Source organism: Cryptomeria japonica, chromosome 9 (assembly GCF_030272615.1).
Source record: "Cryptomeria japonica chromosome 9, Sugi_1.0, whole genome shotgun sequence".
Lineage (NCBI taxonomy): Eukaryota > Viridiplantae > Streptophyta > Pinopsida > Cupressales > Cupressaceae > Cryptomeria > Cryptomeria japonica.
In genome coordinates, this window is record NC_081413.1 from 489,003,976 (window position 1) to 489,076,064 (window position 72,089).

The 72,089-nt window shown below is 33.5% G+C and overlaps 4 protein-coding genes across 4 annotated transcripts; 1 reads left to right on the forward strand and 3 right to left on the reverse strand.

Annotated features, from left to right (window-relative positions):
* Positions 1-4,101: 4,101 nt before the first annotated feature.
* Positions 4,102-4,695, reverse strand: LOC131858458 (G-type lectin S-receptor-like serine/threonine-protein kinase At4g03230). The gene has a single exon (XM_059211696.1). It carries the CDS (start codon positions 4,693-4,695, stop codon positions 4,102-4,104), a length of 594 nt encoding a protein of 197 aa, XP_059067679.1.
* A 6,283-nt stretch (positions 4,696-10,978) lies between these two features.
* Positions 10,979-12,082, reverse strand: LOC131858459 (sugar transport protein 13-like). The gene is made up of 3 exons (XM_059211697.1): positions 12,024-12,082; positions 11,586-11,685; positions 10,979-11,482 (listed from the first exon to the last, which is right to left on the reverse strand). The coding sequence occupies exons 1-3, from the start codon at positions 12,080-12,082 to the stop codon at positions 10,979-10,981; spliced, it is 663 nt and encodes a 220-aa protein (XP_059067680.1).
* Positions 12,083-19,299: 7,217 nt separating this feature from the next.
* Positions 19,300-20,559, reverse strand: LOC131039975 (G-type lectin S-receptor-like serine/threonine-protein kinase At2g19130). Its single transcript, XM_057972844.1, has one exon. The coding sequence runs from the start codon at positions 20,557-20,559 to the stop codon at positions 19,300-19,302; it is 1,260 nt and encodes a 419-aa protein (XP_057828827.1).
* Positions 20,560-36,033: 15,474 nt separating this feature from the next.
* LOC131039970 (G-type lectin S-receptor-like serine/threonine-protein kinase At2g19130) lies at positions 36,034-38,433 on the forward strand. The gene has a single exon (XM_057972822.2). The coding sequence runs from the start codon at positions 36,034-36,036 to the stop codon at positions 38,431-38,433; it is 2,400 nt and encodes a 799-aa protein (XP_057828805.2).
* Positions 38,434-72,089: the final 33,656 nt, after the last annotated feature.

Below are 72,089 nucleotides of genomic sequence, written 5' to 3' on the forward strand. Positions count from 1 at the left end.
TATGTTTTTTCCCATTTGGTTTTTACATGTATAAACTCTTGTGTCATGTGGTTTATGCTTTATGTGGTGATTGCATACTTGGTGTTGTTTTATAAATGTCTATTAAGTTTTAAGTTGGTGAAATTGATAATCAAATTTGTATTGTTTTTACTTGCATTGATTCACCCCCCCCTCTTAGTGCCTTATAAGTTCATCACTATGGATGTGGCGTTTGGTGATCTAATAAATATAATCATGGTGGTGTATTAGGAAGATCTCACAACTAATTCAAATAAAGCAGAACATCATTATTGCCATTTGGAAAAAATATTCTTAAAAGTACTTGAGTTTGGAATTTCATTCAATCCAAAGAAGTGTCACTTTGTTGTTACAGAAGGAAGATTGGTAGGGAATATTGTATCTAAAGATGGAGTGAGGATTGATTTTGAAAGGGTAGCCACAATAGATAATATCTTTGTCCCAAAGACTACATGAAGTCAATACAATCTTTCTTTAGGCAGATTAACTTTGTCAAGAGGTGTATTTCGAACTTAGCAGAGATAGTTAAACCAATTGCTAAGATGTTGAAGAAGGGAGCAACATTGGATTGGATAGAAGAGGCACTAGATGCTTTAATAAGTATCAAAAAAGCCATTAAAGAAGCTCCAGTATTGAAATCTCCAAATTTTGACAAACCATTCCAAATATTTTCATTCACTTCTTTCCATACTATTATTGTTGTTATGCTAGAGAAAAATGATGAGGGATATGAGCAACCAATAGAATTTTTCAGTAAGTCACTCCAAAATGCAAAATTGATGTATGATATCAAAGAGAAGAAAGGTTATGCTCTAGTTAAATTTGTTAAAAAATTTAGGCCATATTTGGTAGGAGCAACAGTAGTTGCATATGTTCCAAATGCAGCAGTTAAAGATACCTTTACGTAATCAGAAGTAATAGGAAGGAGGTGCAGGTGGATAAGTCAAATTCAAGAGTTAAATATAATTGGTATCAAAATTACTAAACTTATCCAAGGAAAAATATTAGCAAGATTAATGGGTGAGTCAAACCTCAAAGTTGCTCAACTAACAAATGTTGAATGGGAGGATATCCTATGTAGCATTGAAGAGACATCCTAGTACACTAATATTGTCATCTTCCTGAAACATATGAAGTACTCAAAAGGATTGAATGACAACCAGAGAAGAACTTTAAAACTTCAAGTATCTAAGTATGTGCTGATAAACAAAGACTTATATTTGAAGAATATGGATGGGATATTGTTTTTATGTCTTGATGAAAGACAAGAAAAGAAAGTTTTAGAGGAAATACACGTAGATGTTTGTGGAGGGAATTTCTCATCTAAAACCACTACTCATAAAACATTGAGAGAAATTTATTACTGGTCTTGTGTATTTAATGATGCTTTCAAGTTTGTTAGGAGGTGTGAGGCATGCCAAAGATTTTTTGGAAAACTAAAATATCAGGGAACTCTACTGATGAGATCTATGCAAGCTGAAGTACCATTTCATCAATGGGGTTTAGATTTTATAGGAGAAATATCAAATAAATCTAGTGGAGGACATTGGTGGATCCTTGTAGCAACATATTACCTTACAAAATGGGTTGAGGCGATCCTAACTAAGCAAGCTACTAGAGAAGTGGTGATACAGTTTTTAATGGAGAACATCATAACCAGATTTGGAGTTCCTATTAGGATAATCACTAATAATTAAATGTGTTTCAAATCAGATGAATTCAAGTAATTCTATGAGGATTATGGTGTAACAATCTCTTATGCGTCACCGTATCATCCACAAGCAAATGGACGGGAAGAGTCTAGCAATAAGAACATTATGAAGATTATAAAAAGAATGTTGGGTAACAATAAGAGGTCTTGGGATTCAAAATTGAATCTAGCACTATGGGAAGATAGGATTATTGTTAAGAAAACTACTGGCAAATCTCCTTTTGAATTGGTGTATGGGGCTCAAGCTAGAATACCTTTAGAAAATTTCCTGCTAGTAAGAAAATTCATGCTAGGAGAAAACCTTGATTTCCCTGAACCAATAGAAGAGATGATGGAGTAATTGACAGAATTGGATGAGATGAGGCACGAAGCACAAAGAAAAAATGTCAAAAAACAACAGCAAGTGAAGTATTTGTGTGATAAAAGGACAACAAATAGAAAGTTTTGGGAAGGGGATTTGGTTCTCATGTAGAATGCAAGGAATTAAGACAAAGGAAAGAATGGAAATTTTGAGGCATTGTGGATTGGTCCATTTGTCATCACAAGCAAAGGTGGAGAAGATTCATACTTCTTACAAAATATGTTAGGAGAAAATCAGGAGCTTCCAGTGCATGGACAATTCTTGAAATACTTATTTTCTTAAAAAGAATATCTCTTTCCATGCAAAATAGATTAGGACTTTCCCTTTTTTCCCTTTTGGTTTGCACCCCAAAATTATTTTTTTTGGATTCTTGTAATGTCTAGCAGACATTCATCCCCAACTGGAATCATTGTTGGAGTGTAAAAATACATAAGTTAAAACAACAAATTTTATCATTCAAAAATTCTCGTGTCAATACAGACTTCACATCCCCTTTGTGTCTAAATTGTTATAGTTTAGTGTAATGTCCAAATTGTATTGACAAAGTCTTAATCAGGACAACTACAAATAACACATTAGACATGCAACAATAGACATTAAAAAATGAATGAGAATGATCACAATCTTATCAAACCCATCATGGAGACTCGTGTTCTATTTCTACTCTGTGATCAAACAATCAACATCATTACTCACTATCCAAACTAGACACGCGTAAGAATATCGCGAGATCATGGGGACTCAAAATCTCCGCCACATAGCCAATGTGGGATAAATGAACTAATCAAAAGGGCAAGTAAATTACTAAGGAAACATCAGGAGTATACCATGAGGCACGTGATCCTAAGAAAAGCCCGAAACACATAGACCACCTTGGGGTTGTTAATCTTTTCATTACAAGACAGGCGTGAAGGTACTAGTAGGGATCAAGTGACATCCAAGAAACGGGGTGAATGCTTGCCAGGCTGAGCATGACCACAGACATTCACCAAGGAGATTGAAGACTACAGATGAGCACTTATCAATTTTTTATTTAATATTTTATAAGTTCTTTTATGTTAACGTTTTAAACAAACTTTTAGTTTTGTAAAGCAATGTGACTTTCAAGGTGGCAGTTGGAAGGTTGTTTGCTCTCTATAAAGAGGACCACAACCACCTATGAATGAATGCAATTGAATGCTTTCGAAATCTATCATTTGCATTGAATAATCTCAAATAATAGTCTCCATTTGCATTGATAATCCCAATTCAAAATGTGTCATTATTTGAAATATTTGTTTGATTTCTAAGAAATGAGGCACCTATGAAATGAATGTTCTTCGAAACACTGTAACTACAAAAGGTAATTTTTATTAATAAGTTATTAGAAAGGAATTATTCTCTTTTCAATCATTATTTATTTTTATAAATGAACATTTCTTCTTTAAATTCAATGAACAAGGATATTTGAATAATAATTCAATTTTATTTATAATTTTTTTTTAAGTTGATATTACAGTTATAATGACATCGGATCTCTGATGTAAAGAATTGAAATAATTATTTTAAAATAAGAATAAAGTTTAGCAAATGTCCGGACCAGATTTGGCACGGCCCTCGAGGCCGATTGAAAGTATAAGCAGTGCAAGAGCAGTTTCTGAGGCAGGCTTTCTCGCAAACTTTCTTTGTGGGCGCAGGGTATGATGATGCGTAATCATTCGGCAACTTTGCGTTTGATTCGATGAATCCATCGGTGCAACCATTTTTGACGGAGCAATTTAAGGGGCTCTGGCGAACATAGCCACTGGACTACCACTCTCGCGAATCCCAGGAGTGTTTGACGCAGCTGCAGATTCCATATACGGCGTATTCATCTCTAGGCACAGACCAGAACATGTTCCACTTACAAAGCATGTCCACTGTCTCCGGAATTCGTTAGGATGACAAGTGAAAGTCCATTGATAACAAGTGAAAGTCCATTTATAACTGACATTGTAGAGGCCTTCCATTACCATTTCTGGAATGTCACTGATCAAGTTCGGCTTTTCCAATACTGCACAGAATTGTTCCATGTTAGAACCAATTGTTTGGCCCCTGATGGATCCATGTGAAAGGAGAAAAGCCCGGGAGCGGGATCCAATGAATTTTTCCTAGAGACTAGCTTTTGCTGTCCACCAAATCTCATCCCGGGCAACAAGGTATCTACAGGATTGTCGAAACTCTGCCACACAGTTTCTTGTTCATTATCATCGCTCAGCATTAAGAAATTATCAGAATCTAATAGCACAGCCCGACATGCCTTTCTGGATATGCTATTGCTGACTGACCAAATAGACGCGCCCTCTGCATCAAACAATCTCAGTTTACCTTGTCTTGACAGCTTCAAAATGCCAGACTTGTTTCTCGCGGGATTCTCCCTGTTAGCCACCCAAACAGTCGTCTTCTCTGCTATATTGGCATACCAAATTCCACTATACCAGTTATTGCCCCCATTTGGGCTGAAGAATCCAAATTCAAATGTGCCATTCTTTGAATTTAATGTTTGATTTCCAGCAAGTGAGGAACCCAAGGAAAGAGTATCTCCAGCCTGGACTGCAGCGCCATAACTCTTCAGATGAATAAACATTGTAACTGGAAAAAGAAGGCTTAAGCAGGACGTTGCCCTTTTTCCGTCAATCGCCAAATTGGTAGCGATTGAACAGGAAGAATTATGGTTTCTTGTGTTGTGTTGTGTGTGAAAATATCGGTTTCAGAGACACCTCGCACGGCAGACAAGTCAAGTCAATTTTAACGTATTTAACATTTTCCATCTTTCATGGATTCCAGCATTACATGGAAATACATTTTGAGTCGGTAAGGTCAATTGTGATTTATAAGGGGTAGGACCCATATTTTGTTTCTAAAGAATCTAGACTAGCTTACATATATTTGATTTTAATCAAATATATATATAATACGTCGAGATATATCCTTTTCGAGGTGCCTATTAGAGTTCGAGGTACATGATAAAAATAGGCGCCTCGAAAAGGATATATCTCGACGTATTATATATATATTTGATTAAAATCAAATATGTGTAAGCTAGTAGCAGTCGCGGCAACATGGGAAACAATAAAAAAATTCAAAATAGAACTATATAATATTATACTATTAATGTTTGTTGCATTAATATGTAATATTATTATTGCAATTATTATTATTATTTTCTATTTGTTTGTAATAAAATAAATTATATTATAATATTATTATATTATTATGTAGAGATATATGAAAATTTAAATATCTATTTAGACTATTTTATATAATATATTTGTGTTGCAAGATCAAAGCAAATACTAAAATCTAAGATAATATAAAACTTTATTTAATGATAATATAAAATTTTATTTAATCGCGAGTATTATGGTTATGGTTAGCATTGGGGTTAAGGTTAGTGTTATGGTTAGGGTTAAGGTTTACATCATGGTTCAAATTAGATTTATGATTAGGGTTAGGGTTATGATAATGGTTAGGGTTAGCATCAACATTAGGGTTTGGTTTTGGTTTAGGATTATGGTTAGCTTTAAGGTTTAGGATTACAATTAGGATTATGGTTGGGGTTAGGGTTATGGTTGCAGTTTAATATTAGGGTTAGTGTCAGGCTTACAATTATAACTGGGGGTATGGTTAGGATTACGATTTGGTTTATGGTTATGTTTTGGATTAGGGTTAAGGTTCGTATTATGGTCAGGGTTAAGGTTTATATTATGGTTAGGGTTATGATTAGGGTTAGGGATTAGGGTTAGGAATATGATAATAGTTAGGGTGTATATCATGGTTAGGGTTAGCATCAAGTTTTGGTTCTGGTATAGGATCATGGTTAAGGTTAAGGTTAGGGTTAGGGTTAGAATTATAATTAGGATTAGGGTTAGAGTTAGGGTTAAGATTGCAATGGAAGATAGTATGCGATGATAGCTATAAGAGTTAGGGTTTGGGTTAGGATTAGGGTTGTTAGGGTTAGGGTCTAGATTAAAGGGAGTTATAGTAATATTGATAAAATAAGTTATAATTGGTTTTAGTTAACGATTAGAGTTATTATTGTAGGATAATGTTTTGGGTAAGGGTACAAGTTCAATTAGAATCAGTTATTTAATAAATCGTTTTATTAAAATAAATTATATTATAATATTATATATTACATGGAGATATATGAAATTTAATATATCTATTTAGACTATTGTTTATAATATATATTTGTTGCAAGATCAAAGCAAATACTTAACTCTAAGATATATTAAACTTTATTTAACGACAAGTATTATGGTTATGGTAAGGATTAGGGTTAAGGTTAGTGTTATGGTCGGGGATAAGGTTTACATCATGGTTTGGGTTAGGGTTTATATCATGTTTAGGGTTTGGGTTTCGGTTACGGTTTAATATTAGGGTTAGATTTATGGTTAGGGTCAAGGTTTAGTGTCAGGGTTACAATTATGTAACTTAGTGTTTACATCAAAGGTAGGGTTAAGGTAAGCATAATTACAGTTAGGGTTAGGGTTGGAATTATAACTGGGGGTATGGTTAGGATTAGGATTTGGTTTATGGTTGTGTTTTGGATTAGAGTTAATGTTACCATTATGATCAGGGTTAAGGCTTATATCATGGTTAGGGCTATCATTAGGGTTAGGGTTTGCTTTTGGTTTAGGATTATGGTTAGGGTTAGGGTTTAGTGTTAACCTTAAGTTTATGGTAAGGGTATCGTGTCAGGGTTACAATTACTTTAGGGTTTATATCAAAATTAGGGTTAGAATTAGGGTTATGGTTCAATTACATTAAAGTTAGGGTTAAATTAGTATTCAAGTTTAATTAGGATTAGGGTTTGGGCTAGATTAAGGTTAGGAATAGATTAGGATTAAGGTTCAATTTGGGTTAGGGTTAAGTTTAGGGTGGGATTATTGTTAGGGTTAGGGTTTATGATTATGGTTAGGTTAGCATTATGATTAGGGTTAGGGTAAGGAATATGATTAGGGTTATTATTTTGTGTTATGGTTAGGTTTATTGTTTGCATCACGGTTGGGTTTAAGGTTAGGTTTAGGATTATGGTTAGGGTCATAGTTAGGATTATGGCTAGGGTTAGGGTTTACATCATAGTTAGGGTTAGGCTTAAGGTTGGGGTTATGATTAACGTCATGGTTTAGGGTTATGATTTACATCATGCTTAGGGTTAGGGTGAGGATTATGGTTGGGATTAGGATTTAAGATTAAGGTTAGCGTTAAGGATATGGTTTGGGTTAGAGTTTAAGGTTAGGATTAGGATTATGGACAGGATTTACTTTTAGGATTAGGGATAAGTTTTAAGGTTAGGGTTAGGATTAGGATTAGGTTTGGGGTTAGGGCTAAGGATTGTTGTTAGGGTTAGGGTTAGGTTAGGGTTAGGGCTAAGGAATATTGTTTAATTCTCTACGGTTATAGTGAAGTTTAGGGTTATGTTATGGTTTGGTTTTAATTATGGTAAGATTAGGTTTAGGGTTAATGTTAAGCTAAAATTAGGAATAGGGTTAAGATTGGAGGTAGGGTTTAATTCTAGGTTTTAATTATGGTTAGATTTGAGTTTGACTACATGATTAGGGTTTGATTATGGTTATAGTTAGGTTTTGGTTATGATTAGGGTTAGGGTTTGATTATAGTTAAGATTAGGGTTTAATTATGATTTGGGTTTGGGTTTGATTATGATTAGGGTTTGGTACAATTATGGTTTGCTTATGGTTAGGATTTGATGATGGTTAGATTGGGGTTCAATTAGGTCTATTTTATGGATATTGTCAAGGTTAGGGTTTAATTATGGTAAGGCTTAACATAAGAGTTCAATTAGGGTTATGATTCAATTACATTATGGTTTGGGTTAAATTAGGATTAAAGTTCAATTAGGGTAATGATTCAATTACATTAGGAGTAGGGTTAAATTAAGATTAAAGCTTAACTAGGGTTAGGGTTTGGGCTAGAATTCAATTAGGATTAGAGTCCAATTAGGGTTATAATTTAGTTTAGGGTTATGGTTCAGTTGTTGTTAGATGAGGGTTGAAGTTGTAGGTGTTTTAAAATTATATGGGGTTATAGTTAAGTTTAGTGTTAGGTTATGATTAGGTTTCAATTATGGTAAGATTAGGTTTAGGGTTAACGTTAATCTAAAATTATAGGTTTTTATTACAGTTAGATTTGATTTTGATTGTGGTTAGGATAAAGTTTTCGTTATGATTAGGGTTAGGGTTTGATTATGATTAGGTTTTGGTATAGTTATGATTTGGTTATGGTTAAGGGTTAATGATGATTAGATTGGGGTTGAATTAGGTCTCTATTACAGATATTATCAAGGTTAGGGTTTAATTATGGTAATATTTTTATTATAGTTAGGTTTAATATAATACTAAAATTTGTTTAGGTTAGAATTAGGGTTATGATTCAAATACATTAGGCTTAGGGCTAAATTAGGATTGAAGGCTAATTAGGGTTAGGGTTTGGGCTAGACTTTAATTAAGGAACTACTATTGTAGGATGAATCTCGGGGTTATGGTTACGTTTCAAATATTGTTTGAGTTATAGTTTAATTAACATTATGGTTTAAGCACAATTAGGGTTAAGGATTAATATTAGCTTAGGGTTGGGGTTCAATTAGAGAAAATCTTAGTTAGGGTTTAATGGGTTATAGTTAATTATAGTTAGGGTTCAATTGTAGTACGGTTTGATTGTGATAAGGGTTTAATTATAGTTAGGCTTAGGATTTGAGTCTAATTGGGGTTAGAATTTGGTTTATTATTCAATTAAATTAGGGTTAGGGTTCAATTTGGTTTAGGGATAGGGTTCAATTTGGTGTATTGTTAGAGTAAGACTTTTAGATTTTTTTTTTACATGTTATTAAATATTGTCTATTTGTCAAATTGAACCTATTTTCATTTACTTCTCAAAAATTCTTTAGTGAAAAGATTGTGCATTTCTTAAGTAAAATAATATAATACTTTAGTATATAAATAAATTATTATATATTCTATAAAATAAAATAAAATAATGTTTAAGAAAATTATATTAATTTTAAGTTTAATAATTTTAGTTAAATAAAATAACTATATTATACATATTAAAAATTTCTAGATTAGTATAGATATCTAAAACACTTCTATATAATATATAAGAGCATCCTTCAAATGGATGTCTTTAATAAATTTATATTAATTTTATTATCTTTTATGTGCCACTTTCACTTCTTTTTTTTTTTGGATAAAAAAATTAAAATCATTTGTATTTATGATTAAAATCTAATCGTTTCCATGTCACTAGTGTACTATGAGATATGGTTGTTTTATTGCTTGCATTGTTGGCTAAATACATGATCTAGAATTTTGTTAAGGATAAGCATTCTTTTTTTTAGATTTTTCTTCATCCCATCTTTTTCAAACTTTTTAATGTTTTTTTGTTATTTTCTATTGAGTTAAGAGCTATTTAATTTATCTACATTATTTACTTATTATTTATTCATTATTTGATTTTTTTCATATAATTATCTAAAAATAATTCATTATTTTTCACCCATATCCATGATAATAGGGATAATAGATATAGAAACTTGGTTGTAAAGCATGGTTCGTAGATGAAAATAGCAATTTAAAACCATTGTTTATGTTCTTTTAAGGAAACAACTCTTTGAAAGAAGAAAGTTTCATTTTTATTTGCAGTGTATTAAAGAGACTATGGGATTTTGATTCAAAATAGAAATTGATATTTGCAAACACACATCCATTACAAACATTTCTAAATCAATAAGCATAGTAGAAAAACATTCTTAAATTGAGTCCAACATCTAAGATAGCTACAATCTTGTCTTGGAGACATTCTATCTATTATATTAAGGTTTTTTCCTTATTATTATATTATTTGGGCATTCTTTATATGTAGATTTTTGGAAAAAAAAAAATGTTACTATATTGATATTTGAAAATATAGAAAGATATTTGTCACAATCTTAATTTATTTTAAGTGGTTAAATTATAGAAACTTTAAGAATAAAACTTATTTTAAATTTTATGGAAAATGTTGTATTCTAGCTTATCAATTAATATCCAAATTGATTATCAATTAAGATCTTTTCTATTAAAAAGAAACGACAGTTTGAAAGTAACAATTCTGATATTGAAGAACAAAAGCTTTGTAATTTATTGAAAAATTAAAAATACCATAAAATTGATCATCTATACTTTCATTCAAAATCTTTCATTAAGAAGAGAAATAAATCATTTTTATAGCAGCACAAATTCGTCAAAGTTGTGCCTATTGTAGATCATGTTTCCACCCTATTGCAAGAATTCTAGAGCACAAATTTGAGCTACCATTTAAGAGTAATTCACATCAACTTGGAATATAATTATATGGTACGCTTAATATGCAATTATAGTACAAAGTATATCAAATTTAAAAAGGAAAAACCCCACTCTCAATTCCAAATAGAACTCAATTTTTTCCCTCTCCCCCAACAATATTTAATCTTTAATTGTTATTATTTAATACAATATATTAAATTGAATGAAATTCAATGATATGAGAGATTTAATGATGTTCTCCAGTAAAAAATGGTGCAACTCACACCATTTAATTCTGATTTTTTTTTAACATATTTAATATCATCTTGTTTCTGAACCCTTTTTCTAAATATATATATTGAAGATCCTGCTACTACTGAACTTGGTTCTCTTCTTGCAGGTTCAGTATCTTTGAAGGGAAAGGGGAACATAATTGACTTAAGGTTGGGCTTGGTTAATTTCAAGCTCTACACCTTGTCTGAGACATGAAAAAGCAGCCATTCAAATCAGAGATGCAGAGTAGATCAATTCGGGAGGCTTAGAAAAAACTTTAAGCTTGAAAATTAATTATGCAGTAAAATCAAATTATAACTGAGAATTGTGATGGGCCTTGCCATTAGCTTTCCCAGTTTCTTGATCAGCATAGGCATCACCATCCTCATCATCGATCAAATCAGAGTCTGTGACATACTTCTTCAACAGCCAGTGTTGTCTGCACACTTTCTCTATCATTTCTTCGATTGGCACATTCTTTGTTTCCAGAAGGAGAAACAGGACGAACGTAGACATGATTAAAACCCAACCAGCGTAAAATAAGAAAATCCTATATTTGAAATGACAAAGCATTGACAGGAATGCCTGTGCAATGACGAATGTGAAGAGAAGGTTGACGCACACGGTGACACTTTGTCCAGCGGATCTTGTTTCTAGTGGAAATGTTTCGTTGGGAATGAGCCATGCAAGAGGCCCCCATGACCATGCAAAGGCTGAGACGAACGTGCATACCATAAGTACTATCACAATTGCCATGCCCTTGGAAATATCTTTGTCCTCTTTCATCCCTGTTGCTAACAAAATTCCAATGATCACCTACAATTCCAAAACAAAATCGTTACAATTTTTTATATTAAAATAAATAAAAAATTGGTTACATGTGATTACAATTCACAGCAGAATGGCTACAAAGATGTACCTGTGAAGCAAACATTTGCACTCTGGCTTCGAGCAGAAGCACTCTTCGCCCAACTTTATCAACTGAATAGATTGAAACTAAAGTGGATGGCAATCGCAACCTGAACGTTTACAGTGTGGTGTTCCGTCTTCCATATTTTTTCTTCAATGCAGCTTCAGGTGATTAAGTCACAAAACCCCCAAAACTTTCGATCTCCTTTCCAAAATTTCCTTTTTCCCCAATTGATTAAAAGAAAACCCCCAAAAATCTTTTTATCACAAAACACCCATAACCAGGCAAATTTTGCAGAGAGGAAAATTCACGGCAGAGTCTCCTCCCCCCAAAAAAATATTAAGCAAAGGTAGCAGTCGATTTTCTTAATAAACAACAACGGTGGATAGAAGACAGCGATTAATCAAGGGCAGCGATTGATGAAGACAAAAGTGGCAATAACGTTACATTGCGTTACATTGAAGCAGAATGGCAATCGCAACCTGAACATTTACAGTAACGTACATGCGTTAGAGAGGAATGACAATCGCAACCTAAACGTTTACTTGGAGCAGTTACAATGCATGGCCAAGGTTTCCGTTTTCTTTAGTGTATACACGGATGCCTTCACTCCCCCCTGCTGCGACTGTAGGAACGCCTCTGGCGTAAATATAGAACACTGGTAGAAACGTTTTATATTTCTAATGTTTAAAATTTATAGGTATTTGTAATAATCATATAACGATATGTAGGTTTATATGTTTTGGAATTAGAGTTTTTTTTGTGTGTCTTAAACTCATAACATTATTAATAGTTATTATCTAGTTTATATTTTATCAATTGTATCTTAATAATGACTTTTGGGATAGTCTGAAATGCTAATTAATAGCTCAAACTTATGCAGTAAAAAAGTTTGAAATTCATGGATGTATTGTCCACATCTTGAATAGAAGATTTCCATACCAAGTCAATACTTTGATTTGTCCACCATATCAATCAAGTCATTGATATTCAGAATTCAAGTCCTCTTGAGTTAGAAGAAAACAATGTCAATAGTTGTTGTCCCCATTTCTTGCAGTGGGTCAGATAAACATTTTTTACTTGGAAATACATTGTGAGTAGGTAAGGTCAATTGTGACTATATGTTTTGTATTAGAGTTTTTTTAACATGTCTTAAATTCATGACATTACTAATAATGTACATATATTTCCCTACCAAGTCAATACTTTGATTTGTCCACCATATCAATCAGGTCATTGATATTTGGAATCCAAGTCCACTTAGGTTAGAAGAAAACAATGTCAATAGTTGTTGTCCAAATAAACATTTTTCCTAATAAGATTTTATCTACCATGAGCATCTGTTGTCAACAAACCACTTTGATTTTTTCTTTAATTTATAATTCTATTCTTTGTAAATCACTTTGAATTCAAAAAAGGTTTAGAGGTTTCAAATGTGATTTTCAATAAAAATTTAAATCTTGTTGCATACTGTAGATTAGGATTGTTTATCAATGATGTGTTATTTCAAAATGTAACAAAATCCACTATAATAGAAGAAATACAATTTTGCTACTTGAAGAAAATAACAAATAATTAGATACAAACTATCAAATTTTATAGACACCCACCTACTTACACATACATGTGCACACACACAAAAGAAAATTATTTTTACATATAATGAGATGTTTTTAAAAACATAATATTATGTTATACTCCATTTGTAAAACATTACAAAATTAGACTATCTTTAATTGACAGTTCTTAAGGCATTGATAACTACATGGTTTACAAAATTTTAACACATTTCATATATGCTTACATATAATCATGTATATCTACTATGACAATGCCCATTACATAATGTGGAAAATTGTCCTTTAAAATGTTTATCAAAATTAATAATAAAGTTTATGTTTCATTCTTTGTACATTAAAAAAAATGATATTTTTAGTCATTTTTTTGCTAGTTATGTGATGTGCATACTCTATTATGCAATTTTAAAGATGCATTGACTTTGAAAAATCATGTGTATACATATACTTATACATATACATATGCATATGCATAGATATGCATATACATATACATATACATATGCATATGCATATGCATATACATACATACACATGTATGTATGTATGTATGTATGTATGTATGTATGTATGTATGTATGTATGTATGTATGTATGTATGTATGTATGTACATGTGTATATGTGTGTACATATGTATATGTGTTTGTGTAATTTTCTCTCCAAATTTTCCTCTTACATAATGATGAAATAGCATAACTTGTCTAATATAAGTCTTAACATAAGATATTAAGATGTACTAAAGTATTTTCCTATTTTCACATTTAACATTTGAGTAAGAGCTAATATTTAAATGAGATATTTAAAAATAAATAAATTTAAATTTATTTATCCATCCACAAAAAAATTAAATAAACATACTTCACATAAATGTAACATTTTTTAATAATATAACTGATTAACAACTTAGTTTTCTTTCATTTCTAATTATTAGTAGAATAATTCACATTTCAAAACTATGATTAACTAATTGGAAATTACCAAGAAACTTTATTAATAATAAATAAAATCACCCAAGAAGACACATTCATAGGTCTAATATGAGGAGATCCAAATTTTGTGGCTAGTTTGGATACAATTTCATCGATTTTCATACCATGTGTTCATAAATTGACCTCAAGGACTAGGTAAGATAAGACAGTTAAGTGAAATCTATCAAACTCTACCACATGCCTTTCATTAGTTAAAATTTCATAAATTTATTACATACTCAATCAATCAAATTCCACACATGCTTAATATGTAACAATAGCTAGATGTGTCAAAGTTTACCATAATTTTTAGGAGGCCAATATGGTTGCTAATTTCCTAGTGAATGAGGGTATTGGGCTTGACAATTGGAGTTGAAATAGTTAAATATTGATGATCTATCAACTTTAGTTTTAATCTTCTTATAAAAAATTATGTGGCTTTCCATCCTTAGTACCTCTTTCCATTTGGACTTGACACAATCTTGTATGCTTGATAGAAAATCTTTATATATGGAGTTGCCTGGCAATAATGATTTTAATAGTGGTTAAAAGTATAGTGTACTTGTGACCTTTAAAATCAATCATGTGTAGACTAATTTAATAGGACCAATTATAGACAACAATACTTGTGAAGGAGTTAAACCCGTCATGACATCTAGATGTAATTTTATCCAAGACTTGTTTGAAGTCTTATTTCATTCTCTCTTTTTAGTTGGTGATAATTATTTATATCATTTTTTAAGCGCCACCTTTCATAATCCCTATATTCAACTCATCCCTTATGATCTCTCTCTCTCACATCTAAGTTTTTTACTATCTTTTGTGTTATCAACTATCCCTCCAATATGTCCATGGGAGGTTAAAGGGCTCATGTTGAGCCTTCCTTATTTGTTAAATTATAAATAAATAAAATAAGGTGGAATCTATTTACCTAGGGTATAATCCCTCTATATTTTTGGGCAATACAAGTACATGATAAGGTCCTAACATAATAGTTTGTCAAATCTTAGATGAAGAGGTATATTTTCATGAGAGGTAAGGTTCACTATGATTGAAGCTATGATAAGCCAAGTCATAGGTGTGATCTATAAAGGTTGGAAGGTTTTAAGGTTTGGAAAAAGTAGGAAGACTAAATACATTAATTATTTTCTCTAGAGGTCAAGGTGGTTATTAGGCATCAAAATGGCTACAAAAGAGCTACCCTAACATCTCCATGGAGGTATCTACAAACAATGACCTATTTTTTTCTAGACAATCTCGATCTAGTTAACAAGGAATGGTAGGTGGTGAAGGGTTTGAGTCTTTTGGGAAATTAGTAATTGGTTTTGTTTGGGTTTTTTAGTCTTCTCCTAGTCTCCCTTTTCTTTTCTTTTTTTATATGTTGGTCTATTTGTAGTGTGTAGTCTTTATTTTAATGATATTCTCACTACCTTTGAGATCCCTCTTTATTTCCTAGTTGGCTAATATGTAAAAGGACTCGGGCCTTATCCCAATTTATCTAATCAAAACATCTCCATGGAATGAAGTAGTTTAGCACCTCACAAAATAATGCATTTTTTAGGTTAGACTTTCCATTGTACATGGATACCATTTTCCTCTTTTAGAAAAATTACTTAACACTTGAGAATATTATTCTATTAATAAAAGGGGATAGGCTTAATAAGGCATAGATCCCATCCAATTTTAAAATTAATAAATATAAGTAAATTAAAATAAAATTTGTCTAATTCTAAATTGATTTTTGACACCACCTTTGTCCCTAATATGAAGTAAATTAATGATCATGATATATCTAGACCACTATGCGAGGGCTATTAGAGGTTGGAGAAGGTCTATTAGACTGGACAACAAAATTTTAAGGTCATTTAGTGAAGTGGGAATTCTTGGGGACGATGATAAATAGAAAGGGAATTCTTAAAAAACCCTTAAGATGATGGATAAAATCTCTAAATTTATTCTAAGGCTACTCCCTTGCTCAATTTAAATACTTCTGAAGAAGACTAGTCTAATGAAGAATTTGAGAAGGAATATTTGTATGAAGCCTATGCTTTTAAGGAATTTGAAGGGGATGGTATGAACCATGAAATTTTGGTGGGGATTATAATGATATCCCATTGATTCTCTTTTTTTTTAAAGATCTTTTAAAACGAGGATAGATTATATGACAATCTACATTTAAAAATGACTGACTTGTAAAATATTAAAGAAATAAATTTGAAATTTAAGTACTGAATTACTCTCTTCACATAATATTATACCTAAATATTATCATACCATAATCATATATTTGATATCAAACTCATATAGTATTTCTTGATATGACATTATACTTCTCACCTTTCTTCCATTAGACAATCTAGGCTAAAGTAATCTACATCTTATGAATTGAACATAAGTATTAATATAACTAAATATTCAATTAGTACATATCATCAATTACATTTGATAATTTGAAAAAGAGATAATTGATACTATCAAATGATAATATCTTAATAAATTTATAACTATAAAATTTTTAAATGATAAAATTAGTATCAAGTTCAAATGCAAAATACAACATATAAATTAGTACTAAAAATGCTTCAAGAACATTAATATTATGCTATAAGGTATCCATTATACCTACATATCAACCTAGGTTGAGATTGACTTGTCAATGCATCAAGTAAAGGACTCCGTCCACCATTTTTTTGCCATGAAAATATATTGGGACCTTTTAAAGTATTGGAGAAGGCTAAAGTTTGATTTGTTTGAGGTATCAAATAAGGTCAAAGTTTGATACCTTTTTTAGTATCACACAAGGTTGATGCCCAATACCTTTCAAGGTATTATAAAAGTATGATATTGTGGTGTTGGATATGGGAGATGTTTGATATCTCTTCTAAAATATGAATCAATAAAAAAATTCCATTTTTTTCTAATTTCTTAAAATTTTGTCATGTTGTGATATCCCAGAACATATATATATATATATATATATATATATATTTGTGTGTGTGTGTGTAATACATATATATACATGTATACACATGTATATATGCATGTATGTGTGTGTGTATACACACACACACACACACACACACACACACACACATATATATATATATGTATGTATGTATGTATGTATGTATGTATATACATCTATATACATATATATACATACATACATACATACATATACATATGTGTGTGTATATATATACACACACACACACACACACACACACACACACACATACACACACACATATATATGGGAGGAGTTTGATATTGCAATAGTGGTTATGGGAGGATTGATATTAGAGATTTAAAGATTGGAGAAGCTTTTAGATATGGGAGGAGTTTGACATTAGTGTGTCTAAATGAGAGAGGTCTTATATCAAAGGATTGGAAGTATGAAAAAATTGATACGTCATTAGAGATTTATACTTGAAACTAACTATATTTTGGTAGGTGATCATTAAGTTGATTTTGTGGAGGTTAAAGCTTTTCTACCATGACTTTGCTGGAAATTCTCAATCTGGATTTCAAACTTCACGTGTAAATAGAGCTTCTTTATTGGTTTCTAGGGTAAACTAAATCTTTTATTGCATTGGAAATTGACACAACAGGTTATGTTCATCATTCCTTGTAAACTTAATAAAATATTAATAGAGTGCTAGCCAATTTCTAATTAAACAATAAAATATTAATAGAGTGTTAGCCGATTTCTAATTAAACTTAGATCAATTATTTTTTCACTTGACTCATATTGAGTTGTGTAGAGAGTATTAAAAGTGTTTAACAATAGTCATCTATATGAATCTTAAGAATAAACAAATCAAATGATTAATTAATTTAATACTCAAACCTCCAAAATATTATTTAAAATATATTTTACTATAGACATAACTATTACACCTCCTTTTAATCCAAACGCTAGTAATAATTAATGTCAAGCGCAAACAATAATTAATGTACATGTTAACAAACTTTCTAAGCTTAAGTTGTGTGCAACCTCCTACTTCGTTTTAAGATGCATTCTCCACTTACATTATTCTAACGCCATCACATCGCCATCACTATCGCTTCTGTTTACTTGCTTGTCCATAACTGCGGAGTTTGAAATCCACGGAGTTTGAGTCTCCATCTTCCCTTCCAGCATTAGCAACAATTGCTCCATGCTTGGCCTCACCTCCTCATCTTTTTCAATGCATAACAACGCTATCACGGTTACTCTTGTCACCTCTTCAATATCTTTCTCCTCTGCAACACCCTCTTCCACAATATTAATTGTGTTCCCCTGAGAAATTTGGGTTGCAGCCCATGTGGGAAAGTAATACTTACTTGAATCTTTCAAGTTTAAATCCAGACTTCTTTGTCCGGAAATGATTTCCAAAAGGGTCATGCCAAAACTGTATACATCAACCTTTGGAGTGATGGGAAGGCCGGAAATCCATTCTGGAGCCATAAATAACCTCTCGTTCCTCTTGTTGTGGTCAGGATACGGCTGAAATCTCTACTCACAAGCTTTGCGAATCCAAAATCGGCCAACTTGGATGAATAATTAGCGTCCAGCAGAATGTTCTCGGGCTTTATATCCCCGTGAATGATGCGATCTCTACATTCCTCATGGAGGTAAACTAAACCTCGTGCAGTACCTAAAGCGATCTGTTATCGGGTCTTCCAGTCGAGTACCTTCCTTTTACTTTTGGAATTACCAGTGAAGAGTAAGGAATTCAGAGAGCCGTTGGGCATGTAATCATAAACCAGTAACTGTCTGGATCCTTCTGCACAAAACCCTCGAAGCCTAGTCAAATTTGCATGTTGTATGTTTCCAAGGGAACTGATTTCCGTTCGGAATTGCTTATCATCTCGGCTTGAACCTTCCAATTTCTTTACGGCCACAAGCGTACCGTCTGCCAAAGATCCTTTGAACACTGAGCCGAATCCTCCGCTCCCCAACATAGACCTGAAATTCCTAGTTGCGATCTTCAACTCCTAGTAACTGAACACTCTGAGAAAAGAGTTGGAGGAATCTGCACAACTCTCCACTTGTCGTAGCCGATACCTCCTCCACATTAAAAATGAAAAGATACCCAAAGTAATGGCGAGAGCACTAAAAGCACAAAGCACTACAGTTAAGATGGTTTTGAGTTTGGAGGGTGGTGTATCAAAATTTGGAAGGGCAGAGGCAGCTACTCGAATGAAAACATTTGAATTACTTTTGATGGACTAGAACTGCGCAAGTTTAACAAATGTCCGGACCAGATTTGGCAGGACCCTGAAAGTGGATTCAAACTATAAGCAGTGCAAGAGCAGTTGCCGAGGCAGGCTTTCTCGCAATCATTTTTTGTGGGTGCAGGGAATGATGATGGGTAATCATTGGGCAACATTGCATTGGAGTCGATGAATCCGTCGGTGCTACCATTTTTGGCACCACAATTTAACGGTCTCTGGTGAACACAGCCATTGGACCACCACTCTTTCGAATCCCAGGCCTTATTGTCTTTGGGAGTGAAGCCTTCCACGCAGCTGCAGAACTGAAGATTGTTGCAGGAGTTGCAGATTCCATAAGCGCCACAGAGACCATATACGGCACATTCATCTCTAGGCACAGACCAGAACATGTTCCACTTACTGCCATCATACAAAGCATTTCCATAGTCTCCGGACTTCGTTAGGAAAACACGCGACAACCCATTGATGTTAGTTATCAATTTATAACTGACATACAAACCGGAGCTGCTACTTTCAACGCTGACATTATAGAGCCCTTCGACTAGGATTTCTGGAATGTCACTGAAAGTATTGCCGTCCCAAGTTCCGCTCTTCCAATACTGTACAGAATTATTCCATGTTAGCACCAATCGTTTGGCCCCTGATGGATCCATGTGATAGGAGAAAAGCCCGAGAGCGGGATCCAATGAATTTTTCCAAGAGACTAGCTTTTGCTGTCCACCGAATCTCATCCCGGACAGCAATGTATCTACGGGATTGTCGAAACTCTGCCACTCAGTTTCTGGTTTATTGTTATTGCTCAGCATTAAGAAATTACCAGAATCTAATATCACAGCCCGGCTTGCCTTGATGGATTTGTTGACTGACCAAATAGACGCGCCCTCTGCATCAAACAATCTCAGTTTACCTTGTCTTGACAGCTTCAAAATGCCAGGCTTGTTTCTGGCGGGAGTCTCCCTGTTAGCCACCCAAACAATCGTCTTCTCTGCTATATTGGCATACCAGATTCCAATATACCAGTTATTGCCCCCATTTGGGCTGAAGAATCCAAATTCAAAAGTGCCATTCTTTGAAATTAATGTCTGATTTCCAGCAAGTGAGGAACCCAAGGAAAGAGTATCTCCAGCCTGGACTGCAGCGCCATAACTCTTCAGATGAATAAACACTGTAACTGCAAAAAGAAGGCTTAAGCAGGACGATGCCCTTTTTTCGTCCATCGCCAAATTGGTAGCAATTGAACAGAAACTCCCTCTTTTGTTGGAAGAAATTTGGTTTCAGAGACACCTCGCACTGCAGACAAGTCCAGTCAATTTTCACGTATTCAGCATTTTCCATCTTTCCAGGATTCCACGGTTACTTGGAAATACATTGTGAGGGCTAGGACTCTTTTTTTTTTAATTTCTAAAGAATCTAGAATATTTGTAGAAACGTTTTATATTTCTAATGTTTAAAAAGTATAGGTATTTATAATCATATAATGATATCTAGATTTATATGTTCTGGTATTAGAGTCTTTTTTATGTATTAAATTCATAACATTATTAATACAAGCACTTGCAGTCATAGGTGCAAGGGATAAGCCAATAGGTAAATAGAGAAGACATAAATAAAATTTAACATTATATAATGTATTTTGTTAAATTTGGTTAAATTTGTTCATTGTTTGTATAGAAGTATAATATTTTGAACTATTAACACTATGAATAAATATTATATAAATTTGTTTTCTTGTCTTAATACAATAGAAGAGAAGGATTTTACATGTGAGTTCAATTGTTTCAACTTTCATAATAAACCTTTTTCTTTTTCAGCTTGTAAAACCTAAATACACATCTACAATATTATTAATGAAATCTAGCTGAACACATAAATATAAATTAATAAAATATTTTAGTCTTAATTTAATAAAATATTTTAGTCTTAATCTAATATTTTTTCTATTTGAACATATTTTCTCATTTTAACAAAACATATATATCTATGCCTTGTAATTTTTGAAGCACAATTAGATGCCTATTACATACATAGGAGTATGAGATAGTTCCTTATGCTATAAGCCTTGTTTTTAATTAAGGTAAACGGGTTTTACAGGGACCCGAAACCCAAAAGTTTTACAATAACAAGAGAATAAGCATCAAAGTATAGAACCAACAGCAAAAGCTAAAGCAACTTGAGCCAAGCACACAAAACAACTTAAAACACAAAATAGACTAAGACTAGTAGAAACGGAGACCTACTGATAAGAATGCAACAGATCTGCATTCTTCTGAATAAATTTCATGTTGATAGCCTCCAACTCGTCCATGATAAATCTGGAGCTGCCTTGCTCCTGGTATGGGTACATGGACCTATCGTAGTATGGGGACGAGAAATCTAACCACCTGCACCTTTCACTTTCTTTTTCTGCTTGGAGTTTGAGGGAGTCACACTGGCAATGGGATCAACCCTGTAATCCACAATCATATTATTGACCCTCATCAAGCCTTCAGAACTATTATTTATGGCGGCCTTGTTGATCTCAACCAAATTTTTCAAACTTCCTTTTATTTGTTCCACACTCACCTCCAAATTCCATATTCTTCTTTCATGATTTGATTTCATCTTGTCCATGTGCTCACTAACTTTCTAGGTTAACTAGAGGAGTTTCTCCGTATTATTGGGTCCAAGGTTGTCCATATAAGCCTTGTTATAACTCTCCAATGAAGGCCATTTTAAGTTAAATAATAATAATAATAATGTAGCAAGAACAACAAAGTAAATACATCATTTTAAATCTCTTCGATAGAAAAATAAATAAATAATTTTAAATCCTTTAGACAACAAAGAAAATCTCTAAATGCATAGTACAAAGATTCCTTCTCGATCAAAATACTAATATCATTTTGAATCCCTTAGCAAAAGAAATCTGTAAATTGCTAAGATTATCTAATGATTATGGTGGGCACAAGTTGCCATCAATAGGAACATTAGGCATATCCTTCCCTTGTCTTACTAGGACTTCATTTGGCATGCAAACAAAACATCATTTTTTCCTAGATGTTAGATCATGAGCACTATGGATATACGGATATATGGGATAACTTATCTTCATTATGGCTTGTTATATTCAGTGCACCATTTTAATGGTTTTTTGGGTTGAGCTCTTACATGGCTCTTTGTTGCACTATGCATATAATGAAGCATCCATTTCACCTTTTTAGATTATATGAGCTAGTTGTTTTCAAGCTTTAAATTTACTAGTATTGATCAAAAGAAATTCAGTAGAGTTTATTTGGAGCAAATGGATTATTATATTATTTTTTATATAAGCTCACAATATGATTCTACTTGCTAAATGCCTTGAGGATTTAGGTTAAAAATTGAATCTTTCAAACATTCTGCAACAGGTCCAGTGTTGTTGTAATATTGATAAACACAAAATCACGTTATTCAAATATAAAAAAAAAAAATTGTTATCCTTGGCATTGAGTGGTTGTATGTACATAGAGATTCAAAAAAAATAGCCCACACTCTAAATAAATTAGAAATCAAAGATTAAATATACAAATGAAAGCATGGTATAGCATCATTCGACTTGTCAGATGTTTGGGGGTGAGTGATATTGGGTTGAAGCCTCTAGTGGGTGTTCATAAATAGCAGTTATTAAAGGTGGAAGATTGCCCCCAAATTTTTGAGAGGGGGACTAAAGGTGTTGTGCAAAGGTCATCTCCTATAGTCAAGATCTCTCATGGATGTACAGATCTAGGAGTTTTGATAGGGGGTTATTGATCAATGTTTTTCAGAATGGTAGATTATTTTTAGAGATACAGCTAGCATCTCAAGTTCGATCTCAATCAAAGAATTCCAAGATAATTCCTAGAAAACTATAATAAAAATTTGATTTGAGCCGATGTGCCTAGCATAATTAATCCTAAACATAATAAATAGAAAACACTATAAAGCCCCCTCATTTTGGCCTAGAAACTTTGTCCCTTGCCCAAATTTATCAAAAATGGTGCTGAAGTTGTGTTGTTTCATGCCAATCATTCAAGATTGGCATCACAGAAGAGATTAGACTTCTTTTCAAATTTTGTCAAAGTGCTACTTTAGAGAAACCTGAGGTATGTGCGTCATGTGGCTGTGTATACAGTACAGAAATGGCGTGCTTGCAGAAAAAATAACTTGGTATTCTTTCCAATGAATATAAAAGCAAGTTATTTGTACTAATTTTGAAACGGTAATCCACATATTCATTTCTTGTTTAATGACACCCAAAATTCATGCAGTTTTTTGCGCCTTAATGGAGTTTATGGCACCCACATTTATGTTGAAATTTTTTTGCTTCACCAAGAAAGTAGATCTCCGATATTTATGGTCGCGATTAACACTATAGTGCATGTCTTTGATAAATGCTTTCTTATATGCCAGGCTATTTAGTTTATCTTTGAGATTCAGATTCAAACTTTAATGTATTTAATGTCTCTGATGTTATTTGAAACAGTACTTTCACAGCCAATTTTATAATAGCTGAAACTTAAACAGCAAATTAAAATATCAAAGATAATTCTAAGGCATTGAGGAAGAACCTTTCATTTCAGCAAGGAAGTGAGGAAACTGATTTCAAAGAAGATAGGAATAGAAAACAGAAATAAAAAAGACGGTTCAAATTTTTGGAAAGATATGTTGAAGCCAGAGTTTATGGACTGTTGAAGCCTAAAATATATTTTTTAAAAAGATTATGTATTTAAAGCCAAATCAAAACAAAGATGAGTATAGGCTCAATTGGCACTCATGCTTGCATAAGTAAAAAAGTCATTTTAGCAGAATAACAAGAGTTGGTTGAATTTGGTCAGATTTAGTTTAAAAGATTGGTTGAACCAAACCTAATAATTTTTTATATTTGTGTTGAAAATAGATCAGCACCAACTTGGAGGAATGATCACACTAGACACAATTATTACCAATTCTTGCATAGTAATAGGTGTTTGATAAGTTATCAAATAGATCACAGCTAGTTGTACCAAAAATAGTAATAATTTAAATTTAAATCTTGTTGCATAATCTAGATTAGGCTTGTTTACCAATGAAAATATTTTTGTATTATTTCAAAATGTAACAAAATTCTCTATAATAGAAAAAATGCAATGTTGCTACTTGCTCAAAATAACAAATAATTAGATACAAATTATCAAATTTTATAGACACACACCTACTTACACATAGATGTACACATGTACATGCACACATACACATGATTTTTTTTTTATATATATAATTAGATGCTTTTAATTACATAAAATTATCTTATTATCCATTTGTAAAACATTACAAAATTAGAGTATTTTTAATTGAAATTTCTTAAGGCATTGATAACTACATGGTTTACAAAAAAATCAACATATTTCATATATGTATACATGCATACATATAATCATGTATGTTTACTATAACAATGTTGATTACATAATGTGGAAAATTGTCCTTCATTAATAAAAAAAAGTTTATGTTTCATTCTTTGTACATTAAAAAATATTATATTTTTAGTTTTTTTTTTGCTAGTTATGTGATGTGGATACTCTATTATGTAATTTTAAAGATGCATCGACTTTGAAAATTCACAAAAATATACACAACTTCTAATAATCACTTCTAATTATATTTTTATCAAGCATTTAAAAAAAAATACTTAATGGAACTATAAACAGGGTTACACATTAAACATAATGTCATCTTTTATTAAGAAAAATAACTTCACTTTTATGTACACACAACTTCCGACACTTTTAATCTTAATTATTTAAAAAAATAAAAGAATGGAAGTTTAGAAACTAGATCTAGAGTACTATAATACTTGTTCTATAAACAACCTATAAAACGATCTATAAAACACATGTGAAAGGCAAAAGAGATGTGTAAAGATTCACACCATGTCGACACACCTTCCAATTATCTCCAAAAAGGTTCTGCACTCACCACATGCAACTGCTTGGACCAAAACACATCATACCAATCTATCTTACACAAACTTTTAATCTAGACCAAAAATAGTAAGACTTGTAAACCATCACAGAAGAAACATAAAGTGTGAGGAAACATAAATCAATAATCCACAATACCTTTAGAGTACCAGCAAGTCAAGAAATGCAACGCATTCCTTTGCAACATCCTATAATTTCATTATCCCTTAACACATACATAAATAGCTCTCACAGTAAGACATCTATCCATTTGAAGATTTACATATGAAGAGATTGATCTTCCATTACCATTCCTCTCCAATCCACACATCCATCTAATACATATCTCTAGTACAACCACAAACCACCAAACAAAGATATCGTTCAACAGATCAGTCACCTAAAATAGTTATATAGTTTTCAGACCAATAAAAACATAATCAGTCTTTTGGAAACACAACATACCATCAATATTCACCATCCAAAACACCTTCGGATAGTTTCCACACAACACCTATACACACTTACACCATAGTGAAATCTCACTGTTGCTCCACAAGCCAATATGTCCACACACAGATCTGATGTACACCTTCTTCATTCTAGACAAAGACAACACATCCACATAATCCTTAAAGAGCCTTATTTCATCATGTTGGTAAATAGATTTGTCACTATGATTGATTCTCCAAATCTGACCCTATTTGCCTGAAGAGCAGTGACAATCGTTCCAACAGTTGGAGAGATTGTGGTGAATCTTCCTTTGGATTTGAGAGGGGTATACCCCTCGTATGATGGGGTTTTTAGGATTTTTGTGTACATTTTACCTAAAAGTACCAAAAAGGGGACAAAACTAAACTAAAGAAAGGTGAATAACAAAAACCCCAATGGCAGACATATGAACACCAAATAGGATTTCACAAATGATGATAGATACAAAGGGGGTTTAAGCACAAATTAAGTTTTAACTTGCAATGATGATGAAAGAAGGGTTACATATCTCAACATACGAAGAGATTGGTAACTCTAGCACATCCAAACCAAGATACCAAAGCTTGATCATGTTTAAATACATCAATTGCATGAATTACAAACATTCCAATATCTATGACAAATGATTTGCACATAAACCAAAGATATGACTAATTTGGCATACGAAAAAATCAATAATAATAACTCAAGAAGCACATCTAGAACATACGAGCTAAATGCATTCTTTATTGTTTCCATGAAATTCTACAATCCCAAGAATTCTTTTGTACAAAGTGTAGACACAAAAGTCATCAAACTATTTCTCTGAAAATTTCTCCATAGTCTCCCCCCCTTAAGAGTCTCCCTTTACAATGCAAAAGCCTTGTATTATAGACTTGATAGAATAACTACCTCCTAACCACTTAGCCTAACTACTTAGGAGAATCACTTAGAACAACTACCTGAATTAACCACTTAGGATAACTACCCTTTTTAGAGACAAGTTAGGATTAACATAACTTTTACAAAGATAAAACGTAAAAACTAATTTTAATTACGATAAAACCAAGTCATGAATTATGTTGAGGTAGTTCTCCATCTTCATCCCTTCATTTGTACATATAACCCTATCATCATAATTTCTCTTTCAAGGACAACATTTGCATGGCTTGTTGTCACCTTCTAATGATATGAGCCCTATGTTTCCCAAGTCTAATGTTTCCTTCGATATACTTTCATATTCACTATAAAGAACATACATCTTTCATATAGACTCTTTGCAACATCTCGAAGATGAAAACCTTCATATAGACTCTTTGCAACATCTCGAAGATAAAAACCTTTGAAAATAAAATAGATGCTAGCCATGATGAATTGATGTCAAAATTTATCCTCCTCCTCATTGCTTTTCTACAAGATCCTTTAGCATTGCTCCTTTTCAACAAATCTATTGGGTGGAGATCCTTACTATCTTCATTTGTGATGCCAATTTCTATGACTTTGCATATGCCGGGCAGAATTAGTAAAATGTGGAATTTGGATTCGAGATCGGGAGCTTGTATATGACCGAAAATTTCAACAAAACAAATTTTTGTGTATATCTCTTACAGCATTCTGTCGAAGGTTCATGTGGTTATGCTTTCGCATTTTACATGCATGTATGCCAGTGCATTAGAACTGAGATAGCTGATAGAAACTCCTAATCGCTTATATTTTGCTGTATGTTTATAGCCTGTTTTGAAAGCCCCCATTTTGGCACATTCTGCAATCATTTCTATAGATGACATCTCTACTCGGCTTTACACCTGAAAATTGCATTTTTTGGAAGTTTCTTTGGCCATTTGCTACATTAAGGAGCATTGCTAGCTAGAAATTGTCTAAGGGGTTTGATCTAACGTCCAGCGGAGCCTAGAAAGATAATTCAAAATGACAAAATAACTATCACTTCAAATTAATATAGTGTTCGTTAAAAAAAATCGGTAGACAAAATCTCATTGGGAAAAATGTTATGCAAAGTTATATGATCCACGACATTAAATTGGGATAACAACCCTTTACTTATTTTTTTTTCAACTTAAGAGAACTTGAATTCCAAACATCAATGTCTTGATTATCATTTTTATTGGCTTGGTAGGAGAATCTTCTATCCTAGATGTAGACAATACATCTATGGCTTTCAAAATTCTTTGACTAAAGAGATTTTAGATATCTATTATTATGTATATATTATTATTAATATTTCTTAAATGAATAATAATAACAATTGATTGTCTGTTTTATTAGTGTGTGTTTTTCTAAATTTATTTCTCATTTTATTTTTTTTAATCAAAATAGAGGTTCCCTTTCCCATCTTTCATTTGGTCTCTTTGGTTCTTATACCCACTCACTCCCTAGCCTTTTTTATCTTGCTCAGTATGCTAAATATATCACATTTCTCTTCTTTTGTCTTGCTCTCTTTGTGACGATGGAGCATGAAGTTTGATTTGAAATGTCAAGGAGGAAAAACTACCCGAATCAAACCAAAAGCTATACACAATGATACCATGGACTATGAAAATTACATATCTACAATTACAAACTCTTCAAAAGACATTGTTAAAATGCTATTTATAAAACAACTTGTCAAAAAAGACAAAGAAATGTTGATAATGTTTTGAATTTAAGACATGTTAGAAAAATCTAAAATAAAAACATATATAGATGATCATATGATAACTACCTATAAATACCTTTAATTTTCAGTTCTAAATGCTACAATAAATTGGGTCATAGCCCTAGTCAAGTCACACTTAACCTTACCAACTCATAACATCTTTTCCATGTTAAATTTTCCTTTTAGCTAAGAGTTTTATTCCTTTGCAAATACGTTAAACTTGACTTGACTTGACTTTGACATTTCATTGCCTATCTTAAACTTTTGTTGAGGACAACTAATTGCTAAGATATTTATATTTGTGCACACTGAAGTGATACTGATATTTATATTTTACACAAACTAGACGCAGGTAATTATCAATTATAAAAATTTAACTTTTCTATTTTTTTTAAAAAATATTGTAATTTAATAAGGAGTAAATGTTATGTTTATAAAACTATATTTGCATTAAAAATTTCCAAGAATTTAAAATCAAAGGTTTTTTTGTTTTTAAATTTATTGGATGAAATATTAAAATAATGATATTATTTTTATGTTTTTAAAATTTCAAGTGATGATTCATGTAAGTTAGAGGGTTTATTTTATGCATATTTTTACATTAATTTTATTATTAATCTTGTATTAGAGTATATTTGGTGTTTATATATTGCTTTTAGTTAAAATTGTACAACTTTTATTACATGAAACAAATAGTATAGCATCCAAATGAATGAGTAAATTTGTCCCAAATTAGATTGGCTATATTTGCTCTAAGTAGTCTCTCACCATGTAGATGAAGTACCCTAGGGAACCCCATGGCTTTAACATTTTTTTATTTTAGAAACTTCAATAAGGGTTTTGTTTTTTAATATCCAAATAGATACAATAAGTAATTTTACTCTTGAACCGTTGACCTAAAAATGGATCCATTTTTTGTACTGTGTAGCAATATTCCTAGCAATGATCTAAAAATGGGTCCATTTTTCATACTTTATAGCAATATTCTAGGCAATGATTGAGTTCTTAAATGTAGAACTTAATACTAGAGATAAAAATAATGCTCATATGAAATTAAAAAAAATGAACACTTTTCTATATTTAGATTCCTCTTATAAGTTTATGCAATTTGCAAAAATAATACTCTGTTTTGAGGAGTATATTTATTTCCATTGTGGTAACAATAACATGTGTAGATATATCTAATACAGTAAGGAGTGTTTGTTGATATGTTTGTGAGCTCTATAAAGACTTTTAGAACTTAGAGAGACCATGATGGTCATTGTAAACTTCTATCCTTTGTATTGCCTAGTGGGATCAAGATATTTTACTTGTTAGATAGAATCTTTTTATTCAAACTATATAAATTAATATTTGTTATAGAACAAGACTTGTGCATGTTAATCCTTGTCTAGGTGAATCACATATATTAACTTGCTAATTATCCATTTTTTTTTTACTAGATTTAAGTGTGAGTGGATGATTTTTAAAATATTGGCATCAAGTAAATATGCTACTAAAGGGTAATTTATGGTTGAGGCATCCTATTTACATATAAAGTTGTATTAGAGTAAGTTTGTATAAAATATGGTTTGCAAAGACCCAAGATTTGGAAATGTCAGTACTTTTTTATGTATGGTTGCATTGTTATATCTTGTTATCTCTTTGTTAAAGGAAATTTTGTGCGAAAAAAAATATAATGAGAGATATGCAAGAGTTGCATACTAAGGAGGGGAATAAAAAACAACCAAGAAACATAATTAGTCTAATTATTGATTTGGACATTCTTGCTACCTAAAGTTACAGTTGCACAAAGGTAAGGAAATGAAATTAAAATAATAATTTCATTAACCTTTGTAGATGGCTTTCATTTCCAATTTCTCATATGTTTTCTAGATCAATTAGAAGACATGTCACCATGGTTTTGTTCATTGATTCAATGAACTTAAAAGTTTTCAAGCCATGTTGAGGAGGACTATTAAGTAGAGAATTATTCAAGTTATTATCTATTAGTGATATAAAATTTTAGGGATCAAATCTGTCCTAATTGGGGAACTTTGACCTAAACATAAACATTTAATATTTTATAGCATCAATATTACATCTATAAAATATTGTTATATCTATTCACAAAAAAAGGCAAATGTATATATAGTCACACCCCTAGAGTCCATATGAGGGTACAACTTGAAACATAAAAAACATAAACATAACACTATTGAACATTAACTGCTAAGTGGTAATAGTAAAAGCAGAAGGAGGAGGAGGAAGATCCTAGTCATCTAATTTGTTTCATACATTAGTGGAGTCTAAGTATCCATGAGAGTGTCCAATGCATCTTTATCATATTTAACATTGTCTTCTTGATTATATTTATTTTCCATGCAAATAAGAGAAATACAAAGGTCCAACTAAAAATATTTTTTCTAGATTCGAGCTAAGCCTATATTTCCACCACCATCAAGTGGTTGGCAGTAGAATGGTGAGAAACAAGTCGTAACTAGCCTTGCTAAGAACAATCTCTCCTTATATGATGACGTGCATCTTGAGAGTAGTCATTTTGATTGTGATGAGTTAAGTTATTATTTTGTTGATGGTTCTATTGAGACAAAGACCAACCTTGACAAAATTTGGGAGTCAAAAGAAACCTAACAAAAACACAAGGGGCATTACCTAAGTGATCTATCAAAACCTATAAGAAAGGAAGACTCAATGGAAACTTTATTTTCTTTTAATTGAACCTAATTTAAATCACAAAATTAATCCAATTTGGAAACAATGCTAAGTTTATTTTTTTTGGCCAAGAAAGTGTTGTTAAAAAAAACAATTATTGATCAAAAATATATATATATACTAGGAATTTAAAATTTTGAATTTTGGATTCCTAGTACATATACTTTTTTATCGGTGTTTGGTTTTTAAGTTTTTTGTCAATATTTAGGATTTTGAACTTGGCTTGAAGCAATTGTGGAGCTGCAAGTAGGGATCCACCTCCCCAAAGCACACATCATCTACATACTGAGACCCATTAATAGGTCTTGTCATTACATCTTCATTTTTGCTATTACTTTAGTATGCAATCAGAGGAGCATATTGCAAGAACCTTCTTTCTGTAATCTTTTATCCCTCATCCTCTTAACAACAATTCATTCCTTCTTATGATCCTCTTCATGCATTGACTCCTATGAATTAGTGTATCGATTCATATCAATACTCTCTTGGATAGAATTTTTTCCTTTTTCTCCATGCACTTTGAGGTTTCAGGTTTGTCCACTTTCTCCATCTCCATTTCGGCAGTACCATATTCCTTGTTTGAACTCAAACTCATTCTCTTAGGGGTTTGACGCACCTGAGGCATTGATCCATTACAAGAACCCTTGGCAAGCTCTACCTTTGAGTTGCTATCTTGACCCACTTTACCCTTCTCCACCAAATAATGAATGGGAGAGACCTCTTTCCACCAAGATGCCCATTTGTCTAATTTTTTCTTGGAATAGACAACAACAACATGTCCTGTTTTAAAGCATCTTCGATATCAAAACAAGATCTCTTCATAATCCAAAGGTTGAGCCCAACAACCTTTAGTCGATTTCAATGATACCACCTCTGAGAATTGTTTTGTTGAATCTATTTTGACCAAAACGCAGACATACATAGTGTGTACGAAATTTGAAGAGTCTTCATTGACTTCCTGGAATCTACCCAAAGAACTACCTACAACAACAAAACATGAATCAAACCAATATTGCAAAGGAAGGTTTGGGAGCCTCACCCATATTGGAATCTTATCAAAAGATTTACTTGTAGGGTTGAAATTTAGATACCAAGGTTTAAGTGCATCAACTATTACTTGTCCTCCTAACTCCATTGGTAGTCACATAAAATCATGTTTATATATTGAACATCATCAAAAACCACCACAAAAAAACCTTGTGCACTAAGATAGATTTATACACCCTAGATCTATGAAATCCATTTGTTTAAAACATTGAAGCTTAACCAAAAACCTCTATATCTCCCTATGAAACCCATTTCTACAAAATGCCTCTCATTTCATTCTCCATTTCCTCATCTAAAATTAATTAAGAACTGTCATTTTGATTTGGCCTTTCCAAGCCACCAACCTTGGGGTCACAGTATTTATTGCAGCCTTTCTCCCTACAAAACCCTCGTCTCTTCACATCCGCCACTTACCCTTTTTCCTCTCTCCCCTTATGCCAGTCTCTTCACATCTGCCACTTGCCCTTTTTCCTTTCACCCCTTATGCCAGTCTAACCTCACCTTTAGAAGGCCCCCAACACATTCCAAATTGGCATTCCACCTTCCCCGTTTCATTCCCTTTTCTGGATGCATACCTGAAAACTGTCTGTGCGATTTCCCCTAAGAGGAATTCTCCCCTTTTCCAACATTTGACGGTGGAGCAACAAAAAATCCCCCAACTCCAGGATTTGCATTCCTACCAAAGGTGACAGCATTAGCAAAGGGAGGTCGCTTAACAAGTGTGGAAGATGAGGCACCATTAAATGGATGCCCATTACGTGAGCACTCACCCAACAAGTCTTGGGTTCTCGGGAACCCTACCTAGTAGCCGAAGCGACCCAAAACGGCTCCATTTTCATGGATTCCTAGTATATCGCAATAATAAGAATGTAGTGCCGAAGCCGAAGCGACCCAAAACTATTGAGATTCAAGGCAAAGAAAGATGGTAATAAGAATTTCTTTCTATGTGATGATAAATTTGAAACTAGATTACTGAATCCAATCGCATAAATTTGAAACTAGATTACTGAATCCAAAATAAACATGTGATTGTGATTTAACATAAATATTTAAAATCAACATATTAAAAGAGACACTAGATTTATGTGGAGAAACTTTTTGGGAAAAAGCTCACGAGAGACCAAGGGAAAGCATATTATCATTTTTCAAAAGAGATAATACTACAATAATATACTTCACTACACCTCTCAAACTATACCCAGAATTACTAAGAAACCTTAAAGAAACTTGTGGTAAAATGACAATTTCATGGCTATAATTTATAGAAAATTGTGGGAGGGAAAACAATTGTTATTTCCCAAAACAAAGGACAAAATATCACTTACAAAAAACCACACCTTAGAGAATGAGTAGTAGACATACTAAAAGAATAAATCTCTTCAAGTGGCTCAATCTTGGGTGTCAAAGCCAAAAGTCACTTAGACTTTTGATATTTTGGATGCTCTGTGACTCTTGGTGACACTTTAGATCCCCAAACAAACACTTCTTCTTCACCCAAACTTGGATGCCCAATGAATGGTCTTTCATATCGCAATATAGATATGGTAAGGAGTGTATTTTTTCTATTATAATTTTTTTTTCACCTCTTCTTGTCCACCTCTTGAAAATGCAATTACAATTAGCTAGAGGTACACATTTAATATTTTTCTCACATATCCTAGGGAGAAATTTCCAAAGAACATGGAGACACATAAGTTGCTAAGGATTTGTAAGGTTAATTTCACCTTACCCTTACACAAACAACACAAATTGTAGTAATAATAGCATTGCCATTACTTTTATATTTAAAAAATATTTGAGCTTTAATGAAATAGAAACACCATCACGTAATTTATGAACATATTTTCATTTGTACATTATTTTAGAACAGAAACAAAAAAATTATTTCTCATTTCACATATATTTTTTTGTCTTTTTAAAAAATTAAAAAATATATATATCAATTTCACTTTCTCAATCCAAAAGAACATGTTTGGATTTTATCAAATTCCAAAACAAATGTAAATAAAAAAGTGATAGAATCTTATAGAACCAAAGAACAATAAATTGGAAAAATCCTTTAGAGAAGGAATCAAATGAAAATAAATGAGATATTGATTCACCTTTTAAGTTAAGTGAAAAAAATAGTAAGAAATTTGGAAAGAACCATAACCTTATGAATGGAGGGTATTGTTAATTCATAAAGTAAAATTATTGAGGGACTAGAAAATGAAATTGAGCAATTAGAAAAAAATAATCAATATAGAAGAATGTGGTTTTTTCAAAATTAGAATGTTTTATAATTGCATAACAAGAAGAAATAACTGAATAGATAAAAAGCTAAAAAGAAAAGAAAAGAGAGTCCAACAATTTAAAACTCTAAGAAAAAAAAGAATAAATGAATATTATTCCTTCTCAACGTTAGAATGTTTTAAAAGATTTTTTCATGATTTATCAATAGATGAATCATGTACAAAGCATAAATTACATTAATAAACCTAATATAAAATTCAAATTATTAAAAAGGTGACTATAATAGATTATGATCAATAGTACAAAAAGGTAGAATTTATATTTTTCAAATACTAAAAGCCAAATTTTATTTAATATATACGGAATGCATATCTAATTCTCTAATAAAACCATATCCCAAGAAAGTGGGTCAAGCATAGTATGCTTGAACAAATCATGAAGCTAGGTCCAGGAATTCAAAGCTTTAGGCTAAAAAAAAATGAGTCTCTTAATGATTATAGAAAGTGAATTAAGGATATAAAATTATGAAATAAATTAACCTATCATCAATCGAAAGGTTTTAGAAAAAAATACACTAATAAAAAAGGGTCAATTTTGGTTTAAGCAAAATTGGTCAAAGTGTGAAATTTATATTGCCAAACTAATAATACATAATGAAGATGTTATATTTGATTCAAAGTAGGAACCATGAATAGATTAGATATAGAGCGAGCAATAGTTCCTATGAAGCTTACACTTTTGAATTACAATATTAGAATACCACTTCTAGTCCTTCTACAAAGGTTTGCAAGACTGAAAATCAATTTTGTTAATCATATTAATTGAGATAGATTCAATAACCATATTAAAAGTTTCATGATTTTGATTAGAAATATAAAATTTATCCTTAGCTTCACTCCATAATAAAAGATTTTTGATAACCTAAACAAGATCAAGAGGATTATAACTCGCTTTTCTAATAAAAACTTAACCTAATAAGGATTCTTTGCAAGAGAATGGTTTTGACACTGCATGATATGTGACCACCGAATATTTTGTTGATTCATAAATGGACCATTATGAAAATTATTGTTAATTTAGAGAAGCTAATCTTCCACTTCCACACAAAAGCTGAATATGAAAGACCGGAGTAAAAAACAAATAGTGACAACCCAAGTTTTACAAAATTGATAAAAAAAAAATCTACAAATTTTCTAAATCTTAGATTCTTTGGGAAAAAAAAATGGATCGTAGCTCTAATAAAGTCGCAATGAACCTTCTTACATGCTCATGTTGTCTTTTCAAGGTAATGGTGGAATCCTAAATAGATGGAAAATTATGGACCGTAGCCCCACTAAAGTCACAATTGACTGCTACAAATTTTCTAAATCTTAGATTCTTTGGGAAAAAAAAATGAGTCGTAGCTCTAATAAAGTCGCATGAACCTTCTTACATGCTCAAGTTGTCTTTTCAAGGTAATGGTGGAATCCTAAAAAGATGGAAAATTATGGACCGTAGCCCCACTAAAGTCACGATTGACTGGACTTCTGTGCCGTGCGACATGTCTCTGAACCCGACCCTTTCACATGCAACACAACACAAGAAACCAAATTTCTTTTAATGGCAGATGGAAGTTCCTTCAAATCGCTCACAATTTGGCGATGGACGGAAAAAGGGCAACATGCTGTTTAAGCCTTTTTTTTGCAGTTACAGTGTTCATTCATATGAAGAGTTATGGTGCTGTAGTCCAGGCTGGAGATTCTCTTTCCTTGGGTTCCTCGCTTGCTGGAAATCAGACATTAATTTCAAAGAATGGCACTTTTGAATTGGGATTCTTCAGCCCAAATGGGAGCAATAACTGGTACATTGGTATCTGGTTTGCCAATGTACTAGAGAAGACGATTGTTTGGGTGGCTAACAGGGAGACTCCCGCCAGAAACAAATCTGGTGTTTTGAAGCTGTCAAGACAAGGTAAACTGAAACTGTTTGATTCAGAGGGCGCGTCTATTTGGTCGGTCAACATATCCAGCAAGGCATCCCGGGCTGTTATTTTAGATTCTGGTAATTTCTTAATGCTGGGCGATGACAATAAAGCAGACACTGTGTGGCAGAGTTTCGATAATCCCCTAGATACATTGCTGTCTGGGATGAGATTCGGTGGACAGCAAAAGTTAGTCTCTTGGAAAAATTCATTAGATCCCGCTCCAGGGCTTTTCTCTTATCACGTGGATCCATCAGAGGCCAAACAAATGGTGCTAACATGGAACAATTCTATACAGTATTGGGAGAGCGGATCTTGGGACGGCAATGTTTTCAATGACATTCCAGAAATGGTAATGGAAGGCCTTTACAATATCAGCATTGAAAGTACCAGATCTGCTTTGTATGTCAGTTATAAATTGATAACTAACATCAATGCGCTCTCACGTGTCGTCCTAACGAAATCCGGAGACTACGGACAAGCTTTATATGATGGCAGCAAGTGGAACATGTTCTGGTCTGTGCCTAGAGATGAATGCGCCATATATGGTCTCTGTGGCGCTTATGGAACCTGCAACTCCAACCATCTTCAGTTCTGCAGCTGCGTGGAAAGCTTCACCCCCAAAGACAATAGGGCCAGGGATTCGCAAGAGTGGTGGTCCAGTGGCTGTGTTCGCCAGAGACCGTTAAATTGCAGCACAGACGGATTCATCGACTCCAACGCAACGTTGCCCAATGATTACCCATCATCATTCCCTGCACCCACCAAAAAGGATTGCGAGAAAGCCTGCCTCAGCAACTGCTCTTGCACTGCTTATTCTTTCAATCCGCTTTCAGAGTCCTGCCAAATCTGGTCCGGACATTTGCTAAACATGCGAAGTTCTCCATCGAAAAGGAATTCCAATGTATTCATTCGAGTAGCTGCCTCTGCGCTTCCAAATTTCGATCCACCATCGTCCTCCAGATTCAAAACCATCCTGCCTGTAGTGCTTGGCATTGCTATTGCTCTCACCATTACTTTGGGTATCTTTTCATTTCTAATGTGGGGGAGGAGGTATTGGCTACGACCAGTGGAGAGCTGTGCAGATTCCTCCAACTCTTTTTTTAGAATGTTCAGTTACAAGGAGTTGAAGATCGCAACTGGGAATTTCAGGTCTATGTTGGGGAGCGGAGGATTCGGGTCAGTGTTCAAAGGATCTTTAGCAGACGGTACGCTTGTGGCCGTAAAGAAATTGGAAGGTTCAAACCGAGATGATAAGCAATTCCGAGCGGAAATCAGTTCCCTTGGAAACATACAACATGCAAATTTGATCAGGCTTCGAGGGTTTTGTGCGGAAGAATCCAGAAGGTTACTGGTTTATGATTACATGCCCAACAGCTCTTTAAATTCCTTACTATTCACTAGTAATTCCAAAAGTAAAACGAAGGTACTCGACTGGAAGACCCGATTCCAGATCGCTTTAGGCACTGCAAGAGCTTTAGTTTACCTCCATGAGGAATGTAGAGATCGCATCATTCACGGGGATATAAAGCCCGAGAACATTCTGCTGGACGCTAATTATTCACCCAAGGTTGCCGATTTCGGGATGGCAAAGCTTGTGAGTAGAGATTTGAGCCGCATCCTGACCACAACGAGAGGAACGAGAGGTTATTTGGCTCCAGAATGGATTTCTGGCCTTCCCATCACTCCAAAAGTTGATGTATACAGTTTTGGCATGACTCTTTTGGAAATCATTTCTGGCAGAAGAACTCTGGATTTAAAAGTGCAAGATTCAAGTAAGTATTACTTTCCCACATGGGCTGCAACCCAAATTTACAAGGGGAACACAATTAATATTGTGGAGGAGGATGTTGCAGAGGAGAAAGATATTGAAGAGGTGAGAAGAGTAACTGTAGTAGCGTTATTATGCATTGAAAAAGATGAGGAGGTGAGGCCGAGCATGGAGCAAGTGGTGTTAATGCTGGAAGGGAAGATAGAGCCTCAAGCTCCGTGGATTTCAAGCTCTGCGCTCATGGACAAGCAAGCAAACAGAAACGACAGTGATGGCAAAAGCAATGGCGATGTGGAGAATGCATCTTAAAACAACGTACGAGGTTGCACACAAGTCTTACTTAGAAAGGCTGTTAACATGTAAATTAATTATATTGATTTGTTCACTTACTAGATATTTAGAGTAAATTTAATTATATTGATTTGTTTACTTATTATATATTTAGAGTAAATTTAGTAGTTTATTTTTTAATGTTATGAGATTTCTACAATTCATGGTGTAATTCTCTTATTTATTTCTGGATTTGATTGTGTATGCAATTTTTATCATCAATGTTTTGAATCACACTGTGTGATTCATTATTAGGATGAAAAGGAATTCCAAGGAGATGAAAAATGTTGATTTTAATTTTTAATAGTATTTAATTAGTCATAAAATATATAGATATAAATTATAAGCCCAAATTAATTTTTAATTGAATTTTATTTGACAAGTTTCAATTAATGTTGATTATAGTTTTAAAATTTATTGTAGAATATGAAATATTGTAATAAAAGGAAGTTTTTTTTTCTTAATGTTTCTAAAATTTTGAGAGAGGATTCAAGTAAGTTGAGGGTTAGTCTTATGTATATTTTAAGGGTTATTCGTATTAATTTTACCATTTGATCGTGTTTTAGGATTATTTTGATTTTATATATCTCTTAATTGAACTTCTACATCATTTATTTGGAAGAAAAGATAGTATGGTATTCAAGCGTGAAAAAAATTATCCCAAAGGTTTACAACAAGATAATTGCATTGATATTTCTATTTGCTCTATGTAGTCTCCCAATTTATGGATGAAGCACATCCCCATGACATTAAGTTTCTAGATTTTAGAAACTCCACTAACTGTGAATTTTTGTTTACTATCAAAGATGTCCAGAAGTACTTGCACATTTGAACTATTGATCTAAAAATGTATCCATTTTTTGTACTTTATAGTAATCTTCTAAATAACGATTGAATTCTTAAATGTAGTTTTGTTACAATACTAAATGAAATGTTTCATATGATACCAATAAATGAATGCTTTTGTATACTTAGATTCATCTCAGAATTTTGTGATTAAGAATATTTTTCTTATTTTGATTTTAACAGTGAAATTATTTCTCTAAGGAATGTGTTGTTTAAGTTGTTGTGGAACTACTACAATCAATCACTACTAAACTTAATTAAACATGTTTTAATTTGATTCTTATTTTAGAGTAATATTTTATATCTTCTACAAAAATATACTTTTTTTTGCACAAATGACAACAATATCATAGCATTAAACAATACCATGTTCAAACTAAAAATATCTAAAGAGAGCATGTATTTTAACATTATAAAGTGTGTAAGTGCTTGGTTTTTCATTGATTTTGGTGTATTATCTTCTATATTTTGACCTTTTGGAAGAGGAGGGAAGGTCTTGGATGTACATTTTCCATATCCAGAAGAGGTTAGAATTTTTTGTAGATGTATTGCTAGAGCCATTGTAGTAAGACATGGTATGCAAGAGACATGTTTGTGATCACTTAAAAAAATGGAGTTTATTGGGACCACAATGATCATTATAGACTTATGGAATTTCTTAATACTTAGTGGAATGGTATTTCTTTATCCTTAGACTAGATTTTTTACTAAAAGAAGGTTTTATCGAAGGTAATATATATTGTTCTATATTTTTCAATCTATCATATGTAATTTTTACATAGTTGATGGATAATTTATCTTTAATCTAGGTAAATTGTATTTATGTTACATTATAGTTATTAATTTATTAAGATATTATCATTTGTGAGTATCAATTATGTCCTTATCAAATTATCAAACGTAATTTTTGATATATATAAATTTTAATATTTACTTATATTAATACTTATGGTCAATTCATACAATAAAGATAACATTGAACAATCCAAGATTAGAAATACAATGTTATGTTAATAAATACTATATGAGTTTGATATCAAATATAGGATCATGACATGAAAATATTTAGGTGTGTATGCTAAGAATGTGAATTAATCAATTAAGACATCTAACACCTGGATCAATGAGACATTATATTGAGGTATGAATCAAAGAAACAAAGAAAAAGAAACAACCCCCAATGGCATCCCATTGTCCTCTATTTCCAACAACCTTGTTGGTCTATTGATTTGGCTCTCAGTAGCATGGACCTCCAAGATGACAACTTGAAGAATGAGTAGGTACACTATGATCCTATGATCTACATGATTGCTATGATATGATAAAATAAAGAATATGCTAAAAGAAAATGTTTGTTAATATATTAAATGTACAAACTAAGGATGTTGATGTACTAAATATGTATGCAAAATCACAAAATGAAAGATCAAGGATGCAAGATTAAACATTAAAGAATCAGATTAAGGATCCTTCATAATGAAAAATGGGGTTATTTATAACTTTCCCAAGGTATGAGCCTAGGTGTCAGGATTCGACGGTCTAGATAGAGAGATGAACGGTGAGAGATAAAGAAGTTAGAAAGGGGTTGGGAAGATATGACACTCGTCATTCTTGGAAGGACAAGTGGTAAGAGAATCTCCAACAAATGTCACACATGTCCCACAAGAAGGCAAGTGGCATGGAGGGGGAGGACATGTGGCAAAGAAGCCAAGTGTCCTTGTGAGGGGATAGACACTCCATAAGAGGTTAGGATAGAGGTAGTTTGGAGGGATAAGGTTGGTTCAACCCAAGGTTAGATGGTAGGTTGGAGGGTTAGGAAACATGTGACCAATTTGAATTAAAAATTCAAATTAATTGGGAGGGAATAATGAAATAAGACAAATTAATTAAATTTTCTCATTTAATTAGGAAAACAAAGAAAATAATTTATGATGAGAAGGATTTAGAAAATGAACTATATAAATAAATTATTCAATTTATTTATAAGTAGAAGAAGTAAGGATCTATTAATAAAATAACTCGTATTTAATTAATTATCTCAAGGCCAATTTTGAGTGTATACAAGGTGTGATTTCAAATTATTTCTTTGTAATTTTATAAGTCAATTATTTTTAAATGTAAATTATCATATAATGTATCCTCATTTTAAAAGATCCTTTGCCTTTTATAGATTTAAGGAATCTGTCTAATTAGATAGTCAATCATTATGAGAAGAAAAAGTATGAAGTGTGTGTGTGTGTGTGTGTATACATATATATACATATGTGTGTGTACATACATACATACATACATACATACACACATACTGTTGGTTAACAGATTTGTCCTTAATAGTGATTTGTGTATGTGACTCTGTTACCCCCTTTTTTTAAGGATCAAATCAGTAGCCAGTCAGTTGGGTAAACTATAAATAGTTTCCCTCTGAATTGAGGTACAAATCCCTTTATAATATTCAATGAATGAGTTAAATAGAAAATAAACTTATGAACATAATTTTAACTAGAAAGTACTAAAGGAAAAGTACCATCCATGCATAAACACATGTCATGAATGTGACTTTCTATGAAATTGATCACTATGAACAAAGCACATAGACTCTGTTTAACTTATGATAAAATTAATTAGAAATGAGCTCATAAACCAATCAACCCCACATGGATATATGATGAATTTCAAAGCAATGAACAATTATTACACTCAAAAATAAATTCACACATAAATTTATTCTCATGAACTCAAGCACACAGATTTAAGCATGTAATAAACATCCATTCATTCTTTTCACAGATAAAAGGTCTTTTTCAAAACACCATATATCAAAGTATTACTACTAAGTCTGCGAGCCCCAAAAATTCTCGGACCTTTTCAAAGTCATTTTAAAACATATAAATAGCCAACATAGGCTAATTGTCTTTGAAACGTAGAGTTACTAAACTTTGCATTAAAGTAAAAATCATTTTTTGCATAACTAAACTATTCAGAAAAACTAAAACAGAGGCCAAATTTTGCTAGCATGATCAGGGTCGATGTTGCTATGTGGAATCTCCGGACTGGCTCTATGTTGTAGCAAGGGCACATTTCCATTCCATATAGGATGTGCAAAAGCTTTGAATAACTACAAAGTTAGGAAGCGCAATGTGGGTAATTCGTTGTCTCCAAACCACCTTATCCCGCCTAACTTATGTCACTTTACCCGCATGATTGTCCAAGTGGCCAATGCAAATGGTTAACAAAGATTTTGTTTTCGCTATCTTGGAGAAATCTTCTATTGTTAACGCTTTTGTCTCTTTTATATAATCAATCTTTTCTTTGAAAGACTGAATTATATTATTAGTCTCTTCTATGGATTTATCATCATCGTTAAAGTTTTTAACACCAATACATTTAAGATCATTCTACATCGATAGAACGAACTCCTTAACTCCTTCAACAGCTTGGCAGATTCCTCATACCCCTGTCTCACAATCTAATTCATTCATTCTATGTTCTTTCTGCACACATACAACACATTATCATCCAACCCAAGAACTTCCTTCTCTACCAAAAATCTCATTATGCCATTTTTTGGACTTCACTCATCTGAGCGACCATTGTTAACCATTTGGCCTCCTCATTCTTCCATGAGGTCATCTTTATTTCCAATTCTTTAATCACCACCATAGAGTCATCATATAATAAATACTCAAATCTTTGATATCCCTGAACTTACATAATAAATACTCATCATAGCAGTCTTCCTAGAAATCTTCTAACTGAGGAATATGAGAGAAACCAAGCCTAAGGCTTAAATGAGTCTGCGCATGCCTTTTACTATCAAAATTTGGGGTAAGTGCACCAAGATGGTGAACAAAAAGGTGGGTATAAGTGGCCACTTTTTATCTGAAAATAGGTAAACCTGAACTTCAAAGAGATATTTGAAGGTCATGCATTAAAACCTAGGAGTTGAGAAAAGTATAAGAATTGTAGTGCTTTGAATCTAGTTTCTAAACTACTAAAGTTTTTTAAAATTGGATAAAATTAAGAGGGTCAAACCTTTCACACACGAAAAAATGTTCTTGATATTTTCAGAAAAATATAACATAGTTGTTTTCGTGCGGTGCACAAAATATATAGTTAGATTTACTAGTTTGAAAAACCCTTTTGTAGGATGATAGGTAAGAGTGAGATCTAGAAGTTGTGCATTTTTTTTGTAATTTTTTGTTGAGTATTTTTTTTATGATTTTTTTAAGTAACCGCATCTTGAAAATTTGGTACCTGTTCGTGCGCTGAGCATAACTTGCATCAAAATAATCGAAAATGAAAACTTCTTTTTTTATAAGTGTATAGAATCTAGTGTAGAACAATAATATATAATTTATTTTGAATTTGGTCAAGTATATCAAGAGTTATTAAAAAAAATGGTAGATATATATCTGTGAGGATTGTCAAGGCACTGGTAAAGAAAATTAAAGTTTACTATGCTAATGTTGTCTAAAAATTAAAAAAATTATATGGTCAGAAAACTGAGAAGACGTGTGAGATTATGGTGGTAATTTTAGAGATACCCAATTGATCATTTGTAAACATGATGATGACAAAGTCGAGAAATCATGTTGGAAGATGAAAAAACGTGTAAAGGGACAAAAATGGGGGGGAAATGGACTTGCAAGCCTTAGGATCATTTTCCAACCCTCTTGCCAAGCCAAAACCCACATGGGTTTTGAAAAACAAAAAGTACTATTCACAGTTCTTCATAACCTGCATGGGTTTTGAAAAACAAAAAGTACTATTCACAGTTCTTCATAACCCACACGAGATTTGAAAAACAAAAAGTATTATTCATAGTTCTACATAACCCATACGGGTTATGTAGAACTAAAACCATTATTTTGTGTTTCACAAAACCCGTACGGGTTATGAAGACATAATAATGTATGCTTGTAAACATAGCATTTACTACACACACACACACACACACACACACACACACACACACACATATATATATATATATAAATATATGTTTATGTATGTATATATGCATATCTATAGTTATATATACATATATTAATATAGATATAGTGTATATATGTTTGTATACATGCATGTCTCCCTTATTTTCCTCTCTCTCTCATCTTCCTTCCCCATCATCGTATTTGTCTATCCCTGAGCCCTAATTATCCTCCTTGAGTTCTATCTCATCTCTCTCCCCCCTCACACTTCTCTCTAGCGAGTCTCTCACCCTTTTCTCCCTTCTTGTTCTCTCTCTACCTCATGTCTATCACCCTGTCCTCTCTCTCTCTCTCTCTCTCTCTCTCTCTCTATATATATTATATATATATATATATATCCTACCCTACTCTCACCCTCTCCCCCTTCTCTCTCTTTCTCTCCCCCTCCCTCCCCTTCTCCCCCCTCTCCCTCCCCCTCTCGTTATCTTATCCTATTCTCTCTCACCCCCCTCCCCCCTCTCTTGACCCTACTTCTCTCTCTCTCTCTCTCTTTCTCTCTCTCTCTCTCTCTCTCTCTCTCTCTCTCTCTCTCTCTCTCTCTCTCTCTCTCTCTGTATCCCCTCTCTTGACCCTACTCTCTCTCTCTCTCCTCTCTCTCTCTCTCTCTCTCTCTCTCTCTCTCTCTCTCTCTCTCTCTCTCTCTCTCTCTCTCTCTCTCTCTCTCTCTCTCTCTCTCCTCTCTTCTTTTCCTAATCTCCCTCTCTCCCTCTCCCTCTCCTTTTCCTAATCTCCCTCTCTCCCTCTCCCTCTCCTTATCCTACTCTCCTACTCTCTCTCTCTCTCTCTCTCTCTCTCTCTCTCTCTCTCTCTCTCTCTCTCTCTCTCTCTCTCTCTCTCCTTTTCCCAATCTCCCTCTATCTCCCTCTCCCCCCTCTGCTTTTCTGAATCTCCCTCTCTCCCTCCCCCCATCTCCTTTTCCCTCTCTCTCTCTCTCTCTCTCTCTCTCTCTCTCTCTCTCTCTCTCTCTCTCTCTCTCTCTAGAAGTGTTCCTAGTTCTATATAACTCGTACTGGTTATGCAGAACTAAGACAAAAACTTCTAGTTTTGCATTACCCGCGGGTTCCTAAAAGTATAATGTTCCTCAAAACCCATACGGGTTTTGAGGAAATTTTGATTTTTAATTATGAAATATAATGTAGGATTTTGAGGAACTTTTGATTTTTTATCATAAAATATAATATTCCTCATAACACGTATGGGTTTTGAGGAAATTTTGATTTTTTATTATAAAATATAATGTGTACGGGTTTTGAGGAACATTTGATTTTCTACTATAAAATATAATGTTCCTCAAAACCCGTAGGGGTTTTGAGGAACTTTTTCTTTTTTTAATTGTTTTTGGCACGTTTTTGAATTTTTAGAACACATACGGGCTATGAAAAATTTCTTTTTTTTTTGCATGTGGCCACTTTTCTGTTCACCATCTTGGTGCACTTACCCTTTGTGTGGGCTACATAATACTGTAAATTGAGTTTTTTAAAATACACTTTTAGGTCCAATGCATCAGAAACTGATTTGCAAATATAATGCATTAATTGAATAGGGAAAGAAACTCCTAAATATTGTTCTACAATTGTCCTCTTATCAATGTGTGCTAATTGCCTACAAATTTCTATTAACACAAAGTGGTCCAATGCATACCAAAGTAGTCTGAATGGTTCACCTTCAAATCCACCCACTCTTATATATTTAAACCAAGGAAACTAAATGAAATAGCCATTGTAGGTACTTATCAACTACATGGCCTCATCTGACAGTCTTTTGTTCACATTTCCTTGCAACTCATGAACCAATCTACCTGTGAACACATCATTCACCTTCCTAGAGTTATCATGGCATCTTCACAAATGCAAGTGAGGATGGTAGTCATAAATCTTCATTCCTTCAACCCATGGTTCATGATACAGTCCTGGCCAGGGTCTTATACAAGCCAAACAATAAAACATATATGAAAACATTTAGAAGTTTTTGTTTTCAAGACAATTGCTCAAGCCTTCATGAAGTCTTTCTGCAATAAGTTCTGCCCAGTCCAAATAATGTTCTCCTTCTAAAAGAACTTGAATGAATAAATACATCCAATCTTCCTAGAAAAATGCTTGTTGACTAGTCTTTGCACTGTGCAACAGAATGGAAATACCCCTGACTTCCCCAATCAAGTGTTCTCAAGTTAATGGCTTAGGAAACCTTGAACCTCCTTTTTGAAATTTCAACAACCAATTTCTAGAAATCACACTTCTGTATGTGGGCTTTTTCTCAAAGAAGAAGCCATAGGATGAGGCTATTGTCCAGTCTTCATAGGGTTCTTCCGAGGGAATTTTCATTACGACCATTATATTTTCCCTATTGATATTCAATAACACACCCCTATTTGTAGACCTAATGCATTTGTGTTCTAGGTTATATCTATTCATACATTCTAGCACCAATTCAAGGCATTGCACAATTCTAGGAAAATCAGCAACTTCTATAAGCCTGCTATTTACAATTATCTCCATCATTGGGGAATCTTTTGGATTTTTAGCTCTTTCTAGGAAATATTCCACATTAGCCTAATGAAGTATCTCCAAATTCAAGTAGGGAATATATAAGACTAGAAATCAACCCTAATTTAGCTCACGTAGGCCTCATTGCGGCGATTTGCACAAACACAAATTTAAGCGATATACCTTACTAAAGAAAAAGCAGGAAATTTAACAAATTTTCTTCTGACGCAAAGAAATTATAGAGACAACAAGAAATTTTGGAAGTCATCTTTCATTCAATCGAATTCCTACTAATCTTGAAGAACAAAGCTAATTACCTCTAGCGTCGAACTCTTATCTTTCTAAATTTAGCTTCTTAATGATGAAGCAACTCATTTGAAGTCTATAAAAGGCTTAAAATTTGGCTACACAATTGTCATGCTTTAAAAATCAAATCTAGTCGTGTTGGGTTAATGTTAAAGTGACATAATTCTGACACTTGCATTAATTACAACTCACTCCACTCAATGCGCTTATCACATAATGATTGCTTCTTTTTATGGAAACATTTTCAAATTTTAAGATCCCAAGATTCTTGGAATATTCTCCCCTTTCCTCACCCTTTTCCCTTCATTCACTACCTGTCATTTGTTTATTTTCTCCATGAACTTTGAACTTGCGAACGTTTGAACCAAGATGAAGGGTTCAACGGTTCAAGTTTGCTCATCATTGAGATTTATCTTGCACACTTCAAACTTAATTCGACAAAGGCTCAACACATACATATACAAGATGAACCTTGAACCAATGAACTAATGAACTAACATACAAGTTCAAGCGGAAAGTTCAAAAAGGACACTTCGGCAGATAAAGGTCAAAACAGGGAGAATTTATAATGAAATAATAATGACTGAAGAAATTACCGATGGCATTGCAATTAATATACTCTATTTTTTCTTAAAAGGAATTTATGAGAAGATTTAACATGTGCAAAAATAAGGGTAACAATTGACTCTGACTAGGGACCAAGTGACGAACCTAGAATCTCTAGTTACGCAAAAACTTAAAAACACAGAGATGAGGACCGAGATGTACCAAAACCACACAACCAAAATTGACAACGACAAAATGACTAAACAAAAGACTATATACAAGAATAGGGAACTCTTATTTTTACAACTGATAGAGCTTCAAATGTTGCCCCTGTCCTATTAACATATGCAAAAACAAGGGTAAAAACTAGCTTTGACTAGGGACTAGGTGACAAACCTAGAATCTCTAGTTACGCAAAAACTTAGAAACACAGAGATGAGGACCGAGACATACCAAATCCACACAACCAAAATTGACAACAAAAAAATGACTAAACAAAAGACTATGTACAAGAACAGGGAACTCCTATTTTACAACTGATAGAGCTTCAAATCCTGCCCATTATAGGACAGGGGTAGAACTGTTCCATCTGGATACCCTGCTCAATACCTGATGGATTCTGAATGGTCCTTTTCATAGAGAGTCAAATTATTTGTGAGCTCATTTGGGTTCTCTCCTCTTGTCCCACAACAACACTTAGTCTCCAAGCATGAACTTTCTTGGTCTAGCTTTCTAATTAAAAAAAAAAATTAAAACGAGATTTATGAGTAGTGATGTGATCTACCAGCTCGCTTCTTTCTTCATCTATTTTGGTCAGGTACATTATCCTCTTCTCCAAGGAATCTTGAAAATATTGATCTGCAATCGCCTTCTGCAACTTAGCAGTTGATAACCCCAAAGGAAGTGATAATTGAGCTCCTATCCCATATACGAGTTCAAAAGGTGTCATTCCTATTGCCCTCGTAGGTGATGTTTTATTGGCCCAAAGTGCTTCATAAAGATTTTTATGCCAATCCTTGGGATTTTCACTCACTATTTTCCTCATGATAGCTATCAAATTCTTATTGCTGGACTCAGCTTGTCTGTGTTGGGATCTGAGAACACTGAGAGGGGGGGGTGAATCAGTGTTCTACCGGAATGAACAGTTTTTAACTTTCTAAACCATGCATGTATGTACTGGTAAACAAATAAGTATATAACAAGAAGCAAATAAACCACCCACATAAATGAACACCATAAGCCACAGAATTTAAATGTGGAAAACCTCAATGAGGAAAAACCGTGGTGGGATTTGTGACCCACAATATCAGTTCACTGGCCATATGAAAAGATATTACATAAAATAGGGGCCTACACCTGCAGGAAGGCACACTGCCTAGATGATAGTTTTGATACTTAAAGATAAGTACAGATGCCAAGCTAATAAGATGAGGGGGGGGGGGTTAAATCATACAAACTTAATCTTCCATAAAAACATCAGATTCAACCTCGGTAACATATACTTCGGTAATATAACCAAAACTACTAAACATGCAAACTCAAAAGCATATAAACATCATAACACTCATAACACCAGATTTAACATGGAAACCCAAATAGTGAAAAACCACTGTGGGATTTCGGACCCACTAAGAAATATACTCTTCTAGAGTATGCTCAGTTAAAAGCAAATCTTGTTAAAGATTACAAACACATTGCTAGATGTGACCCGGTTAAGGGATTTCCCTCAGATCTGTTAGCATCTTCACCTTGTTAAAGGATTTAAAACACTCAATCAGAATGTCACCTTGCTAGAGGGTTTTACAAATAAGACTGTTAAGTCCACTCGGTTAAGAGATTTTCTGTCACTTCACAAAATAACAGTAATAAAAATCTATTTGCAACTTCACATCTAAAATGCTAAAGCAGATTCTTATTTTCTCAATACAATATAGACATAGAACTAATCTTGTCCATATGATGGGCTCTATACTCTGTTGTTTAAAACAAATCTTCAAGCTTCTGTGTTCGGTAATCACTATGTAGCATCCCTGTGCATACACTTGCCCGCATACATTGTTTATCAACAGTTCCCTATTTATAAACAATTTGCCAACCTCTTAATCTCCTTGATCACATTTCCCATGATCAATCATAGCCATCAGATCTTCAAACTTTGACCAAGTTCAATGTATCCTTCGATCTGAAAATGTTTTACCCTGCCTCAAAACTTGCATACATTTCTTGGAACTTGTGCTAGGGTGTTGCGGTTCAATCTAAGTTGTAGATCTTCCTGTCGATTTTCCTTTGCCATAGATTCTTTAACAAACTTCATTCACGGCATACCAATCATTTAATCATAGCCAGCTCATCAGCTTCCTTCATTAAATAATGCTTTTATTCATTCAATGCATTCTGTTATTACTCAATTGCAACTCGGTAAACCCTAAACTTCACTCGGTAGACATTCTACCTTCATTAACCGATAGCGATAACCTTAGGGTTTACTGACTAGGTTCCTTAGGGTTTACCGACTAGGTTCTTTGCTCGGTAACATCTAGTATAGTATTAAACTTTCAATCAATAACATATGTAGGATATCAAAACAATCTAATCATCATGATCTCATCATTGTTTGACTCAGTAATAGTTGCCCATTGAATAACTTATTTCTCCCCTTATCCATCATATTCTTTCTGTGTCTTTTACCGACATCTTTATACTCATCAAATCATACTTCTCAAGATATGGCAACATCATACTGAATTAGAAAATCAATTTCTTGACATCAATGACAAAATAATAATATTAAGACAATAAACATCCTTAATCAGTTATATCCATAATCATCAACAACCTTCTCAATATCCTTATTGAAATGCCAACAATCTCTCCTTGTCTGTTATAATGCCAAATGCCAACACTAGAGCATACTGCTCATCACTAAAGAGCCTCACTGACTACAAGCTTGCTGCCAAAGTAAATTATTGAAAATGAACTCAAGAATGCATATGCTATGTCAGATAGAGTTTTGGTTTTGGTTATGCTCTGTAGCGATTCACAAACTTGAACTATTACAGGTATTACTTCTCCTCCAAGAATGCTTTCCAAGCTATCTGTAGATCATTGCATGATATAATGTTCGCATACAAAAATGATCTCCATACATATATTTCACATCTCACAGTTTTTCTATACCTATATATGTCTATCGTCTATTCCATCACAATACCATCATATTAAATTGACCTATAAGACAAACTTATATAACTATTACACATGATATGCCTTATGTCAACTTACATTTTATTTACAAAAGATATTCAATGTCGGCCTCGACAATAATTACAAAATGATTTACTAAATAAATCTTCCTTGATGTCGGCTTCCTTGAAGTATTGATACCGGTGTCGGTTTTGGTGTAGGCCTGAATGCTTCCAATGTCGGTATCTATTAGTATACACCTCCTAGTTCTGGTTTGTGACTTCCATCAGATCTTGTTGCCATCAATGACAACAAAATGAATCCAATGAGTGTCAATTGCCAACAATTTCCCCCTTTGGCATTGATGGCAACACTCATGTGAAAAATGGATTCCCTGTCGGTGTGTTCCCCGTGAGCAATACACTCCATATACTTCATCTGATAATATTTTATTTGATATTTTTCACATATGTACATACTCCCCCTTTGACATTAATGCCAAAGACCGATGAAAGAATAAAGAATGAAATAATATTGTTAGTGTCACTTGAGCTTAGTCATCTTCAGGATTTCTAGGTATGCCTTTTGTAGCAATTGAATATACGTGTCCCAGCCTGATTTGAAAGTATCAAATACCGATGCAAGTCCACTAAGTAAGTGGGAAAGTGATTCCTTCTCCTGGGGATCTACCGGTGTGGGTTTTGCTAGCATATTCATGCATTCTTTCTTGTGAACACCCAATGAATCGAGTCTAGGGCTTACCAATCCTCTTAAATTTATTTCTCTCATTATTTTATCTTTCTCCTTCTCAAAAGCAAAAACTTGGTTCTCCAAGGACAAAATGTGTCCATCAACAGATGTATTTAGTGCAATCAGTCCATCAAAAGAGTTAGCAATATTAGCCATTTTGTCATATAACTCTTTCAATTTGCTATCTACATTAGTTGTAAGATTTTCTAAATTACAATATACTCTGTAGATATTAGTACATTGTTTTAAACAAATTTCAATGGGAATAAGCTTGTCTTCTATTTTCTTCTTCCCAATTTCTATGAGTTGATCAAAAGTTGTTCTTTTTGCTGCAGAGAAACTGTCCAAAGCCTGTCGGTCTATAATTTGTCTCAAGGATTGAAAATTATTTGATATGTGCTCTGTTAAAGTCTTGAGTTTACCGGAAGGGCTTTCTCCATCCTCAATTTGACAGTCAGGCATTATTCAGTGTAGTACAGAGACCGATTGATCAATTAACCATTTGTCTACAGTTCCTTCCTTTAGCAATTTCTGAGTGGCCATCATCATTAATTCTATTGGACCTAACTCAGAGACTAATTTCTTCTCAACCTAAGAAGTGTCAATTGCCAAAACTCTTGCCGAGGAATCAATTTTACCTGTCACTATGGACTCAGTTGATTTTACCTTGTCCATCTCAACCTCTTTTGCACCGATGGCTTCACCACTTGGTGCAGTATCGATTACTGTCGATGGAGTATCATCCACAGTGTTTCCACTGTTCTGTATCTTGCCTTTCTCAAAAAAAAATTGTTCCGGTACAAACTGTACACTCTATTTAACTGTCAGTTGTGGTTGTGCCAAAACTGGAGTTGAATTGCCCAAAATACCCTTTCCTTTTTATTTGTCAGGAAGGGTGGGGATGTTGCCTTTGCAAATTCATCTTGAGATGTGAGAAAGTCTGGGTTTTTCTAAAAGAATTTTTTCCATCCCTTACTTGTCTCATTTATCACCTCATTTACTCTTCCCATCATAAGGTTTATCTATCAATTTTTACTACTGTAAATTGTCCTATTAGCAGTATCAATACATCTTTTTATCTCTTCATTATTTATAGTACCACAATGTTCCAAAAGTACAACTTCCTTGATTTCCCTATCCCTCTTGATAGCATCAAGTCTTCTAGCCTCAAGTTTATTATACAGGGATAAAGGTATCTCCTTCAAAATTTCAACTAAGGCTTTCTTATAGATGTCTATATATAGTAAAATAGCCTCTTCTAACTCATTTTGCTCATTTTCTTCAAAATCTTCATAATAATTTGATATATTCTTTAATATTCCATCTTTTGTAACTTCATCAATAATTTTGGTACAGTTCATTGTTGTCTTACCAGTTTCAATATCATCACCCTTCAGCTTTTTGCTTGTGGTTGCTGGTGTGACTGGTTTCCTCTTCTGCATAGGCTTCCTTACCGGTGGCGGAGGTGCAGTAGGTTGAGTTGCATTTCTGAGAAGTCTCCTCCTAGGTTCTACCTTTTGTTTCTCTACTGGTGGTTTTACATTCTTCCTTTGCACCCTTCGGAAAGCCAGAGGTTCATGATCCTCAGAGTCAGAGTCAAAAGTGATTGGGGAAATGTGAACTTGTGGCTTCTTCACTTATTTAGTACCAACCTCTGCTGGTATAGCAGCTTGTTTTGATTTAGATCCTAGTTGAGTGTCTATCTTATGCAGCACGTCTTGTACATATGCAAACATCTTTTCTATTTTCTTTTCTCTTCTCTTCCTGTTAAAGTTGGTTTTCACTTCAAGAGCCTTCTCTCTTGCTATACAAAAGTGTTATATCTTATCATCTAATGGAGCATCTAATAACATCTTTGCATAATGCTATCATCTACCTCATATCCAATCTCAGTTATCCAGATTTTCCTGGGTTCAACTGCTTCCATGAGAGTTTCATCAGTTTTCACCATGAAACATATGTCACCGGAATACTTCTCCACAATATTCTTTGAAATTCTCTCCCTTTTCCTCATGTTTTCTTGAAATGTCTTAAAATAACCCCAAATTTTTTCATCTCTATTAGTACCAATACTGGTGATAGCTATCTTTATCTTCATACCTATCAGTATGTCATGAGCCCATTGCTTCTTTCCTAAACTCGGTAGCTCATTCAAGAAGTAAAGCATTAAACAAATAATTAAGTTTCCATATCTCAAAGTGCTTTCCTTGGTTCCTTTGATCTTAGTAAGGTTTAGCATCAATTCACTCCTCATCCATTCATATAAGTCATACTTCACATTATTCCTTAGCATCTGATATGTGGCATGAATGCATGAACTTGCAATAGAATTTAGTCAATTGGATTGAGTTGCCTTGTATCCTATGATCATGCTTGCAAAATTTATGTTTGTGTCAGTTATTGTGCTTATCCTCATTGATTTTCTATCAAATGTAGCACCAATGAGTTTTTCGACCTCTGTGTTGGAAATTTTCTTGCCAGGTTCTTGTCAAACCCTCGGTAAGTCGGTGATATCTTGAATAGCTTCCTTTGTGATCATGTAGGGTCTGTCTAACCAAATGAATTCATTATGAACCCTGCTCAGAACATATCTGATCACCTCATCCTTGAAATCTAGTATGTACAGAATACCAGTTAACCCTAGATCCTCAATTGCCTTGAATTATGGTTTGATCATTCTGGTGTCTCCCAGTATCATTGATTGATACATGATTTTGATGTCTTTGGTGCCCACATCCTCAAGAGTGCAGTGAATGTATGCCCTCGCATCTTCAAAATACATTACTCCATCAGGAACCCTAGAAAATGCTCCTGTAGAGTCTTCCTTCTTAGCAATTTTGGGAACCTCCTTAAAGACTGGCCTTAACCTATCCTTGACTTCAACAACAGGTGGATTTGCAATAAAAGTAGGTGCTGAAAATCTAGATGCCATGTAGATAATTGCTCAAAATCCTCTCTTAATGCTTTGCTCGCTCTTAATTCACCTTTACTTCTCTCTAATTGCTTGAATGCTCGGTGAGTGAAAATGAATTCACTTACCCTCTTTTATCAGCAAATAAAAACCCTAACTTTCTATAATTAATGCTTCACCAACAACCCTACGGATGTCATTTTCATAGTTATGTGCCGAGATAACCTTCATCGATGATGAACACATTTCTCCAAATCTCTTCCTTAGATCTCTTTAGATCTCTTCCAAGGTAATATGCATAATTTAGCAGTGACTTTGACAACCCCTAAGGCTTATGCCTCAGTTACCGATGGAATTTCCTGTTGGTGGAGGAATACCCTGTTCTACCAGTGGATTTGTCGAGATAGATCCATCTCCACTTTGTTCTTTAGATTTTCTAACCCATCTCTTGGTGTGATCTTGTTGTATTTCATCTATCTTCTGCTTTCCTTTCTCATTGTCTTTATCATTATTAGCCGGTTGAGTCTTGTTTTTGCAATACTTAGCAATATGACCTATTTTGTTTCTTGCATAGCATGTAACATTTTCATGGATATTATGGAGTGGCTAATAACTAGTTACAAGAAAGCTGTGGATGACAACAAAAAACTCAGCAATAGAATTCAAATTTTGGAAACCATCAACACTGGGGAAGGGAAGACTATGGCTGATTACATCAAGGACCTGAAAAATACCATTGCAAAAGCTGAAAACATAAGAGACTCATTCAACCCCAGATTTGAGAAAATAGAGAAAGATCTGCTGGAAAGGAAAAATCTTGTTGATGCTAATGATCAAACTATCTCGGGTACCGCCAGTAAAGTCAGAAAAATTGACGAGTGCCCGAAGAGTATTGCTGAACAGAGTTTAAGCATCCTGAAGATTTCTGCTAGCAACACTAATACTCTCATCAGCAAACTGGATGAAGAGAAGGAGACCCTGGATATTGACCCAAACACTAAAGGCACAGGGGATGCTCAAGGACCCAGAACCCAAACCAGAGGCAAAAAGAAAGAAAAGAAACCTAACAAGGACCTGGAAGATCTCAAAGTTGTTGGGGCCACCTATGACCAGTTGGTGAAAAAGGCGGAGGACCTGCTGAAGACTATAGTTGTGTAGTGCTTTCCTTGTTTCTTTGTTGTTTTTACCTTTATTTGTCCTTTTGGTTTGCTAGATTTTTTGCCAGTCATTTTGTAAGCGGTTTATAAGCTCTGGACTTTTTATTGTCTTATCTTAATCTCCTTTGTTAAAGGTTTTGGGTCCTGAAAACCTGTTTTTCTTAATTAATTAGAACATTGTTCTTCTGAATTTCATTGACATATCCGGTATTATTTTTTGACCTACAATGATTAGAAAAATGTCCAAACTTTCCACATGCATGACATTTAACATTCATCCTATAATCTTCTTATTTATGACCATATTTCTTGTAGTTTGTGCATTGACCAGGAACAAAATTGTAGTTTTGATTTGCCTTATTTCTACATTGTTTAGCCATATGCCCAAATTTATTGCAAACAAAACATCTACCATTGAATTTATAACCATTAGATTGTCTTACCAATTTCCTCTATTCTAATGAGTTCTGCATACTAGTTGTCTAATCTTCATAAGCAGTACCACAGCTTTCACCTTGTACAAATCCAAGTCCTCTAGAATCATCAATCTATCTTTGTCTTTTCAATAAGTCATCCAACTGTGCGGCACTGATCCTAAACTTCTCTTTATACTCACTTGCAGTAGTCAGATCATCTCTCAGAGTAGTTACTTGTCTTTAAAGTTCTTGTTCATTGTTCCGAGAGTGTGCCAAATCAGTCCTCAACAGATTATTCTCATGAGTCAATCTTCCACATTCATCAAACTTATTCTTTAGAGATAAAACAAGATTATCTTCCTTCTTCTTTCTATCCTCAATATTTTTTGATACCTCATAGTCAAATCTTGCATTTCATTCTTCATGAGCATGTTTGCTTGACTTAGTTTCTGACATTGTTCCTTAAGAGCATTCTTCTCCTCATCATTCGGTTGTTGTAGATGTTCTTTTCTCTTGGCTTGAGCAGATGATGACCTTTCTTGCAGGATAAGAATGAATTCATTTGCAAAATTCAATTCTTCTTGCAATTTCAATTTCTTCATCCTTTCAGCATCATGATCCTCAAGAGCCATCTCAAGTTGCTTTTCCATAGCCATGTTCAAAGATTTCAGTTTCAGGATCTTCCTCAAGCTGTTAAACTTCTTCCGAGGTACCAGGCTCTAATACCAATTGTTGGGATCTGAGAACACTAAGAGGGGGGGGGTGAATCAATGTTCTTCGGAATGAACAGTTTTTAACTTTCTAAACCATGCATGTATGTAAAGGTAAAAAAATAAGTATATAACAAGAAGAAAATAAACCATCCACATAAATGAACACCATATTACATAGAATTTATACGTGGAAAAACTCAATGAGGAAAAACCATGGTGGGATTTGTGACCCACGATATCAGTTCACTGGCCATATGAAAAGATATTACATAAAATAGGGGCCTGCACTTGCAGGAGGGCACACTGCCTAGAGCATATTGCTCATCACTAAAGAGCCTCACTGACTACAAGCTTTCTGCGAAAGAAAATTACTGAAAATGAACTCAAGAATGCATCTGCTATGCCAGATAGAGTTCTGGTTCTGGTTCTGCTCTGTACTGGTTCACAAACTTGAACTATTACCGGTATTACTTCTCCTCCAAGAATGCTTTCCAAGCTATCTGTAGATCATTGCATGATTTAATATTTGCATACAAAAATGATCTCCATATATATATACTGCATCTCACGGTTCTGCTATACCTATATATGTCTATCATCTATTCCATCATAATACCATCATATTAAATTGACCTAGCAAACTGACTTATATACCTATTACACATGATATGCCTTATGTCAGCTTACAATGCATTTACAAAAGATATTCAATGTTGGCCTCAACAATAATTACAAAATGATTTACTAAATAAATCTTCCTTGATGTCGGCTTCCTTGAAGTATTGATGTCGATGTTGATGTCTATGTAGGCCTGAATGCTTCCAATGCCGGTATCTGTCGGTGTATGCCTCCTAGTTTCAGTTTGTGACTTCCATCAGATCTTGTTGCCATCAATGACAACAAAATGAATCCAATTAGTGTCAATTGCCAACAGTTTGTTCCCTTGAGGATAATAACCTGACGAATGAGAAAGTGAGATACCATGGTCATAACAAAACATAGCCAACTCTGTTGAGGAGAAATTAGAGGCATTATCTATTATAATTTTTTGAGGAACACCAAAACACACCAATATGTTTTTTTTTGAGGAAATTGCAAACGACCTCAAAAGTGGTTTTATTTACTAGAATCGCCTCCACCCACTTGGTAAAATAATCAATGGTTGTTTAGAATATGGGTGTGACCTGCACTAGAAGGTGGCATGAGAGGTCCAATAAAATCTAAACCCCATTTCTTAAAGGGTTCTTCTATAACAACAGGCCTTAGTGGTAATGATGCTAATTGTGGCTTTCCAAAGAATAATTTACACTTCTCACAATTGGCCACCCACTTGTATGTGTCTCTAAACATACCTGGCCAATAATAATAATTTCTGAGAATTTTGAAAGCTGTGACTGTGGATGAGAAGTGACCACTACATGCCTCATCATGAAATGCCCTTAAAAGTTTTTCCTGTTGTTCTTTGTCCACACACCTCAAAAAGGTTTTGTCTAAGCCTTTTTTTTACAATACATCATAAAAAATTATATATTTTATTGCCTTCAATATCCGGTTCCTTTTCTCTCTTGGAGTTAAATAATCTGGACATTCTCCATATGTTAGGTAATGAGCTACATCCATGAACCATGGATCCTGCAAGCTAACCAGTAGGATTGTTCATAATTCTTCACTTCCATCTTCTTTGTTTTCTACCATTAATTGACATAAGCCTTGGCCCCGAACTAGCTTTGTTGGCTTAATGTCCAGATCCAATTCCTATATTTTAGAAACCTAGGTTGATCGATTATTCATTCCCACATCTTGTTGAGTTAAAATACTTTTAACAGTCGGGTTAGGTATGAAAACAACAAAGTGAGAATGCAAGATATAATATCTAAAATGTTTAAGAGCCTTTACCACAACAAATGCTTGTTTTTCTATTAATGAATATTTAATTTCATTCTTTTTAAGCGGCACACTCATTAAGGCAATAGGAACTTCCACATTTTTTTCATTCTTTTGTAACAAAATATCCGACATTGTGTGCTCAAAGGCATAGCAATAAATGATGAACTCCTCAGGATTAATTAAAGTGGGAGCTTGCGCAATTGCCTCTTTCATGGCTTCAAAGGCCTTCTTTGCTTCTTCATTCCGCTTAAATATCCTCTTTTCACTCATCATCCCCACTATATGCTTTGTGATCTCAACAAAGTCTGGCACGAACCTCTTAAGAAAATTCACCTGGCCAAAGAAGGATTTAATACCACTTCTATTAAATGGGAGACTCAACTGTTGAATAGCCCTTACTCTATTTGGATCAATTTTGATGCCATCTTTAGAGACAATATATCCCAGCAACTTCCTTTTTGTCACGCAGAAAACAAACTTATTTGGGTTCAAGGATATTTTGTGATCTCTACACCTCTTCAATACAGGCTTCAAATCCCTCAAAAGATGTTTTCTTCTCCTAGAAAAAATAGTTAGGTCATCCAAATAAATAACAATTATTTTATCTATCAAATGACCAAAAGATGGATTCATTGCTCTTTGGATAGTTGCACTAGCATTTATCAAGCCAAATGGCATGCGATTATATGCAAAGGTTCTCCATGGGATTGTGAAGGTTGTTTTGTGCTAGTCTTCTTTAGCTACACTTATCTTGTTGTAACTTGAAAACCCATCTAACATAGATATCATTTCTGACCGAGCAACTGTCTGTAGGATATGGGATCATAACTGGCAAAGGGTAATTATCTTTTAAACTTACCTAATTCAAGTTTCTAAAATCCACACAAATTCAGAATTCCCCATTCTTTTTCCACACGGGAACAATATTTGCCACCTAGGTCGAATGATGAATTTGGTATATGATTCTGGCCTTTAACATTTTATCCACTTCTTTGAAGATAACATCAACAACTATAGGATTATAATTTCTTCTTTTGTCAAAAAGGGGTTGCTTTTGGTTTCAAAGGAATATGATATATAAACTGACCTTGTCTAAAATTCTTTGTCATTCTAGGACCAGGAGAAGACATCCTTATATTTTATTAAGAGTTCCACAAACCTATGCTTCTCTTCAGGTGTACAACATTTTCCCAGATTAACAAGCTTTGGATCAGCCTCATCCCCAATATTTACCTTTTCATAATCCACTAAACTATCAGTATTTGGGGTACACTTATTTTCAACGTATCTATCATGACAATCAAACAACTTCTCAAGGAATACTAGAACTTTTGGGATTTTATTTCGTTTTAGTTGAATGATATTTTCATATGGGTCTTCCCCAGATCAGGGCAGATTTCACTGCATTCTAATTCAGAGCCTTCAAAGAAGGTTGACATGAACATTTATGCTTTCTGTAGAAATTTATTGATATACTTGTCATTTTCAAATACCTTCCATAACTCAAAATCATCTAGAACATTAGGATGATAAACAATTTCAATCATATATGTCTCTTCTTGAAAATCAGGATGGGGAAGCAAAAGGGAAGCTGATACAACTAACGAATCAGCCTAGGGATTTTGATCTCTAGGGATTGCTTCAATTCAAAATGCATCAAAACTTTCTATTTGATCCCAAACCCTATTTCTATAATGCTTTATATTGGAGTTGAGAAAATACAACACCACGAGAGCCCAAATGATCTTTGCAAGTTGAAAAACCTATTACAAGGAGAAGCAAGGAAGCAAATCATAGAAGAAACAAATACACAGAAAATATGCTCAAAAAGAGAGCTCAATATTCACAAAAAGTGTAATGTAATAATCCTTCTTCTTACAATGAAAAGAAAGAACTCAACCTTTAATAGGTCAAGAAACCCTAAAAAGGAAAACCTAGGTTTGCACATAATAATTAATAAAAGAATTAATTATTATGCACCTAAAGTTAGCTTAAGTGTAAACGAGATAAAGGGAACTTAAATAATTAAACAAATATTGTTTAATTAATCAAGTAAAGACCCGAATACTCTAACACTTTAACCTTTCATTCTTCGCGATAAAAAAATATTTCTTACCTGCTTAACAATTAATTCAGCATCCCCCTTCACTTTGAGCATTTTTATTCCCTTTTTCTTAGCCTCATGCAATCCTAATAATAGAGCTTCATACTTTGTTGTGTTATTAGTGTTCTTAAATTCTAACTTGAAGGAATAAGGGAACTTCTCACCCTTAGGAGAAATCAGAACTACCCAAGCTCTAGAACCTGTCAATGAACAACTACCATCAAACTCCATAATCCAGAGACTATCAAAACCATCAGAGTCAAGTACTGGTTTTTCTTCCGGATCTCTAGAGAAAATCATGTAATTGCCAAAATCACACTCCTGATATAGTATTTGAGACTTAGGATCATCAAAAGGGAACACAGTAAACTTAGATTTTGCTTTAGGTTGCAACACTACCTTTTTTTTCCTATAAGTATAGTTGCTTGTGACCAATCCATTTTAATCTCCCCACCCAAATTTTTGCAAAAGGTTCTACTCAATAACATACCATAACTGGCGAGTATGTCGGCCACTAGAATAAACTTGACCAAGCAAAGGAATTTGTTTTGAGTCCATGGAGTAGCATCTACCAAATGTTTTAGTAAGGGATAAACCCAAGGCTTTAGCTACTGAAGAGGGCATAATATTGTCTAATGCGCCAGAGTCTATAACGTAATTGTTAAGCTCATGACCATTTATAAACAAAGACACATAGAACGGATCATGTTTTGGGTCAAATGACTGAGGGGAATCATTTTATTCATTTGCAATTATTTCTAGAGCAGGCTCAGATGACTCCAACAAAGAAGCGGAAAATTTAACATTGGAAGACTCGGCCTTAATGGATTGTTGATTGCTAAACTCAACCTAAGGGTCATCACCTTTGATGTACCTTACTAATTTATCTAGTTCTTTGGGATTCAACTTAAGGTATTCAGCAGGGGATATTTGAATCCTTGAAGATTTATAAAATTCAACAATATCAAATAAGGCATCAGGGTCAGCTCTTTTTAACAATTGAACATCTTGAACCTTTGAACTACCAACTTGGGTTTGAGAAAGAAGTTAATTACCTTTGACTGATGCTTTTAGAGAAGCTACATTGCTTGTGGATTTGATATTGCATTTATTTCTAGTCAATATAGTACATGAAGGATCTTCCAAGGTAACCAATATATCACCTCCTCTTCCTGAATCTAATTCATACTCCGAAAAGTGAATTACAAACTCGTCAGGTTGTCTAGGAATCCCTTCATCTTCTGCACTCTCTTCCACCATTTCTCTTGTGTTAGTCATCTACATATAATGTACCATCTCCAGACAAGATCTTCCATCATGATCATCAGTCAAATGAAAGACACACATGTTGCCTTTCTCTGGAGGAGGCTCAATTGCAATCCTTTGTTGCTAGTATTTGTCAGTTGATTAGGATTTCTTCTAGAGATATCTTGATAAGGTTGTTGAAATGATGCATTAGCCTTTGGCAATTATCTTTTTAGTGTAGTAACATCATTGACCAATCTTTGAAGCATCAGATCTAAAGAAGATGAGGGTTGAGCATTTGGTATTTGAACTTCTTTCTTCCAATTTCCAACTATGATTAGATCATCTTCCAACTCAATCGTTAATGTTTGAGCCATCGCTAGATCTATCAACCTCTCTCTTCTGAGATGAAAGCCTATATCAGGGGGCATAGAGTTAAGAAAGAAAAATTTCTGATTATCATCAGAGGGCCTTTTGTTTTCTGGGATCTTATTAATAATCTTGTTACATTTGGCCACAAACTCCCTCATAGGTTCATGTAGTTCTTTTTTTAACTAAGTCGGTTGAGAATAAGAGAGTGCTCATCCTCTGCACTCTTGAACCTAGCTTCAAATATTTTTTTCATATCATTCCAATTAGTGATTGAACCATTGGGTAAATGATAGAACCATTTTGTTGCAACATCAGTTAAAGATTGTACAAAGAGTCTCACAGCCACATCTTCATGTTGAACACCCAATACACTACATGGTACATTGAAAGCATTCAAATGCTCATCTATTGATGTTTTCCTATCACCATAAAATTTAGGTAGATTATCCCTTGCTCCTTTAAGTAGGGAATTTAAATTATCTCCAAGATTCAGGGGTCCTATAGCAAGTCCCCATGGTTGGGCCATTGGAAAATTAAAAGGTGCAAGATTGATGACAATGGGCAGGACAGTTTTGGGTAAAATTAGGGCTTAGAAAGTAGAAGATGCATAGGTAGTGGGAGGAGAAGGAGGCATACTTCTTGCTCATCTAGGATGAGTGAGGTTAAATGAAAAATTTAGATTTTGTAATTCTTCAAAGACAGGATCAGTGACTCATCTCCTCAAAGATCTGGTGTACCTTCTAGACTCCAGTCTGCTGCGATGTTAAAGACAACTATATATTCATGTTTGTCTTAGTATTCAAGAACAAGTTACACAAAAAGAAAGATAACTTCATGGGATAGCCTTATTTTTTCCCATGTTCAGGAGACTAGTCTAGACTCTATTTCCCCAGCAGAGTCGCCAAAAATCCGTTGGTTAACAGATTTGTCCTTAATAGTGATTTATGTATGTGACTCTGTTACCCCCTTTTTTCAAGGATCAAATCGGTAGCCAATCAGTTGGGTAAACTATAAACAGTTTCCCACTTAATTGAGGTACAACTCGCTTTATAATATTCAATGAATGAGTTAAATAGAAAATAAACTTATGAACATACTTTTAACCAAAAAGTACTAACGGCAAACTACCATCCATGCATAAACATGTCATTAATGTGAATTTTTATGAAATTGATCACTACGAACAAAGCATATAGAATTTGTTTAACTGCAGATAAAATGAATTAGAAATGAGCTCATAAACCAATCAACACCACTCGGATATATGATGAATCTCAAAGCAATGAATAATTATTAAGCTGAAACATAAATTCACACAGAAATTTATTCTCATGAACTCAAGCACATATATTTAAGCCTGTAATAACCATCCATTCATTCTATTCACAGATAAAAGGTCTCTTTCAAAACACCATATATCAAAGTATTACTACTAAGTCTACGAGCCCTGAAAAATTCTCGGATCTTTTCAAAGTTTTTTTAAAACATATAAATATCCAACATAGGCTAACTGTCTTTGAAACGCAAATTTACTTAACTCTGCCTTAAAGTAAAAATCAATTTTTGGATAACTAAACTATTCAAAAAAATTGAAACAGTGGCCAAAATTTGCTGAAATGATCAAGGCTAATGTTGTGATGTGGAATCTTTAGACTAGCTCTGTGTTGTAGCAAGGACACGTTTCCATTCCATATAGGTTGTGCAAAAGCTTTAAATAACTGCAAAGTTAGGAAGCGCAATGTGGGTAATGCGTTGTCTCCAAACCTCTTTATCTCGCCTAACTTGTATCACTTTACCCGCATGATTGTCCAGGTGGCCAATGCAAACGGTTAATAAAGATTTTGTTTTCGCTATCCTCAAGAAATCTTATGTTTCTAACACTTTTGCCTCCTTTATATAATCAATCTTTTCTTTGAAAGACTGAATTATATTATATGTCTCTTCTATGGATTTATCATCATCCTTTAAGAATTTAACACCAATACATTTAAGATCATTCTGCATCCATAGAACAATCTCCTTTAACTCCTTCAGCAACTTGGCATATTCTTCATACCCCTATCTCATAATCGAATTATGTCATTCTATGTTCTTTTTGCACACATACAACACATTATTATCCAACCCAAGCACTTCCTTCTCTACCAGAAATCTCATTATGCCATGTTTTTGGACTTCACTCATATGAATGACCATTGTTAACCATTTGGCTTCCTCTTTCTTCCATGAGGTTATCTTTGTTTCCAATTCTTTAATCAACACCACAACATCATCATACACTTTACATAAATCTTTGATATGTTCTGAACTTGCCTAGATTATTCCTTCCAACCATTCCAGAAACACTTCAGTTATCATTTTGTTTCTCTGAATCTAGCTCAATATTTTCTAGTTGATTGGGGATTTAGGATCAAAGGATATAGGTAATTGAGAGATTTGTTGAGGACTAGGATTATGGATAGAATCCATGTATTCAACCATCAGCTTTAATGTCTGCTTCAATTCTTGTTTATCCTTTTCATCTTTCTAGGTTCTAGTAATGATCTTCTTGGTGGAATCCTCTAAGTGATGCACATCTATGGCTCTTGAAGCAGTCCCAAGATTGATCTTTTCAATAGCAAAATATTTAGCTGTAGGGTTCTCCACTTCTTCATCTGTCATAGGGTAAGCTACTTCTGTTGTCCAATTGCATGTATCTAGATCAAAATCCATCCTTGAAATAGTATTCAATTTCTTGGACTTAGGAGTCCTTCCCAAACACTTGCTCACCATATCTTCAATTGGCACTGAGGCCGGTACTACATTCCTCTTTTTGTTGCTGAAAGAAGTTTCCAACCATTGAAGAGTACTAATTGTTGCACTTTTGTCTGTAAGAACCTGGTCATGTGTCATTTTCATCACCACCATTGTGTTTGTAGGGTCTCTGACCTCCTCAAGTGATTTTTTGTATCAATAATCTCCATAGTCAGTTATCCCTAATTCAACTCTGTCATTGTGTCTTCACCCTCTTTAGATGCCTCTAAATCAACCACCTCAGTATTGTCCTGATTTCCTCTTCTTTTACTCCTAGTCCTTGACTAAGTGGCATGAGCAGGTAATTGGCTTACAAGGAATTTCTTTGATTTCTTTATAAATGAATGTTGAGTTTTAATTCTAATAGTACCTGTACCAAAAGATTGAGCAAATTTATTAGAGGAAATAATTGGGACTTGTGAAGGGGGATCTTTGATAATCTTTTTTCCAATCCTTTGTTCCCTCAACTATTTTTTAGTCCTTCGGATTACAAGAAATGTCCTGTGTCGGAGCTGATCCTCTTCATCTTTTTCCCAATCTATCTTCGGGATAGGGTGACCTTGAACCTTTTCATCATACTATGGATCTATAACATCACTCTCTCTTTCTTCTACAATCTCATAAACATGCATTTCTAACTGCATAGTAACAATTTGGTTTACCGTGAACCTAGACCACATTGTTTTTCTGGCCTCAAACTCATCATAACAGTCTTCCCAGAAATCTTCTAATTGAAGAATATGAGAGAAACCAGGCCTAAGGCTTAAATGAGTCTATGCATACCTTTTACTATCAAAATTTGTGTGGTATACATAATACTTCAAGTTGAGTTTTTTAAAATCCACTTCTACGTTCAATGCATCTAAAACTGATTTTCAAATATAATGCCTTAATTCAGCAGGGAAAGAAACTCATGAATTTTGTTTTGCAATTGTCCTCTTATCAATGTGGGCTAACTACCTACAAATTTATATTAACACAAAGCGGTCCAATGCATACAGCAACAGTCTCAATGATTCGCCTTCAAATCCTCCCACTCTTATATATTTAAACTAAGGAAACTGAATGAAATAGTTGTTGTAGGTACTTATCAGTTGCATGGCCTCGTCTAACGGCCTTTTGTTCACATTTCCCTGCAACTCATGAACCAGTCTACCTGTGAACACATCATTCACCCTCCTAAAGTTCTCATGGCATCTTCGCAACTACAAGTGAGGATGGTAGTCATAAATCTTCATTATGTCAACCCATGGCTCATGATACAGTCCTGGCAAAGGTCTTGTATAAGCCAAACAATAAAACAGATATGAAGACATATCTAAGTTTTTTTTCTGAGGAAATTACTCAGACTTTCATGAATTCTTTCTACAATAAGTTCTGCCCACTCCAAATAATGTTATCCTTCTAAAAGCACTTGACTGAAGAAATACATCCAATCTTCCCAGAAAAATGCTTGTTGACTACCCTTTGTCCTGTGCAGCAGAATGACAATATTCCTGACTTCCCTAATAAGGTGTTCTCTAGTTAATGACTTAGGCAACCTTAAACCTCCTTTTTGAAATTTCAACAACCAATTTATAGCAATCACACTTCTGTATGTGGCCTTTTTCTCAGAGAAGCCATAGGATGAGGCTATTGTCCAATCTTCACAGGGTTCTTTCAGGGGAATTTTCATTATGACCATTATAGTTTCCCTATTGATATTCAATAGTGCACCCCTATCTATAGACCTGATGCATCTGTGTTCTGGGTCATATCTATTCATACATTCTAGCACCTATTCAAGGCATTGCACAACTGTATGAAAAACAGCAGCTTCTATAAGCCCACTATTTACAATTTTCTCCATCATTGGGGAATCTTTTGGATTTTTAGCTCTTCCTAGGAAATCTTCCACATTATCCTATGCTAATGAAGTATCTCCAAATTCAGGTAGGGAACATATAAGACCAGAACTCGGCCCTAATTTAGGGCACGCAGGCCTCATTGTGGCAATTTCCACAAACACAAATTTAAGTGATATACCCTACTAAAGAAAAAGAAAGAAATTCAACCAATTTTCTTCTGAGGGAAATAAATTACAGAGACAGCAAGAAATTTCAAAACTCACCTTTCATACAATCAAATTCTTGCTAAGCCTAAAGAACAAAGCTAATTTCCTCCAGCGCCAAACTCTTATCTTTCTAAATTTATCTTCTTAATGATGAAACAACTCATTCGAAGTCTATAAAAGGCTTAAAATCCGGCTACACAATTGCCATGCTTCAAAAATCAAATCCACTTGTGTCGAGTTAATGTCGAAGTGACATAATTCTAACACTTGCATTAATTACAACTCACTCCACTCAAGATGCTTATCTTATAATTATTGCTTTTGTTTATGGAAACTTTTTCAAATTTTAAGTTCCCGAGATTCTTGGAATATTCTCCCATTTCCTCACCCTTTTCCCTCCATTCACTACCCATCATTTTTTTATTTTCTCCATGAACTTTGAATTTGCAAATATTTGAATAGAGATGAAGGGTTCAACGATTCAAGTTCGTCGTCGTTGAATTTATCCTAAACACTTCAAACTTAATTTGACAAAGACTCGACACATACATATACAGGATGAACCTTGAACTAATGAACTAATGAACTAACATACAGGTTCAAGCAGAAAGTTCAAAAAGGACACTTTGATAGATAAAGGTAAAAATAGGGAGAATTTATAACGAAACAATAATGACTGAAGAAACTACTGATGGGATTGCAATTAATATACTCTATTTTTGCTTAAAAGGAATTTATGAGAAGATTTAACATGTGCAAAAATAAGGGTAACACACACACACGTGTGTGTGTGTGTGTGTGTGTGTGTGTGTGTGTGTGTGTGTGTGTGTGTGTGTGTGTGTGTGTGTGTGTGTGTGTGTGTGTGTGTGTGTGTGTGTGTGCGTGCGTGTGTGTGTGTGTGAATATTATTCATAAGATGCATTCCTTATCTATCTAAATGCTTTAACATATCTAGGAAATATTTTAGAAGAATTATTGACATTTAGTCACATAAAGTAATTGATCAAAAGATTATATTTTATTCTTAAAAGATTTTTCTCAATGAATATTCCTTATAGAGGTTACCATCTTAGAACTCATGTGAAATCCTAAAGTCTATAATTATTGTTTCGATTGATGTATGTTAATGATAAATTAGAAGGCTGAAAAAAATCTTATCACCAATTTGAGAACACCATGACTCAAGAAAATCTAGTAGATTCCTTTATTGAGATTGGTCCTTTAAAAGTATGATTCAATGAAGTTACTCCATAATTAGATATAATTGATGATTACCATTGAAAGATATGCATATTATGACTTGAGTCTTGAAGTACTTGTTAATTGCTTAATCTTTCATATAGTAAAGTGATATTGATCGTTATTATTCTCTAATACATCTAGATCACCTTTATTTATTTAAAAGGTTTACCATATCATTAGTTATTGAGAATCGTAATTTATGTAGACCTAATTATCACATGTTTAATAAAGGATAATTTATGTCATGTGTTTAGAAAAGTTATTTATTTATTTTCTTTTGAGATTATATGACTTTTGGACGGTCCAAATATCTAGCAATAGAGAAGGGTGGGTTTCTACTATTAATCTTCTTGTTGATAATCAACCTAAGAATATATTTTGGCCAAATCTTGGTAATCATTAATAGTAATTATTTGTTATTGGCCATTTTTCTCTATTTTCCATATCATAAAATTTTAATGTTTTTGCATTATATTTTGAATTGGATTATTAGATATATCATGTTGCACTAGATTCCATCACTCCTATTTATTATAAATTTCTAATCATCATCATGCGTGATTAGGTATACATTATTCAAAGGGTTTTGGGGAAGCATATTCTCCATGATTGGGTGGTAAAGAACTCTAACAATGTTCTCACCTAGGGTGTTCTTGTATAGAGGTTTCATGTCAGTAGTACTTGTCAAAATTATTGCATTTATGTATTTTATGTACTTGTTGTACTTGATGAAATCATCTTCTTGTAAGGAAATAGTTTCCTATTGCAATACTAGCCCACATGCTTATGCACTTAGACATTTATGTTGAAATCTTAAATTTGTCTCTATTTATATATTTTTTCAGTAAGTCGACTCAATTTGTGTATTGTGTTATTTTAATTTATTTGAGGTCTTTACATATGGTATCAAATCTGTAGGTTCAATTCTAGATCCTTGTGTCCACTACGCTAAGTTACAACTTTTTGTTCTCGATACCCTCTAGTTAAAGAGTTTGTTGTTATGAGTTAGTAATTAGACTCATAGCTTGGGTGTCTTTAGTGACAAATTAGAAAGTTCAATGTGAATCAATCTAAGTAGTGTAGAATGCCTCTTAGGCCTTGTTCCACCTGATAGGAGAGATAACCCTTGGTTGAGAGTCTTTTGAAGTGAGGAATAATTGTTTGCTAGTGCATTGCTTCTTATGTGTGAGCTCTTGTAGAGTCTTTGTGTATGTATGTGTGTAGTATTTCATGCAACAAATTTTGTTCCCTTGTATGTCTTTGCATGATATTTTTGAAGAATGTTTGATTGTAAGGGTTAGTTAGACTCTTGAGTTTTTTAAAAGTGCTTTCATATCCATTGACCTTAATGTTTTTTATTACAGAAAAAATAGGTTTTGAAGGGGCCCGAAACCCTTTACATCAATATTTCATATCCATTGACCTTAATGTTATATGTTTCTTGCCAAGTGTAAAGTGTAGTGACCTAGTTATGCTTGTATTTTTTTGGGGGATGGTGTGATTGTGAATTCACATGCTTGGAATTGCATACCATTAAATTTAACTCATGAGTGACCACTATGAACTATATTGAAGCAATGATAAAATGTTCTTATATGCATGTGGACTTGTTAATGCATAAAAGAAATGAGAATTGTTGTACTAGATTATCAGAGTTAATAAGGTATATGCAAATTACATTTGTTTCTTAGAATTAATGTGGCAACCTATGTAGCACTTTATTTTAACGAGATTGAGAAAAGAAGTTTAAATAGGCCATATGCATGATTATTATGATAAATGATTAGCGAAATAAAAATGCATTAGTTACCCCTACATCATTTGACTGTGGTAATGTGTGGCCCATCTGTTGCATAGTATGATTATAATATAAGAAAGGAAATCATGGTTGATAGGAGCATGTAATTTTGGCCTATGCCTCCATTGTGTTGTACTTTGTTCAACGTAAGGATATTATTTTATCAAATGTAGGAGTACAATAGGATGTAAGTAAGAACATATTCTTTCTAATGATCAATTCTTGAATGATTAATTATTGGTTGGTTCTTGCATAAATGAAGGTGTAAAATATCCTTGGCATTGAGCCTAAATGTTTTTATTTTTTTGAATATTTGTTGAATATAATTATGTTCACCATGGATTTGTGAGTGTAAATTTTCTTGTGAATGTAGTGCTTGAGTAGATTAATCCTAGTATGGGAAGAAAATTCTTATGGATGCTATAGAAACATTGCATATGCCTTCTTCAATATAACGTGAATGTGTTGCATTAAAGTTGTGAGTTCCTACAAATGGAGTTTACTTGTCTTTACATAATAATGAAGTCTTCAAAGAATCATGTTTTCAGTGTGCTTGGGAATGTTCTCTAACTCGCCTTGGATGTGGTGCCCCAAAAGTTTCATGAAGATCTTTAATCCATCAAAGGTAAACAACATTAATCACTTAGTTCATGTGAAAAAAAATCAATTTATTGAATTCTAAATAATGGAAGGCATGCAGTAGAGTTTGACAGATTTCACTTAACCATCTCAATTTGTGAACATGTGGCATTGAGACTAAATATTTTTATTTTTTTGAATATTTGTTGAATATAATTATGTTCACCATGGATTTGTGAGTCTAAATTTTCTTGTGAATGTTGTGCTTGAGTAGATTAATCCTAGTATGGGAAGAAAATTCTTGTGGATGCTATAGAAACATTGCATATGCCTTCTTCCATATAACATGAATGTGTTGCATTAAAGTTGTGAGTTCCTACAAATGGAGTTTACTTGTCTTTACACAATAATGAAGTCTTCAAAGAATCATGTTTTCGGTGCACTTGGGAATGTTCTCTAACTCGCCTTGGATGTGGTGCCCTGAAAGTTTCATGTAGATCTTTAATCCATCAAAGGTAAACAACATTAATCACTTAGTTCATGTGAAAAAAAATCAATTTATTGAATTCTAAATAATGGAAGGCATGTGATAGAGTTTGACAGATTTCACTTAACCATCTCAATTTGTGAACATGTGGCATCAAAACATGTCTTCTTGGGTGATTTTATTTATTATTAATAAAGTTTCTTAGTATATGCAACTAGTTAATCGTCATTTTTAAATGTGAATTATTCTATTAATAATTACAAAGGAAAGAAAACTAAGTTGTTAAGCAAATATATTATTAAAAAAATGTTGTCTTTATGTGAAGTGTCTTTATTTATTTTGTTAGTCGATGGGTAAATAAATTTAAATTTTAGTTTTTTTAGAATATCTCATTTTAAATATTAGCTCTTAGTAAAATGTTAAATGTGAAAATAGGAAAAGATTTCGGTATGTCTTAATATCATATGTTAAGGCTTATATTATACAAGGTATGCTATTTCCTTCTCAGATAAATAGATAGATAGATAGGTGTCAAATGTTGTGTGCACATAAAAGTGATGATATTTTTCTTAATAAAAGATGACATTATGTTCAATGTGTAACCCTTTTTTAGTTGTGATAATTATTTTTTCTAAATTACAAATAAAAATGTATTTAAAAGTGATTATCAGAAGTTGCATACTTTTGTGCTTTTTCAAAATGGATTCATCTTTTAAATTACATAATAGAATATGTGCATCACATAACTAGCAATAAAAATACTGAAAAATATA

What these genes read in the sequence shown, in the direction of transcription:
- LOC131039975 (XM_057972844.1), bottom strand. Translation starts at nt 20,559, where the DNA reads ATGGACGAAAAAAGGGCATCGTCCTGCTTAAGCCTTCTTTTTGCAGTT.
- LOC131858458 (XM_059211696.1), bottom strand. Translation starts at nt 4,695, where the DNA reads ATGTTTATTCATCTGAAGAGTTATGGCGCTGCAGTCCAGGCTGGAGAT.
- LOC131039970 (XM_057972822.2), top strand. Translation starts at nt 36,034, where the DNA reads ATGGACGGAAAAAGGGCAACATGCTGTTTAAGCCTTTTTTTTGCAGTT.
- LOC131858459 (XM_059211697.1), bottom strand. Translation starts at nt 12,082, where the DNA reads ATGTACGTTACTGTAAATGTTCAGGTTGCGATTGCCATTCTGCTTCAA. An exon ending in CTGCTTCAATGTAACGCAAT is followed by an intron (nt 11,686 to 12,023) that starts GTAACGTTATTG and finishes GTAAACGTTCAG; the next exon opens with GTTGCGATTGCCATCCACTT. An exon ending in TGCAAATGTTTGCTTCACAG is followed by an intron (nt 11,483 to 11,585) that starts GTACATCTTTGT and finishes TTGGAATTGTAG; the next exon opens with GTGATCATTGGAATTTTGTT.